This window comes from Myodes glareolus, chromosome 9 (assembly GCF_982192425.1).
Source record: "Myodes glareolus chromosome 9, mMyoGla1.1, whole genome shotgun sequence".
Taxonomy (NCBI): domain Eukaryota; kingdom Metazoa; phylum Chordata; class Mammalia; order Rodentia; family Cricetidae; genus Myodes; species Myodes glareolus.
This window is the reverse complement of record NC_142034.1, coordinates 61487989-61540682: the sequence shown is the minus strand read 5'-3', so window position 1 is coordinate 61540682 and position 52694 is coordinate 61487989. Positions and strand designations below refer to the sequence as shown.

Here is a 52694-nt window from a genome sequence, read left to right as displayed (position 1 = left end):
CCTCCTCACCTGGCTTTGTGAGGGAAGGGAACAGGCCTGATCCTGAGGGTCACCTGTGAGCAGTCACAGCTGCTCTGATGGAGATGGTAATAGCTGCTATGGTCAGAGGGAAGCATTCCACAACGGGGCAGAGCATCTAGGCAGGAAGATTGTGGTGGGGCGAAGCTGCTCACCTCCCAGAAGCCAGCAAAGAGAAGGACAGGAAAGGGCTGCCCTCCCAATATCCCCTCAAGGACAGGCCTCATTTCCTCCCACTTGGCTCTACCTTTTAAAGGTTCCACCACTTCCTAATAACACCACACACAGGAACCGCATGAGCCTTTGGGGACACTTCAGATCTAAACTATAGCCCCTACTGGAACCCTACCATCAAAGAGTACCTCCATGGTCTTCTCTTTCCCTAGCTTCTGGTGATTGTTTTTATTTCTGTTTCTGTAATTTGACTTCTCAGTGTACCTTGTTCATCCTTTTGTGGCTAGTTTATTTCAATTATCACATTGTTATTAAAGCTCATGGATCAGAATGGCTTTCTTTGATACAGTTGAATAATATTCCATTGTTTGTATATGTTACATTGTGTTTATCCACTGACGATGTTTCCTCATTGTGATCACAGTTAGTAATACTTCTATGACATGTGTGTGTAAGTACCACTTGGGTCCTGCTTTCAGTCTTCTGGGTATGTACCCCGAAGTGGAATTGCAGGGTCAGATTAGATGGTGTGTTAGTATTTTTGTTACCATGACAAATAACTTATAGAAACAATTTAAAACAGGAAAGATTTATTTTGGGTCATTTCCAGAGGTTTTAATCCATGGTCTGCTGGCTCCATTTCCACCGTCTCTCAATACTGTCATCAATTTCCTAATCAGTGGATTAGATGTCCAACCTTTTAATATTGCAGTCTGTGTTAGGCTGTGTTCATAGCTATCTGGGGAACCACAGGTTGGCATTCTGGGTTTACCTATGGATAAAATCAGAGCCTTCATGATATAATTGCCTCCCCAGAGCCCATCATGGCTAGCCACCCCTTTAATACATTAGTTTTTTTTGGAAGCATTTCACATCCAAATCACTACATATGACAAGTCTGTATTTCATCTTATTAGGATCTGCCATACTGTTCCAGGCAAACACTTTACATATGCCATTTCATTTAATACTCGAACTTCTGAAAGGAAGGACCATTGTTCATTTCTTTTCTTTCTTCTCTCTTTGTTTTGTTTTAGTTTTTCAAGTCAGGGTTTATCTGTGTAACAGTCCTGGCTGTCCTGGAACTCGTTTTATAGACCAGTCTGGCCTCCAATTCACAGAGATTTGCCTGCCTTTTCTCCTGAGTGCTGGGGTTAAAGGCGTGCGCCACCACTGCATGGCTTATTGTTCATTTTTTAGCATGTGAGGAAATGATTTATAAACCAGAGGGAGTTAGCTTGCCTATAGCCAGAGACCCAAACAGTGAGAGAATAAGAACAAAACCAAACTCACTTCACATCACAGGGTGTCTGTAATGACTTAGGTGTCACCATGGGTGTGAAGCAGCTAGGACCACCGTTGTGGGGTGTGAAGCAGCAAGGACTGCCATTGCAGGTGTGAAACAGCTAGGACTTCCCTTGCAGGTGTGAAGCAGCTAGGACTTCCCTTGCAGGTGTGAAGCAGCTAGGACTTCCCTTGCAGGTGTGAAGCAGCTAGGACTTCCGTTGTGGGGTGTGAAGCAGCTAGGGCTGCCGTTGCAGGTGTGAAGCAGTTAGGAATGCTATTGCTGGTGAGGGAGAAAATGGTGTAGCTACTGTGGAAAATGGACTGGCATTAATGGCAGTTAGTTAAGTGTAGCATTGCCATCTGCCCCAGCAATTCCATTCCTAGGCATTAACACCCCTCCCCAAATAAAAACAAAACTTCTAAAACCAAACCAAACCAAACTGATCGTGAAACTATCACGATCATTGTACACTATGAAAGTGTACAAGTTATAAAAGTCAAAGGTCAGAAACAGCGGAGAAGCTTCACAATGTGTGGACAGAGTGCGGCACATCCGCGTGGCGGCTGTCACTCAGCTGTAAGAAGGAAGGGGGAACCAGCAGGTGTCACAATGTGGATGAACCCCCAAAATGATAATCCAAAGACGCTGTCTACAAGAGGCCTTTCTGCGTGATTCCATTCACATGAAGTTTCCAGAACAGCTAAACCCACAGACAGAAAGCAGATCGGTGGAGAAGGGAGGGCTGGCGAGTGACAGTGTGGAATTAGATGGTGGTGAGGCCTGTCAACAGTGTGAATGTTCTAGAACCTCTGCATGCCATTCTTCAGACGGACACGCAGGCACACACACAGAGAAACAATTATTGGATACTTTGGGTTGTTTTGTTTTTAAAGATAAGGTCTCATTTTGCCCATCAGGCTGGCCTAGAACTTAAAGTAATCCTCTTGCCTCAGCTTCTCAAGTGCTATGGTTACAGATATGAGCCACCAAACCCAGCTTTTTTTTTCTTTTAAAGTTTTTTTTCATTAGCATACAAAATAATGAGTTTCATTATGAATCATTATAGGCTTTTTGGCAGGAATGTCACCTGAAGACTGTTATCAGAAGAAATTCCACAGAATGACTAGACTGATTGAACCATTTTTTTATTCTGTTTGAATGATTTTTGAATATAATTTTGATCACAGTATTTCACACATTCCAAAACTTACAGAAAATACAACACCTACATGCCTGTCATACATATTACCAGTGGTTAACACTGTGTCATATTTACTTCTGATTTCTCCACTTAAACAGTCAAGGATAACAGATACAGGCTGGGACACACACACACACACACACACACACACACACACTAAAAATTGTCTAATAGCTAAGAGTTGGGGGCAATGTCAGCATCTACCACTAGAAGCCCCATTAACTAAGTCCATGAAGCCTGTATTCCATACTGTTAAAATGGGTTTCCTTAAATGGCATTAGGGCTGCCGAGAGTGGGAAGGTGTGTGTAGTGTAACTGCTACGGGCCTTTAATCTCTGCTCCCCAGTTTCATTAGTGTGGTAGGGGTGTTACAAAAAGACCCACACACAGGTGGTTTTACACAACACAAATGTACTCTGCCATGGTGCTGATGTCAGGGGGGCTGCTTTCTCTGGAGGCTCTGAGGGACGTCTCTTCCCTGCTCCCTCTGGCTTTCGGTGGTTGACGGTGGCCCTGGGTGTTCCTTTGTTGGCACAACACTCTGACCTCTGCTCTCCTGTGCGATCTCTTCTCATGGTGTCTCTATCCCCGAGATGACACAGCCCCTGGAAAAGGACTCACTCGAGTCAAGAAAACTTTTAGCCATTACATCTGCAAGGCCCCTGTTTCTCTTTGTGTGTGTGTCTGTGTGTGTGTGTGTTTTGAGACAGAATTTCTCTGTGTAGCCCTGGCTGTCCTGGAACTTGCTCTGTGGACCAGGCTGGCCTTGAATTCATAGTTATCACCTGCCACTGCCTCCTGAGTGCTGGGATCAAAGGTGTGCACCACCACCGCCTGATCTTTATTTTTTAATTATCTTAAAAGATAGTGGATTTCCTTATTGCTTTCTCACACATACTTAGCTTTGGTTGGCCTCACCCCTCCTACTCCTGGTATTGCCCCTTTCACATTCAAAAGATTTATTTATTATGTATACAGTGCTCTGTCTGCATGTAGGCCTGCACACCAGAAGAGGGCACCAGATATCATTGTGGATGGTTGTGAACTGAACTCAGGACCTCTGGAAGAGTAGCCAGTGCTCTTAACCTCTGAGCCATCTCTCCAGCCTCCTCCTGTGATGTGTTCTATAAGCCCCCTGAAAGCCTCTTTTTTTCTTCCCCTTGTGAACACCTTGCTGATTTTCTGGCTCTATGAAGTCAGGCTCACATCCATGCACATAAAAATGACAAGCTAGGTGGGGCAGTGGTGGCGCACGCCTTTAATTCTAGCACTCAGGAGGCAGAGGCAGGAGGATCTCTGTGCGTTTGAGGCCAGCCTAGTCTACAAAGGGAGTTCTATTTTTTTTTTTAGAAGTCAACATTTATTAAAAGGTAAAACAGACTTTCATATGCATGATGAAAAATGCACTCCTCTGTCTTTTAATACAGGTATTATTTTTTAAAAATTCCACTGAGCAGGCATTTAAAACCACACTGAGATTATGAAAGATAGTAACAGGAGCACAGTATCAGGATTAAAGGGAGAAAATGATTTTCTCACTAAGCCGTTCAACCTAGATGTCCGTCTGTCTGTCTGCCTTCCTGCCTTCCTTCCTTCCTTCCTTTCTTTCTTTCTTAAAAATTTTCACCTCCTCCCCACCTCCCTTTTCCCTCCCCCTCCCCATTTCCCTCTCCCTCTCTAGTCCTAAGAGTAGTCAGGGTTCCCTGCCCCGTGGGAAGTCCAAGGTCCTCCCCCACAAAGGGAGTTCTAAAACAGTCAGATATACACACAGAGAAACCCTGTCTCAAAAAACCAAACAAGTGAAGAAAAAAAAGAGAGAGAAACTAGGCTTGCATATGAGACCATGTGATGTTTGCCCTTCTAGGTCTGGGTTATCTCCCTTAATATAATATTTTCCAGTTCCATGCATTTTACAGTAAGTTTCATAATTTTATTTTTCTTTAAGGCAGAATAAAATTCCATTGTGAGCATGTACCACTTCTTTATTATCCATTCCTCTGCTGACGGGCATCCAGGCTGGTTTCATTTCCTGGGTATTGTGACTGGAGCAGCAATAAATATTGATGTCTCTATGGTAGCATACAGAGACCCTTGAGTAAATGCCTAGGAGTAGAATAACTGGGTCACACAGTAGGGTCACACAGTAGGGTCACACAGTAGGGTCACACAGTAGTCCTATTTTAGTTGTTTTTTTTGTGTGTGTGTGTGTGTGTGTGTGTGTTTCCTACCAGGATAAAGGTTCTCTTCTCCTACATCCTTGCTAGCATTATTATCATTTATTTTCTTGATGATAGACATTCTTACCGGGTGAAATAATTTTAATTTGACTCTCCCTGATGGCTGTGGTTGGTGAACACTTAAAAACATGTGTTGTGGAATATACTTTAACTAGGCAAAGGCGTGCTGCATTTGTTTCTGCTGCGTTTGTTTAACGATGTCAAGGTGTGTTACATTTGTTTATGCTGCGTTTGTTTAACGGTGTAAAGTGTTGCTTTGCCTGTTTAAGGCGCCTGACTGGGCTAATAAAAAACTGGACAGCCAAAAGCGAAGCAGTAGAGGGATAGGTGGGGTAATGGGCAGAGAGAATGAGTAGGAGGAGAGATCGAGGCGGCTGAGAAGAGAGAAGAGAATGAGGGGGGCAGAGAGGGCGTGCCTGGGCCCAGTCAGCCAGGCAGCCTCCAGCCAGCCAGATGTGGAGCAGGACATACAGAATGTAAGAAAGGTAAAAAGCAGCAAGGTGAAACATAGATGAAGAGAAACAGGTTACATTAAGTTATAAGAGCTCGTGGGACAGGCATAGATAAGGCCGAGCATTCATAACTAATAATGTCTCCATGTCATGATCTGGGAGTTGGTCGGTGGCCCCAAAGAAAGCCTGATCCAGATATGGACTGACCATTTATTTCCTTGTTGCTTAGTTTTTCTTTCCTTAGACTTTAAGAAATTCTAATTATAGGTATATGTGTGTGTCTATGAGTGGGTTTGAACATGTGAGTGACATTTCCTGCAGAGGTCAGAGGGCGTTTGGTACCCTGGAGTTGGAGTTACAAGTACTTGTGAGCTGCCCAACATGGATGCTGGGAACTAAACCCAGGTCCTCTGCAGGAGCAGTCAGTACGCTGAATCACTGAGTCATCTCTCCAGCCTCAGTCGCTTGGTTTTCCTCAGTTATTTGATATTCTGGATATTAATATTTTGTTGAATGTGTAGTGAGCAGATTGTTTTCCTATTCGGTAGGCTGTGTCTTAACTTGATTACGGTTTCCTCTGGTATATAGGATTTATTTAATCTTAGGAGGTTCCATTTTTCAACTGTCGGCCTTATTTCCTGAGCAACTGCAGTCCTATTCAGGGAGTCCTTACCCATGCCGACATCTGAAGCGTTTTATTTATTTTTTTCTCTGATGGTTTCGGAGTTTCAAGTCTTATATGAAGGTTTTTGACTGATTTGGAGTTGATTTTTGTCTTGGGTGAGAGGTAAGGCTCTGGTTTCATTCTTCTGCATGTAGGTACCAGGTTTCCCAGCACCGGGTCAGAGGCTCTCTTCTCCAGGGAGCATGGGAAACAAATCAGGTGGCTGTAGCTGCATGCGATTGTGTCTGAACCTTCTGTCCCATTCATCAGCATGTCTGCCATTGTGCCAGCACCATGTGTTTGGTTCCTAGGACTCTAAATACAACCTGAAATTAGTTATGGGGACACCTCCAGCCCACCTCCTTGCCTCCAGATTACTTTAGCTATTCAAGATCTTTTGTGCTTCTAAATGATTCTAAGACTTTTTTTTTTTCCTGCGGGGGATGGGGAAGAACAAGATTGGAATTTTGATGAGGATTGCATTGATCTATAGGTAGCTGTAGGTAAGAGATATTTTCACGATACTGTTTCTCCTGATCTATGAGCATGGGAAGTCTTTCCACCGCATAGTGTCGCCTTCAGTCTGTCTGTCTGTCTGTCTCTCTCTCTCTATGTCTCTCTCTCAATGGTGTATCTCTCTGTAGCTTTAGAGCCTGTCCTGGAACTTGATCTGTAGACCAGGCTGGACTTGAGCTCATAGAGATCCACCTGCCTCTGCCTCCCGAGTGCTGGGATTAAAAGCATGTGCCACCTCTGCCCGGCTTTCAATGTCTCTCTTGTTTTAAACTTCTCATTTTATAGAGGTCTTTTGTTTTCCTTTGTTAGGTTTACTTCAAAGTGGTCCCCTTACCCGAGACTGTTGGGATGGGACAGTTTCTATGATTTCTTTCTCAGCATATTTATTATGGTTGGTAGGAAGGCTACTGACTTTCGTGTGCTAATTTCATATCCTGTCACTTGACTGAAAGTGTTTATCAATACCAAGGGTTTTTAAGTGGACTCTTCCTCTCTTATATATAGAATCTTGCAATCTGTAAATAAGACAAATGGAGGATGAAGGAGCAAGGGTGGGAGGGTGTGTGCTAGGATTTTAATTACTTAAGATTAGGTGCGGGCGGGAAACAGGGTGGGGAAAAACAGAAATTTGTGTTAGATCGACTTTGAAAATAATCCACACCGAGAGGTGCAGGTCTAAAACACAGTTCCTGGGAATCTGCGGTGTCTTTTCAGGTGAAAACCCAAGGCGGAGAGGTGCGTCTACTGTGTGCGACTTGTTTTCCAACAAAGAGCAGTAGGAAAATGGCTCTGTGTCTATATTTCCTTCTGTTAAGATATGGGGCATAAGTCATGAGGTTGGCAATGGCTAGCTATGGCAGAGCAAGTGGACTGGACTGCGGTATTCGAGGAGTTTGTTGGCTTCCCTTGCGAGGCCTCAAGATGTCGGAGCCGTTGCTCCCTCTAGTGGTAAATTGGAGACACGTCCTGGCCGTTTTCCGGTGGCTGGTATTCCTCTGGGGCTTGAGTGTGTGGCTTTTGTTTTGGTCTCAGTGCTCTCACGTTACTTTCTCTTCGCTAAGTTGTCCCTTGTCTCTTCCAATGCGTTTGTGACTTCACTTAGCACTTCCAGGCAATGCAGGATGACTTTTCCTATCTCTAGATCCCTAATGAGCCCTCTTTCCCCACCACTTTCCATTAAGTAAGAATGCTTGCCCAGCTCTCAGGGAAAGCTCAGTTCAATCCCCAGTGTAATCCTGGCACTTGGATAAAACAAAGTAAAGCAAAACAAAAAGTTCCACATTCACAGGTTCAGGAATCTGGATATGTTTGGGGGCCATTATTAATATTAATTTCAGGGCTGCTTCTTCTCCTTCTCCTCCTCCTTCTCCTCCTCCTCCTCCTCCTCCTTCTTCTTCTTCTCCTTCTCCTTCTCCTCCTCCTTCTTCTCTTCTCTTCTCTTCTCTTCTCTTCTCTTCTCTTCTCTTCTCTTCTCTTCTCTTCTCTTCTCCCTCTCCTCTTCTTCTTCCTTCTCCCATTTCTTCTCTTCCTCCCCCTCTTCTTTTTCTCCTCCTCTCTTCTGAGACAAGGTTTCTTTGTGTTACCTGGAATGTCCTAGAACTAACTCTGTAGTCTAGGCTGGCCTCGAAACTACAGTGATACACCTACTTGCCTCCCAAGTGCTGGGATTGAAGAGTGTCTTAAAACAATTTCCACTCAGAAATTTCTATGTGCCCCTAGGTATAAAGGTTTACAAAACATGTACACAGGTACTGAAGTGATAGATGATCAGTGGTTAGGAGCACAGGCTGCTCTTTCAGAGGACCTCAGCTCATTTCCCAACACCCACGTGGTATCTCACAACCTCCTGTAACTCCAGGAGACACCACTTGCACGCCACCTGCCTCTGCCTCCTGAGTGCTGGGATTAAAGGCCTACACCACCACACTCAACCTAGGGAAAGGGAGTTTCAGAGAGGAATTGTTTAGATTAGGCTGGCCTGTGGGCACCTCTGTGGGGCATTGTCTTGAATACGTTAATTGAAGACTCACCCACTAAGGGCACCACCATCACCTGGGCAGGAGAGTCTGCACTGTCAGAGAAAGTGAGTGGAACACTGGCAGGCAAGCCTTAACTCATTGCTCTCTGACCTTGACTGTGGATGTGCTGTGACTAGGTACATCAGGTTCCCCCTGGCCTTGACTTGCCTGCAACAACACTGTTTCCTAGCTTTGTGAGTCAAGCAGAACCCTTCCACCAGAGCTGCAGAGATGGCTCAGGAGTTAAGAGCCCTTGTTGCTTTCTCTGAGAACTGGAGTTCAATTGCCCAGTCCATGACTCATGTGACTCATGACTGCCTGTAATTTCAGCTCCAGGGGATCTGATGCCCTCTTCTGGCCTCTGCAGGCACCTGCATGCAGGTACAAGGACACACGCACATACACGTAAATAATATAAATCTTAGAAAAATCAACCCTTTCTCCATTATGTTGGTTTTACCAGGGTGTTTTATTACAACAAAAGAGGATGACAAGTCAACAGGGATTTTAAAATCAAATATTCTAACACACGATACTCTAAGGATACACGCATTTAATACATGCTGAGGGACAGTGGTAGTCTTTGCTATGATAAACCACATTTGTAGGAACCAGAAGAACTGAAAACCTTGTATGTGTGTTAAAACCATGCAATTCATGACATATAATACTCCAAAAGCTGAGCCAAGGTGTTTGAGCCAGTGTCTGTTTATGCTGTGTGACACGGTGTCATGGTCAGTACAAAGCAAGCATGTCGTATGTTTAGGACCAAGGCTGCAATGCAGTTGTGACATGTGTCAGCACTGTCAGAAATACCTCTGAGTCATTACATGTCTGAATCTGAATTCGTTTCTTTTGGTCACTGTGCATTCGGAACCATTTTATTGTTGCCAGTGTTTTCAGAACCTCTGCATTCAATTACACGACTCCATAGGAAACACCCTGCAGGCAAAGAAGCAGGGTTTACTATACCCTACCCTGAATGGAGTTCCAGATAACTCTAAGACATATCAATTTAAGTCTACGTCCCTAGAAGGTTGCAAAGCACAGAAATAATTTTATAGTTTATCTTGAATTTTTTACATTTATTTATTTATATATTTGGAGTGTGTGTGCGTGTGCGTGTGTATGCACATGCGTGTATGTGCACACATCATGTAGTTGAATCGTAGAGCATGGAGATAATCAGCTGGTACCGGCCAGGAAACCTCGACCCTACTGGCTAGCTTTCACAGTGCTGGGAGGCTCTTTTTATGCTACCAGAGGAGAACAGTCAGCATCAATTTTATCCAGAAGTGAATCATTCGAGTTCCAATCAGGACAGGCCTGGCCAGACACGCCCACTGGTACAATAACAACTTGAACATCAGGGCAGTAACCAGCTAATTTCTGATTCAATTTAAGTCCTGTTTTACAAGATGAAACTAAAACCTCGCACCAATGTTGAACTAAGAATCTATGGGTAGCTAGGTCCTAGGTCCTAGGAGAGAACCTAGTACTATTCTGCTAAATAGCAATAGTATCAAAGCAAGTCCTAAAGAGTTATCATTAGACCCACAAACTAGTGCGTCTCTCATTCCTCATCAAAGAAACCTCTATTTGCAGTAGATAGTAATGAATACAGAGACCCACGACTGGCCACAGTGCAGCAGATAGCGACTATAGAATTCTCAGCCCTAAGGGGACATCAGTGGCAGGTATATCCTCTCCTGGAGGAGGGGATGGAAGGATGCTAAGAGCCAGAGGCGGTGAATGATTGATTACAAGGGAATTAGATCCTCCAGATCCAAGGCAGGGGGGTCATGGAGTGCGTGTGGTGGTCAGAAGACAAGTTGGAGAAGCCAGTTCTCTGCCTCCACCATGTGGGGCAGGGATTGAACTCAGGCTGTCAGGCTCCTCCGGGGCAAGTACCTTTTTCTTCTCAGATCTTGCTGGCCTTATTTTTAGCTTTTTAATAATGTTGCTGGTGATATGGTTAGCCTAGGATTTTAAAAACATGCTGATTGATAATATAAATGACTTTTTATATTGGCAAAATTAAGAATTTAGAGCCAGATGTGATGAGATGTCTGTAATTTGTGCAATTGGGAAGCTGAGGCAGGAGGATTTCTGAAAGTTCAGCACCATCTTTGGCTATGTAGTGAGTCTGAAGTCAGTCTTGACTACACAGTGAGTCCTTAGCTCAGACAAACAACACAAACAGAATTTGCACTTCCAACACGGGAGACTAGGTGCACAGACGGAAGACTGACAAGTGCCGTAAACTGCTGCGGTCTGTCAGTATAGTCCCCAGCCCTGACTGGGAACTGCCTGGAAACACCACTCATGATGGACTCCGCCTGCTCCTGCAGTGTGTTCTTGAAAGGAACCAAGGAAATGGTTCTAAACATAGGTGTGAGGTAGGAAGGGTGCAAGATGAACCCGATTCACGTTTGTGATAACTTCAAAAAATGAAGCATCAAAGACAATCAAGGTTACGTCAAAGGGCTCAGGAACCAAGTTAAACATTTTCCAAGGGGGCCGAGAAGATGGCTCAGTGTTGTCTGCACTTTTCTGTGAACACCCGGACCTCGAAACAGGCGCGCGCTTTCCCCGAACCGAGCCCACGAGAACGGATTAATAGCCTAAGGGTTGAAACACACAGACACAGGAGATCGGCTCATTCACCAAAAGAGCAAATGGCAAATGGCAACTTTATTAAGCATAAGTCGGGTATATATACTGTGGGGCAGAAGGACACCAGCCCCCCATCAGGAACAGGCAAAGAAAAAAATCAGGCAGCCGTGCCCAAGGTCAGAGAGCAGCTGATCAGGGAAAGAGGAAGTCAGGTGGCTGAGCCCAGGGTCGGAGAGCAGCTGGGGGCAGGAACCTAGCTTGCTGTGAGAACCTTGCTTGCAGGTGGAATTACCATAACAGAAGAGGGAGAGTTCTCTCTAAGCTATACCCTTGGGCTGTAGGTGAAATTATCATAACAGGAGAGGGCGAGTTCTCTTTAAGCTACACCCTCAGGCTGGTGCAGCGGAGCGGAGCAGAGAAACCAGGAAGCAGAGGAAGTACGGCCCTACATAGCACCTCGAGCAAAAAGGGGAAAGACCTGTGTACCTACAGCTCAGTGGGTAAAGTGCTTGCTGAACAAATGTGACCACCTGAGTTTGGATCCCCAGAACCCACGTAAAGCTGTGCGTGGTAGCAGGAACCTGTAATCCCAGGCCCGGCAGTGAGGCGAGAACTAGAAACAGGAGAATCTGCACAAGTTCTAGGGATAGCTGGCCTCCATGTGTGTTGGTGAACAAGAGACCCTGTCTCAAGGTGGAGGTTATTCTCTGACTTCCACAGGAACACCATGACGCCCACACTCACAAACACACGAACAAGTACATACACAGATAAATGGTGTATAATTGGTGGTGGGTTGAAACAAAATGGCACCCAAACTATCAGGTGTGGCATCATTGACTGAACCTCTAAACTGTAAGCCACCCAATTAAATGCTTTCCTTCCTCACACTTGTCCTTGTCATGGCGTCTCTTCACAGCAACAGAAACCCTAAAATGGGTCCCTCATCCAGGAATCTTGCTGAAGCCCCTTGCCAGCGTGGAGCAAGAATTTCGGCATAAATAGCTATGAACCTGCAAATGTCTAAGACATCAGAAGCCATTGAACAGCTCTTGTGGCTTCCGAGCGGTACCAAATGGCTACATATGGTAATTGCTAAGACCCACGCCACAGCTGGCTGAAGGGCAGTCTGGCTACTAGCTCTCCTGTGTCCACTGGCCAGGTCCACTCATTTATGTGAGTACTGGGAACTTCAACCCTGGACTGTGCCTTGGACGTAAGGGCTTTACGACCCAACCACCTCCCATACCCCCCTCCTCCCAATTCTATGTGTATAAGTGTTTTGTCTGCATGTCTGCCTGTTGCTGTTTACCTACCCACGTAGGCCAGAAGAGGGTGTTGGATGCCTGGAACTGGAGTTACAGGTAGTTGTGAACCACCATGTAGGGGCTGGGAATCAAACTGGAGTCTTCTGGAAGAGCAACCAGTGAATGCCCTTAAGAGTCTTACTCCATAATCTGGGTTGGCCTTGAATTTACTGCAGTTCTCCTGCCTCAGTCTCCCAAACGTTGAGATTATAGACTTGTGTCCACAATCTGTTGTTAAGTTTGTGGTACGTGTTCCCTGGGGCGGGGTGGGGGGAATGGGGAGGGGTGGAAATGGGGGCACGGTGTCTCTCAAGCAGGCTCGGGGCTTGGGACAGGTCCACCACTCAGGCGCAGGCAGAAGGGACCACATTTCCCAGCAGTCCTTGCAGCCTGAGGCTGGGTGGCTTGGGTATTTCTGGGCCTTGGGAAAGGGCAATCTCCTGCTCGCCCATTCCTCAAACAGTAGGCAGTCTCCAGGGCCGGGAGAGGGGGATCTAGTTGGAGAAAATACATAGGGGCTGGGTGGAGGGCACACAAAAAAGTGGGCAAAGGGACTCACTTCCCAAAAGCCGCCCTCCTTGCAGAACTGAAGTTAGGGAAGGACGACAAGACCACGTGTCCACACAGTGAAGCTTGAACCCACCGCTAGCTTTTACAAGGCCTGCAGACCAGCCTGGACTCGGATTCTCAGTCTAGCCTCATGTACTTCTCATATGTCATGAGTTAGCTTTTCCCCTTCAACCATTTAAAATGTAAAAATCATTTTTAGCCTAAGCTGCCATCCGGCAACAGTTTGCCAAATCTTGACAGGGAAGTGGACCAAGGCTCTGCCTAGATCTTTGGGCAGTTCATGGAAGTGGAGGCCACAAAATTCATAGCCTGCCTTCCAGATGTGGAGAGAGTAGGACTATGTCCAAGCTCCCACGGGCCTTTAGCTTCAGCACAGAGCACCACAAGGCAGGCCCGAGAGCCGGCTTTTCGCCTTCCAGCGTCTGAACAGTCGCCTTCACTTCCAGGAGGGAAGGAATGGCTTATGGCTTAGGCCCCCCCCCCCCCCCTTCACAACTAGGTCGCAAGCAGTATGGGGCCTCTGCTGTTTTGATTTCTGGTTTTCACAAAATGAACTCTGTTCTCTCCTTCACATACAACGCTCTGAAAAGTTTCCTGTTAGTGCACCCTTACCAGTTTTGGGAAACACTAGTCCAAGAGGGGAAATAGTGTGTTCATATATGTGTGAGTGTTTTAATGATAAATTACTTTATATCATAAATTGTATGGTTGAGAGTCTATCCTAGAAGAAAGTATCTATCCTGGCTACTTTTATGTCAACTCGATAGAAGATAAAGTTGAGAGAAGGGAATCTCAGTTAATCTCATAGGATCAGGTTGTAGGTGAGCCCGTAGGGCATTTTCTTAATTAGTGATCGATGTGGGAGGACTCAGCCACTTGGGCAGTGTCACCCCTGGGCCGGTGGTCCTGAGTTCTCTAAGAAAGCAGGTCGAGCAAACCATGGGGAGCAGGCCAGTCTGCAGAACCCTCCACGGCCTCTGCATCAGCTCCTGCCCTGACTTCTTTCCACGATGAACAGTGATGTGGAAGTGTGAGCAAAGTAAACCCTGTCCTCCCCCGGTTGCTTTTGGTCATGGTGTTTCATCACAGCAGTGGTGACCCAAAGATGTAAATCCATAGAATATCTTTGTTTCTCGTGGCTAGGACTTTGTATGACGGATGTTTGAGTGACTTTTTCATCCAATTAGTACTTACTGCCTCCTGTGCTTCTGGGTGCTTTTCTGGTTTGCAAATGAACCCTTCACGCTGCTCCCACCCTAGAAAGGGTGATTTCGTAGGCATGTTTCCTAGTACTCTTTTTGGTTTTGTTTTTTGAGACGGTTTCTCTGAGTAGCCCTGACTGTCCTCTGTAAATCAGGCTGGCCTTGAACTCAGAAATCTGCCTGCCTCTGCCTCCGAGTGCTGGGATTAAAGGTGTGGGCCGCCAATGGCTGGTTCAGGCTTCTTATTAACTAAGTATTACATCATTTTTTTTTTCTTTTTCGAGGCAGGGTTTCTCTGTATCTTTGGAGTCTGTCCTGGAACTAGCTCTTATAGACCAGGCTGGCCTAGAACTCACAGAGATACACCTGCCTCTGCCTCCCAAGTGATGGTGCTGGAATTAAAGGCATGCACCATCACCGGCCGGCCTAATCCTTACATCTTAAATCAACCCATTTCTATTGATCTGTGTATTGGTATAAAGCTGTGGCTTACTGGTAAGGATCCAGCATCTGTCTCCTTAGGCAGCTACATGGAATCTTTTTGACTCCACCTACTCTCTCTCTATATCTCTGTTCAGATTTCCTGCCTGGCTTTGCTCTGCTAAGCCATTGACTGAAACAGCTTTATTCATCAACCAATAAAAGCAACACATACACAGAGGGACACCCCACATCAAGGTGGGTGGGGTAAGATTCTTCTTCTTCTTCTTCTTCTTCTTCTTCTTCTTCTTCTTCTTCTTCTTCTTCTTCTTCTTCTTCTTCTTCTTCTCTCCTCCTCCTCCTCCTCCTCCTCCTCCTCCTCCTCCTCCTCCTCCTCCTCCACCTCCTCCTCCTCCTCCTCCTCCTTCTTCTTTTCCTCCTCCTCCTCCTCCTCTCTCTGTCTCTATATATAATATATATATATTATATATATATATATATTTTTTTTTTTTGAGACAAGAGTTCTCTATGTAACGGCTCTGGCTCTCCTGTGTCTTGGAGTTTGCTTTGTAGAGCAGGCTGGCCTCTAACTCACAGAGATCTGCCTGCCTCTGTCTCCTAAGTGCCCAGCATATTTTTTTACTTCTAGATACAGATCTTATTTTGATATGGCCTATGACTGGTCTTGAGGAAAAGACATCACTCTGTAAAAATAATCAGGTCTAAAATAGTTATGATGAAGACATTAGATCCCAGTTCTCTCATCAGGTGCAGTGAATTTAAAAAGCCTTTCGGGGTTAAAACAATTCAGTTTAAAATACTTAAGGTATTTTTCAGGCATTCCAGGTGATCACTTGACAATATGGTTCTGAACATTTTGAAGATACAGGAGTTGCATCTTGAGTTGAACTATTCCCATATAAGGAAACTGTATGAAAAGGCAGAACAGACAAAAGATGTCTTCAATGTTCTAATAACTTTGTAAAATTATATATGCATACTGTTTGTATTTAGAACATCTACCTAGTTATTTCACAAGGACTCAAGTGCTGGAAGGCATGGGTTTCAAATCATGTTCTGTCACTATGTGACCTGCGCAATGGCACGTCAACACCATGGGCTCACTCTGCCCTTCTTACAGTGTGGAGCGCCATGATGCTCAACACACTTTATACATATCACCAAAGAGAATGTGCTTAGCATTTTATGGTTCTAATGTTCAATGGGACAAGTAACTATGGTGAAATACAGAGCCCTATTGAGAGCAACGTGGAGGATGCAAATTTCATGGAGCAGACACAAGAACAAAACTGAATCATTACACGTTAAAGGTTTAAATACTAAGACTTAGTCAAATAAAACCAAAACTATGGCTAAGCCCTGTTGTTTTTACATGGTAATAATTTTAGCACTGTGGAGGCTGGAACAGGAGGATAATGAGTTCCAGTCTGGCTATACAGTGAGACCTGTCTCAAAAGACAAAACACTACTTATGCTTGCATTCCACAGATCCTCAGAGCTAACGTAAGGAGTGTGATGCAGGGGCTGGGGAGATGGCTGATGGTAGAGTGTTGTGCAGCCATGAGGACCCGGGTTTAGATCTTTGGCATGCATGTATGTATTTGTTCAATTTACTTTGATGCCTGATAAGACCTGGTAGTTTATTCCCAAGGGACCCCATTGCAAAAGTGCATTTCTCATTAAATACTTAAGATATAACCGGAAAAATTAGCGAAGAGAGGATTTCTTTATAAAGTTGGCTGGAAACACTAATGCCACTCTAGTTCCAACAAGTGTGTGTTAATGCCCAGATCTTGTTTCTAAATAGCTCATTATAAAAAGAGCCAGGAGTTTCAGGAGAGCTGTTTCCATGCAGGTTTGGGGCAATGGAGATGTAGGATGAACTTGAGATGTCATGTGTTAGAAGGTAATACAGCACCCAGGGACCAGAGACAATGCCAGAAGCAGTGACTGTAACTGACTAACACACTGACTCATCTGTGATCACCGTGGATCACACACACACACACACACACACACACACACACACACACACCCCTCCTAAACTTGTTAATTAGTGGAAAGAGCTAAGCATAATCTTACTTCTAATGCACTTCCAGCTAATGAAGGAAAATTCCTCCTTACAGAATACTGCCCAACAAGTGTGGGAAGAGCAATAGAAAACCACTTATTTTGCAGACCTTAAGGGAAAGGCTGGCCCAGGCAAGGATTGCCACTAGGAAACAACATGACTAGGTACAAATCCGTTGGTTAAGAGGACAGCCACATTGCCCAAGTGTCAGTCTACAGATGATTAACCATAACAGGAAGAATCACATTGGGACAATCTGGTGCTTACCACCTCAACAGCCAATTGTCACGTCACCTATGGTGTGTTGGCCTGATAGTGAGTTCTGGCAATGAAGGAGGAACTGCAACCGTAAAGATGCTTAACCTGAGCTCAGTTAAGCCTTGGCCTCAACATCTAATTTACAGAAGCTTCAGGACATATATTACACCACACACAAGCCACGTATAAACTATTTAAATTCTGAACGTGACAGTGAACATACCCTGAAAACAATGGAAGGAACTGGTGTAGCTGGAGGAAGTGGGCACAATAAAGGGCATGCAGAACCACACTGGCTCAACGGGGGAATCCAAGAATAGATTAGGTGTTAGATATTAGAAAGGGCTGTCCACTTTCTATAAGGTAATATAGTTATGACTTATTTTATGAGATGTATTTAGAGGTGAAATGTCTTTAAGTTACTTTTCAGTATGGCAAAATATTAACTTTAAAGATATAGGTGTTTGATTTTATGTTTTTTAAACTTTTTTTTTTACATATTTAGCAATGTTCCTCATAAAAAGTTGTGAGAGATACTTGTTAAAATCTGTTGAATTACTCATGGGGTCAGACAACTTTAAAGTGAGGGAAAAACACATGAAGACAGGATTCTGTACTATTATCTATTTTTTTTATAGAAGCCTTACTTGCCTCTGTGCAGCAGTGGAAGACTTTAGATTATTTACATGGGACACACGAAGGCAGGAAACACAAAGCAGCGCCCTAGGGCCTGCACCACACCATCTTCATCCCAGCAGAAAGAAGCATTATACAAGGCATGAAGCAACATCAAAACCGTCTAGAAAACACAGTTGCTATTCTTAACAGAACTGCGGAATGAGCATAATCTAACTATTTTTAAACCAGTATTTTATGAATACTATGAAATCAAGGGTAACTAATGTCAGGAAAAGAGAAAGTGACAATTTCATGAAGAACACAGCTGGGTGGTGGTGGCGGTGATGGCAGTTGGTGGGGGCACACCTTTAATCCCAGCACTAGGGAAGCAGAGGCAGCTTGGTCTACAGAGTGAGTTCCAGGACAGCCAGGGCTACACAGCGAAACCCTGTATCAAAAAACAAAACAAAAAATCCAACCAATAAACCAAACAACCAACCAACTAACCAACCAAAAAACCAAAACCAACAAAAAACAAACATAAAAACCACGCCCACAAAGATAGCCTCAGGATGCCAGCACCTCAACCTTTCTTCAACCCCCATTGTGGTGTCTAGTGATGCTGTGTTGTCAATACAAGCTTAGGCTATTTATGGTACCAGAATTTGTTTTTTCTCATTTAGTTAAGGAACTTTTCATTGGGCAATGATGTCCCACAGCTTCTGATTCTCCATTCTTAAGCTGTTATTACACAGTAAATAGTATTTGTTAACCACGTGATGCATGGACACAGTTATTTTTCAGCCTCACCAATTTCCCCTTCACGTCTGTGGTTCTACTTTACTACTCAGCTCTAATTTACACAACTTACTCATCAATTCAGCCAATGCACACTTATCATATGCAAGGCACTGGAGAAACAAGAACGAGCAAAATGGAGCTCTGCTCTACATTCTCAGAGTGCGATGCTACGGGTAGTAAATACTACAGCAGTTAAAAAAATAGATTCCTGCCAATCTTTTTAAGACCCATGAACTCAGTTATTGTTTAATGATTATTGATTAATGATAGGCTTTTCCCAATGAAACATTTCCCTAACACCTTAAGAGTAATTTCTATTTTACTTACTTCCATGTGTGAAGGAGTACTAGGCTTCCAGTTTTTCCTGAAAATAATTTCCTTTTTAGCTTCCTATAAGTAGGCTAATTTTTCCTTTACTACTGTTATTTCCTCAGGTAAAGGGGTCTAGATACATTTCATGTCACACAGCGGCTTACATAATTCCCTTCCTCGCGCCTTTCCACCCTGGTTTTCCCTTGCCACCTCTGCAGGGGACCGGAACCTTTTCTGTCATTTAGTCTCACGTTATTTGTATAGCTATGTTCATTGCTTATTCAACTTGGCTTATAGGGTAGCATTTGGCAACTTATTTAGGTAGGATTAGGCTTGTTCCGTGGCAAAGTAGTTAAGAGCATATCCTTTCCTTTTCTTTACTCTAAAGATCTTTGTTAATGGAAAAGGTTCAATCAAAAAGTCTGTCTTGAGCACAGAAGGCTCTCAGGAAATGTACTTCAGTGAAAGAAATGGCTTTGCTATGTTAAGAGCCACGGGAAAACTTCTCAATTTAAAAGCTCACTGGAAAAAAATGGGAATGGTAAGCCTGTCTTTGTTTTCTTCAGGGGGATGCTGGCTGTCAAAACCAAGTGAAACTAAGAATCCAAGAATCCGGTTGTGCTAAAGATGATTTAAATTGTGCCTGTTTGAGTGTATTCGTGTCTAGAATGCACTGACCCTCCACCTTATCAGACTACCCCTCCTCCTGGAGGACGTGCAGTTAGCAGTGGTCATGGAGAAATCTTTGGAGATCCTTTTGGGTCTCGTCCACAAGCTTCACAAGGAAGTTGTAATGGGAAAAGAAGAAGCCGAAAAATGGGATGGACCTTTTACTTATTTTAAGGCTTCAAAGCTAGGATGAAGCAGAGGCCCCAGAACATCTATCTTCTTTCCTATAATGTCAGGATTACTCTCTAGTGTGAGGTCTACTTGGATGGATGCTTGCCCAAGTTATAGTCATAAGGCCTCAATAAAACATACTTGACACATACTAAGAGTTGATGAGTCAGATTTTAAAATATCTTTTCATAGTATTTCTGGAATGAATTCAAGGGATATAACAGCTAAGCGGTTGATGGATATTCAGGCTTCACACTAGGATCTAAATGGACCAGAGCCGCTTTACTAATTCTCGTACTTCTGCTACTGTGGCTTCTAGCATATTGCACTTCTTCAGCTTTCTTTCGAATAGTTTGACACAGCACACGAAATGAAACTTAAGCAATCAAGTTTTAAAGCTTAAACAAAGTCATATCCAATAGCTGTGGTATCTGGCACCTGCTGCGGTGCCTGACACCCGTATGAACACGTTGATGCTGAATAAGATTGGTACTCTGGGTGAAGGATTTCCCACATATACGGCACACATAGGGCTTCTCTCCTGTGTGAATTCTCTGGTGTTGAATAAGGCATGTTCTCTGGCTAAAATCTTTGTTACAATGACTACATTTATAGGGTCTCTCCCCAGTGTGAGTTCTTCGGTGTTGATTAAGTGATGAGGAGTAAATAAAAGCTTTTCCACATTGATGACATTTATAGGGTTTCTCTCCAGTATGGATCCTTTGATGCTGAGTAAGATTTGCACCTTGTCTGTAAGCTTTCCCACATACATTACATTTAAAGGGCTTTTCTCCATTGTGAATCCTCTGGTGTTGAGTAAGGTGCACGCTCTGGCTGAAGGCTTTCCCACACACGCTACATTTATACGGCTTCTCTCCAGTGTGTGTTCTATGATGCTGAGTAAGATTTGCACTCTGGCTGAAGGCTTTCCCACACACATTACAGATATAGGCTTTCTCGCCAGTGTGGATAGTTTGGTGTTGTATGAGAGTTGAGGAATGAGCAAAAGCCTTCCCACACTCATTGCATTTATAGCACTTCTCTCCAGAATGAATTCTCTGATGTCGAATGAGGTAAGTGCTCTGACTAAACACCTTCCAACACTCATTGCACTTGTATGGTTTTTTCCCAGTATGAATTTTTTGATGTTGGAGGAGGTGTGTACTCTGACTGAAAGTTTTCCCACATTCATTGCATATGTAAGGTTTTTCTCCAGTATGAACTCTCTGATGATTAATCAATGATGAACTATGACTAAAGGTTTTACTGCATTCCAAACATTTATATGGTTTCTCACCAGTATGTGTCCTTTGATGTATAGTAAGATGTGCACGCTGACTAAAGTCTTTTCCACATTCATCACACTTGTAGGGCTTTTCTCCAGTATGGATTCTCTGATGTATAGTAAGGTGTGCCCGCTGGCTGAAGGCTTTACCACACTGGTGACATTCATACGGCTTTTCTCCAGTGTGCATTCTCTGATGTGCAATGAGGGAGGAGATGTGCTTAAACTTTTTCCCACATTCTTCACATTCATATGATTTCTCTTTGGCATGGCTATTTCGGTGTGCCAGGAGGGATGGGTATTTCCTAAATTTTTTTCCACAGACATTACACGAATAAGGCTTATCTCCAGGAAGTATTTTCCCATGCACAACACCAGATGAGACATTAGTGAATGTTGGCTTGCTTTCATCATACAGAGAAGTTTTATTATCTGATTGGGTATCAAACTGTACAACCAGGTTTGTGTGCTTTTCAAAGTTATTTCTATATATATCGTATTTACTAAGATAGTCTTCTGTAGAGTCTTCTTCTGAACTTTCTGACTTCAAACTGAAGTCTCCTTCATCCAGGTGAATCTTCCTGAAGGCATACACTGGCTGCCTCTCTAATCTGTCATCACAGTCGTAGGCTTCTTCCAATTTGATGGTCTGGGTTCCATCCTGTTTGAACTTAGGTGGATCTGTTAATGGAATATGTGCTTCAGCTTTTGTTTCCCATTCTGAAATAAAAAAAGTAAGAGTCTTACACTCTCTAAAGAAAGGAAACAAAATATATACTAATAAAAATATCTGAAGATTACAGTTCTGATAACTTCATTTTATGGTCCTTAAAGTTTAGAAAGGGAAAATGAGGGCTTAGAAAAGGCAATAAACACTGAAAATGGGAGGCTTCTTATAGCCATCATGGCACCAAGTGCATAGAGGAGGCAGGTGACAGTGTTAAAAGAAACTGGGGATACAAAGTGACCTCATACAGTAGGCCTGCTGCTTTATTATTTTCCCTTCCAATCTATAGGCACAATCCCAAATAATAATAAATTTTGCTTTTGTTATCTTTTTGAGACAGGGTCTATGTAGCTCTGGCTATCCTGGAACTCCCTAGGTAGAGCAGGCTGGCCTTGAACTCACAGAGATCCACTTGCTGGGATTATAAGTGTGTGCCACTATGCTAGGCTACATACAATATCCTCATTCATTCATTCATTCACTTATTTATTTAGGTTTTTGGAGACAGGGTTTCTCTGTGTACCCTGGCAGTCTTGTAATTCAATCTATAGACTAGGCTAGTCTTAAACTCAGAAATCCACCTGCTTCTGCCTCCTGAGTTCTGGGATTAAATTAAAGGTGTGTGCTACCAAGTCCACCTCATACAACAGTCTTAAAATAATCCATGGAGTACTTTCTACTCTCAATTATCCAGTAGTCTTTAAACAATGGTTCTTGAATCCAATGTCTCTGGATTTGCAGTGAAAGTTTCCCCGTCACACTGAAAATGAGTTGAAATTATTGGGTCCTGTCCTAAATTTATTTAAGAGGCATTGGCAGTGGGGCTGGATGATTTGTTTTAGCAAGCACAGAGGCTCTTTCTTTCCACAGCAAAGTGGAAGCGGGAGGACAAGCAACCTGAAGACTACAAGGGAGTTCAGAATACCTTCTCTTGGTATTTAGCCCAAAATGATCTTTTACCTTTCTCCATCTTGTACATATGATATTTAGTTTAAGTTCAAAGCTACGTTCACAGTCTGAAAGCACCATGCTAATTCCAGACTGTCTGATCCCATCTACTGAAGGAGATGTTTGCAATTCACCTTGTTCCCCTCACAGCGTTCCTTCCTACAATCTAAATACAGAGGAGATGAATGAAAGAGTCAGTTGTCTTCCTCAAAGGTCAAAGGGCTGACTATCAGCAATCTCAATGTGGTTCAACTTAATACAACGACAGAACCTAAGGCCTTACACATTTATTTTACAACTTTGTGTGACTTACATTTTCACAACTTTGTGTCACTTCTGACAACTTATACTTTCAACTTAGATGTAAATTCTGGAAATAGCTTTTATCTTTCTTACATTTCCTTCAGAAAATGGCCCAAGACTTTGAATTTGGGGCCAGTCAAATGAACTTAGAAAAATGATAATAACTTGTAATGATAATTTGTTTATATAAAATACAAACAAAAAACTCTAACCCCAAACGTGGTTTCAAGGCACTCAGGTATGCATTTCTTGGTAGCTGCTGCTATGTTTCCAATAAATGATTTAAAGCAAACTTGTTACTCCTCTATGACACCAAGTGGGGAAATATATAACTTCTCTTAGTTATGTAATATGATGATAGAAAAAAGGTACTGGATGGTTCAGAAACTAAATGCAGCTCAAGGTATAATAACTTTACCAGCCTGTCACTTCAACAGGACAGAATGTGGCCACTGAAAATGGAATGTTGCAGGGCATGAGTGGAAAACTGGTTACTGCAGGAGGAGGGAGGTCTAGGCACACCTAGGAAAAGCTGTGCCTGCACACCAAGGGAACAAAGGCAGGTGTGAAGCGGCACATGGAGGGAGCCCGGTTTATCTCTGTAAAAGCATGCCATATGAATAACACAGATACGTTGATAGTCTGAGGGACGGGGTCCTAGCAATCGCTGAGGGGAGAAGCCACATATTTAATCTGCTTCCTCACACTGCATGAATTTACAAACCATCTTTATTACTTTTATTCAAAAACAAAATCACAGCTGACAGTAGAGCCTGTCTAGGAGTAAAGTCAAATGAGAAAGTGCCACCGTGAAGGAGGAGGAAGAAATAGTAGCTTGCTTTTTCTAATGTTCTCCTTTTACTGCTGTTTAGTGCTAGAAGTGGTTATATTGTTTTTTTTTAATAGAGGAAAAAATTTAAAAGACAACTTTCAAATCAGTCTATTATCCTGATCCAAAAGAACAAAACAGCTGGATTCAACAATTAGGTACATTGATAAGAAGAATAATCTGGTCCTAGCAGTTCAGTTTAACTTCTGTGTAGTTAAGTTACAGTATCTACATATATCTAAAAAGGAAGTACTCAGCACATATGTGTGTGCACACATGGACATACATAAACCACACACACACACATACTGATTGAACCCAGACCCTCATGCATTCTAGATAAGTGTGCTACCACTGAATTACACCACAAATTATAATTAACAAGCTTAAATCAAAAGCTCACTGGTACTATTACAATAAACATATATTTAAGAAAATCAGTTTATTAGAAATTCAGGAACTAAGCCTGTAAGATTTTAGACAATTCTGAAACCATTTCTGACAATTCCAAACCCTCTCAGCCTCTGTGCCTCAGTGCTTCCCCTCCTCCCCTGGGAACCAAGGACCTAACAGCTACACATGCACGTACTCAGTTCCTGAACAATTACTCATACACGTATATTTTGATTCAGTCCCCTGGGAAACGGGGTCAAAATGACCTCTTACCTCATCTGATCTGACAATAGTTCTCCAGTCAATTATTGGTATTAGCCCTTCTCGAATAAGCCAATCATAATGGTCAAGGAAAAGCCCCTCTTGTTTCTATGGGGCCTTCTCTTTTAAAAGTAGACTGTACCAGCTATTCGGGGTCTCTCAGCTTCCCGAATGCTGAGGGACCCTGTCATGACAGAATTAATAAAATCCTCATGCTTTTGCATCAGCTGTGGTGTATGAGGTGGTCTCTGGGGGCGACTCCTTCTTGGGTTGGACACTAGAGTCCAACAAGCCCATGAATCAAAGTTTAGTATGTGTATCTATCTATCCAGAATGGTTGCTTACAGGTGATATTTGTTAGTTAATAAGGCCTAACAGTGGTTTAGTATTTTCAATAAAAGAATCCGTGTTGATTCAGGTAAACATAGAAGTTACAGCAGAGATGGTGTGATCTGAATTGAGCCTCAGGCTAGGTCCTGTACAGATACGAACTATAAGTGGCTCAGCAGTTAAGAGCAATTGTTGCTCTTGCTCAGATTCTCAGCACCCACCTGACGGCTCACAACCGCCCTTAACTCAGATTCTCAGCACCCACCTGACGGCTCACAACCGCCCTTAACTCAGATTCTCAGCACCCACCTGACGGCTCACAACCGCCCTTAACTCAGATTCTCAGCACCCACATGATGGCTCACAACCACCCTTAACTCCTGTTCCAGGGGATCTGATGCCCTCTTCTGGCCTGCACAGATAACAGAGACACACAGTGCACATACACACATGTAGGCAAAACAATCATATACATCAAAAAGTCTGAGCTGAACACACACCTTTAATCCCAGAATTTAGGAGGCAGAGGCAGGTAGATTTCTGTGAGTTCAAGGTCATCTTGGTATATAGAGCTAGTCCAGGACAACCAAGGCTACACTGAGAAACCTTGTCTCAAAAACCCAAAAGATTAAAAAAAAGTAAAAAGAACAAAATTAAATCAAACCAAAACAGTTACAAGACAGTAATGGCCACTGAAGACCAACATGGCTAGTTACAAAAGACCCATGTTTCAGCTTCCTTTATTTATTTATTGTAGACAGATCTCTCTATGTAGCCCTGGCTACATGGACCAGACTGCCCTTGAATTTACAGACTCTGCCTGCTTCTGCCTCCCAAGTGCTTGGATTAAAGGGATGTGACATCCCACCTGGCTCTTTTCTTGAAGTAGAACCAATGAGATACGTTAGTCAAAGGCTGGACTAGCTGCTCCTCTCTGGGCTGGCAGGACAGCAAACTCCTCAGCATTAGCCAAAACACAGGAAGGGTAGCCAGAGCTGACGTCATCTACTTGAGATGTCTACCCAAGACAGCGCAGGAGTTTAAACAGTCACTTTGAGAGTGCCAGCAGTCCAAGCCTAAGACAAAGCTGGGCCCAACTGGAAGGAGCCGACAGGATCCCTTTGCAGAGGAGATCAGCACCAAGGGCCAGCCGAAAACAGAAAATGTAAAAGAACTTGGTCACTTTCCCAGTCTTTGTGCTTAGTAAAAGCTCTCACACATAACTGCAAATGGCCCCTTCTTCACTTTACAGACATACCCGAGATCCTAAATGGCCTACAATCCCCCATGCTATCAAGTTCATTCAAGTGGTCCCAGACTGGTGGCACCTCCCAGAGACCAGCATGATGTCAGCTGAGGCTTATTTCGTTACTCCACATGATTTCTCCCATGTGCCAATTAAATTGACAAAAATCCTGCCAATTAAAGCTGTGATTATGGAAAAGAATTAGCTTTTCCAGTAGTAATCCTTAAAATATATATTGAACAATTAACCTTTTAAAAAAAGTGAAATCACATAGAATTTTGTCATTATTGTTTAAGTAACTGTTAATGCTATATTATGGATATTCAAGTGGGTATCTTAAATAATAATAAAAATAATAGTAATATTAATGATAACAAGATGCAAGAATAATACAAAATGTTCTTTGTGTGTATATATATATATATTTATATATATCAGAAAATATGTTAATTTATCTTTTATAAAAAGCCAGGAAAGAGAACTGAAACAAATAGTTATCTTAAGGGAGCAGAAAGCATCAGAGTTTATATCTTTTTATGCAGTCCTAATTTCTGAACTAAGTTAGTGACTTTATATACCGAAATATAAAAAACAAGAGAGAGTGTATTCCTTAGTGGGATATAACATAAGGACAAAATAAAAAGACTTCAATGAAACTGTAAACTTCCTACTAGTCATTGATAGTAGCAACCGTAAGTGTACTGCGTGAGCCAGCTTATGTTCTGTATAAGACAAGACACAAAGCAGGTGAGAATACTCATGGTCTGGATTGAAATTAGACTCCTTGGTATGAACTCAGACCTTTAGAGGCTCAGGCCTTTAATCCTAGTACTCAGGAGGCAGAGGCAGGAGGATTCCCGAGGTGGAGGCCAGCCTGGCTTACAGAGTGAGTTCCAGGACATCTAGGACTATACAGAGAGACCCTGTCTGGAGAAACAAAAACAACAGAACAAATCTAGAAAGCTACCTATTTACACATTTCCCCTTGCTACCCACTAACCAGGCATGGAAGCAATGGTACTTAGAGTCTTGGGAAAACTCACTGTGCAGATCTTGACTTCCATTAGTATGAGTCGAGGTCTGGGAGACATCCAAGTCTATGGCAAGCACAAGATGAGCATAAAGAAATGTTCTGTGCCAGGAGCAAGGGCACACTCAGAAACTAGTGGGTCTGAGGGGAGCAACTGAATATCCAAATAAAAACAAAATAAACTAACAACAATGACAAAATCCAAGAATTAACAGACTAATAATGGTATTAAAGATTTGAATTAAAAAATTATTTAGTCAATACTGGTTCATACATAGAACCACGATAGGAAGAAGGATGTAGAGTCTAAGAATGACTGTTAGGAACTCACTCTTGTACAACCAGTACAACACAAGGGATGCAACAGTCATGTGGTCTCAGAGAGCAAACTGCATAAACAATTACAGGGGAAAAACACACCCTCTTAAAGTAGAGAGACCTGGGAGACACTGCCTTAGCCAAACTGACCATCGCCAGGGACAACAATGATCAGCATTGTGTGGCTGAAGAAAACACATGGAAAGTACATTGCCTTTGAAATACTATGAGCAAAATGTTTAGTCTGAGGCCAGATGTGCTGGCACACTCTGAACTCCAGTACTTGGGAGGCAGGAACAGATAGATGTGAGTTAAGGTCAGTCAGAACTACACAGTGAGACCCTGTCACAAACAGACAAATGGTCAAAGAAATAACAAACAGTTTAACTTGGATCTATTCATGAGGAAGCAGGGAAATCAGAATCACTCTGTAAACAAGACTATCTTAGACCCTTAAAATATTATGAAAAACTTAAAAGAAGAAAAAAAAAAGATCTGTTAGGTCACAGCTTGGCCATTCCTGAGCACCCAGCGGACTCCGCCTCCTGCCTAGAGACACCTGCTCGTCTGCGCCCACTGCTCTTACCGCACCAGCAAGGAACTGGAGTCAGCCTAGATGCTCGCTGATGACAAGGATGGTGTGGTACAGTGGAATTCTGTGAATTTAGTGAGGTAACCCTAGCTCAGGAAGACATATACTTCTGATAGAGTTTTCCCTCATACTTGGCTCCTAGTTCCTGTCATGCTTTCCTTTTTATTTAATTAGAAAATAAAGCCAGGTGGTGGTGGCGCACACCTGTAATCCCAACACATGGGAGGCTGAGGCAGGTGTTTCTCTGTGAGTTTAAGGCCAGCCTGGTCTACAAAGCAAGTTCCAGAACAGTTTGTGTATGGTATGTGTATGTGGGTACATGTGCCACAGCCATGTGGGGGGGGGGTCAGAGGACAATTTTGTGTTATCTTCTACTTTTATGTGGGTTCCAAAGATCAACCTCAGGTGGCCGGGCTTGTGTGGAAAACACCTTTACTCATGGAGACATTTCCCTGGTCTCTTAGCTTCTAGTTGTTAAACACACATCACATATAAATGTGAGCAGTGGCCCGGAAGCTGGAAAGGGATCCCTGGTTTAGGGAGAACACAGGAGCTGTGAAAAGAAAGGGGGATCACAGAGGGTGGACGGTGGGGCACGGTGGAGAAAGGAGAGGCAGGAGTATGGGACAAGACTCATTGAAACCAAGTTTGTACGAAAGCACTACAAGGGAGCATGCTCCTTTGTAAGTCAAGCAAACAGAAAAGGGGGACAGCCAGGATCAGCCAGTAAGAGAAAAGAGGCTGCGTACAGCTTTCACGTAAGAAGAGACTGAAGACAGGAGATAGCAAGCGGAGGAACAGGCATTTCAGATGAGGCTCTGAACTGGGGAGAAAGTATCTGACAGGCACATCGTTGTGACATTCAAATAAGCAATAATAATTCACGGCTCAAGATGAAAAGCACATCTATGTTCCACGTATCAACTTCCAACTTTCTACAGGTTGTCAGTCTTTCAAAATCAAGTTACTGTAAAGGAGATAAGAATGGAGGTGGTAAGGGAGTCATTTTAGGGTTTACAGGAGACTTGATTATAAATGGGATCCCAGGTCCAAGGAGATCCCCAGATTGTTCTCTGGACAGAAGAGAGGGTGCCTGAAACGGCTTAGGCCCATAACCATACTGATGAATATTTTGCTTATCACCATAGAACCTTCAGCTGGCGATGGATGGAGATAGAGACAGAGACCCACATCGGAACACTGGACTTAACTCCCTAGGTCCAAACGAGAAGCAGAAGGAAAGAGAACGTGAGCAAAGAAGGCAAGATCAGAGAGAACCTTCATCCCACGATGGATGGCGATACAGACGGAGACCCACATTGGAGCACCGGACTGAGCCCCCCAAGGTCCAAATGAGGAGCAGAAGGAGGAAGAAAATGAAAAAGGAAATAAGGACTGCGAGGGATGCGATCACCCACTGATACAAGGGGACGGATCTAATGAGAGTTTACCAAGGCCAGTTGGACTGGGACTGAACAAGGACGCAATCCAACCAGATTCTCTGAATGTGGCCGGATTCTCTGAATGTGGCTGGCCCGGAGTCTTTCTGAAAAGCCATTGACAATGGCACTGGGACTTGTTTCCTCTGCATATACTGGATTTTGCGGATCCAGTCCGTCTGGACACTCACCTTCCTGGACCTGGAGGGAGGCGGGAGGAACTTGAACTTCCCACTGGGCAGGAAACCCTGACTGCTCTTAGGGATGGAGAGGGAGGAGGAGAGGGAGTGGGGGGAGTGGAAGGGTGGTGGGAAGAGGGGCGGAAATGGAAACTTTTATAATTTAATAAAATTACCAAAAAAAAAAAAAAAGAATGGAGGTGGTGTAGGAGGATCTTCTTTCTATGTGTTGCTTTCATTGGTTGAATAAAGAAAACTGCCTTGGCCTTTTGATAGGGCAGAATTTAGATAGGTGAAGTAGACAGAACAGAATTCTGGGAGGAAGAAGGCAGGCAGAGAGCCGCCCGCCATGAAGCTGCCAGGTCAGACATGTTGAATCTTTCCTGGGAAGCCACGGTCTCGTGGTGACATATAGATTATTAGAAATGGGTTGAATCAAGATGTGAGAGTTAGCCAATAAGAGGCTAGAGCTAATGGGCCAGGCAGTGTTTAAATGAATACAATTTCTGCATGGTTATTTCAGGGTATAAGCTAGCCAGGCAGCCGGGAGCCGGGTGGCGGGAAGCAGCCCACCACTCCTTATACAACATGAAGGGATTAAAATGGAAAACTAAAAAAACCAAAACAGCTCTTTCCATAATTACTGAGTTCTTTTAAAGAAAGCTTTTTGAGAAAGGGCCTCACTGTTCACCAGGGGTGGCTCTGAACTTGCCACTCTTTTGCTTAGACTCTTGAGTGCTGGGATTACTGGTGTTTGGTTTTGGTCATACCATTACTGGTAGAATGGTTTTCAGGATATGTTATCGCATGAAAAACAAGGTGCAATATCAATAATAAGGTATCTTTTATACTGTAAAATGAACTTAATAAAATCAACACAATCCTTTTTATTCTTTTTCACTGCTGGGGATCAAGTCCAGCGCCCTGTGCATGCTGGGAGGTGCTCCTCACTGAGTTATATGCCCAGCCCTTGACAAGATTTTTAACCTGACTTTATATGAAAAACCCATCTTCCTGTAAACAAACAATGTCAGGTATAAGTGTGTCTAGGATCAAATTAGAATCTTATTTTGAAATATTAGCAATTATTTAAACACCCATGTTTTGTCTTGGAGGTGTAGACAGATTTATCTTCCAGATTTCTACATAACAGTGGATCACAGGCATAATCAACAGACAGTGACAGCTTCCAGGGAGTCAGAGGGACAGAGGGCTGTGTGCAGGGGAGATGCTCTGTCTGCACATAGACAAGAGGGTTCGTTGGTAAGTAGAGATCAGCTAACACCTGAGTGGTCAGGCACTCCTGTGAGGGATTTTCTGGATTGGAGCACTTGGGTGAGAGGACCCACCCTAAATCTGAGTCACACCTTCTGGTGGCAGCCCATATAGAAGGACATAGAAGAAGGAAGATTTTGCTTTGGCCTAGTGGCCCTTACTCTCATTGACAAATTCACCTATCCAGTTGCTGAGGCATTCCTTCACTGTATCTGGACCAAATTCTTCAGGAGCCCAATGCAGACTGCAGACACTAGGAATTTTCTGAAACTCCACACCATACAGGACTGCTGAGACATAGTATATTGTCTCAGATTCCTGGCCTTTTTTTTTTTTTTTTTTTTTTTTTTTTTTTTTTTTTTTAGTTTTTAATTTTTTGAGACAAGGTTTCTCCGTGTAGCCCTAGATGTTCTAAAACTCACTTTGTGGACCAGGCTGGCCTCGAACTCACAGAGACCCACCTGCCTCTGCTTCCCGAGTGTGGAATTAAAGCATGTGCTACCACTGCTGGGCAATTCTTGGCATTTCTATTGGGAGACAGCCATTATGGGACTACTTAGACCACAGCCTTTAAATTACACTTAAATAAATAAATAAATATGTACACACACACATATCACCCATATAAATATATTTCATTCGGTCAGTTCTGCTCCTTTAGAGAGCCCTGACTACTAACACACTCACGCATGCAGGGATGGGGAGCGGCACAGTGAAGCCCTAGAGATGGGTGGGATCTGGGATCTTTGGGGATAAAATGTGCAGACACTGGCAAAGGCATAAAAATGATGCTCAGAAACTTCCTGAAGACTTCCCATAAGGCAGCGGCACCAACAGCTCCGAGTTTTGAACCAGCTGGATGCCTCTGCAGTCACCTTGCTATGCTTATGAATCGAATATCAATACACTGAGGACACAGATTCTTGAGTGTAAAGTCATGAGCCGGCTTTTCTCCTCACCTGGGCTAGGACCTTCTACAATTTCCTTTATCACCATCCACGGCTCTTCTAAGATGGGAATCACAGTTGGCCTGTAGACGGTCAGTCCTGGTTAGGAGAACAGAAGGAGTTTATACTGAGATGAGGAGCTGTGCACCCTCAGTACCTGACTGCTACTCGGGCTTCCGTGGGGAGACAGTGGCTCATGGATATGAGCTAACAGGAGAACAAGGTGTGGGGCAGCACCCAGCGGCAGCTCTGGACAGCTGTGCACTGTGACGCACACCGCCCCATCCAGCAAGCCTTTCTTTTGGGGAACAGTAGAATATGACCATTTCTGTGCCTGAGAGACTTCTCACCTCCAGACTGTGTCGTCAGTCAGGCCCACTAGGAGCCTGTCCTGATTTCAGTAAGGAGGGGACAGGAACACACTGCACTGGCCTTTTGGGAGAAGAGATGTGGACCTTACCTAGAGAAACCATGTTCCAATAGTTCTGCAAAGTCACAGTCTTATACAGTTCCTTCTGAACGGGACGCATCAGTTCCCAGTCCTCTTGGGTGATATCCACAGCCACATCTGTGAATGTCACTGATTCCTAAAATATCAAAAATAATTAGCTCAGCTGATTTACTGAGGAAGGAAGGAGACAGTGGGGACTCTGGGTGTGTGTCTGTGGTGGACGTCACAGAACCTTAAGTCTCATCCTGCTGGGTGTGGTGGGCCACACCTGTAACACCAGCATTCAGTGAGATCTGGGCTAGCCTGAACTACATGGGTCAAATTCTGTCTCCAACCAACCAACCAACCAACCAACCAACCAACCAACCAACCAACTCAAGGTCTGAAAACCCTCATTCAGTGTGTGACTGACTCCATAGTATCCTTAGGAGGTCCTCACAGGGACAGTTTAAAAATAAGGTGGAATATATTGTTTTCAGCAGGCACTAGCACATGCACTTAACGGCTCCATCTTAAAGAACAAAGGGCTGGGTGAAGCTCAGTGGTAGACCCCTTGTCTAGGAGACTCTAGACGCAGATTCCATTCCTAGCACTGAAAGAAAGGAAAACAAAATAACTCTCTCTCTCTCTCTCTCTCTCTCTCTCTCTCTCTCTCTCTCTCTCTCTCTCTCTGTGTGTGTGTGTGTGTGTGTGTGTGTGTGTGTGTATGTGTGTATACATGCCTATGACATGGAGTGTGGCGCTTAGAGGGCGATCTCAGGTGTCAGCTATCACCTTCTACCTTATCTGAGATGGGGCCTCTTGTTTGCTGGCTGGCCTGTGAACTCCCAGAAATTCTCCTGTCTCTGCTGCCTATCTTGCCACTAGAGCTCTGGGGTTATGCATCACCACTTCTAGCTTTCTGTAGGTTCTGGGGATCCAAACTCAGGTCCTCATGTTTGTGTGGCAAGCACTTTGCCTATGAAGTCACCTCTCAAGCCCAGAAGAAAGGATGAAAACTGGGTGATAGGGTTGGTTTTGCCTTAAGAATAAATTGTAATTAACAATTCACATGCTCCACAATGACATGCAGAGTTCATTCTCGTTATTCCTATTGTTTTTCTTCCCGTGGAGCTGCTGCATCTGTAGACATTTACTTTTTGTTACTGTTAAATAATTTTCTTTTCTTTTTTATTTTTATTTATTTTTATTTTTTTGGGGGGCGGGGGGCTGGAGAGAGATGGCTCAGCATTTAAATGCTAGGCTCACAACCAAACATTTTTTTTGTTTGTTTTTAAAGACAGGGTTTCTCAGTGGACATCAAAAAAAAAATGTTTTTAAGACAGAGTCTCCACTATGTAGTCCTGGCTATCCTAGAACTCATTGCAGACCAGGCTGGTCTTGAACTCACAGAGATCCGCCTGCCTCTGGTTCCCTAGTGCTGGGACTAAAGCTGTGCACTATAGGTTCTTCATTACTCTGGCACGCTCCTTTTTCTCAGTTGTAACTCTGAGTCAAGGTCTTAGTGTGTAGCCCATGCTGGCCTTGCACTCAGGACACTACCACCTCAGCCCTGTTCAACTGAAAAACTGAGAAGAAAAAATCATATTAAGTTTATAATTTAGGGAGATGACAGCTTTGCAATTATTCAAGGTTTTTTTTATGTCCCATAAAATGACAAAGGATGAAAATACTTCAAAATCCATACTAGACTTAGTTCTAGCTATTTTAAGATTTTCTTTTTGTGTATATGCATGTATGGTACTGACTAAATCTTATATTTTATTTTAATCATATGATCTTTACATAACATGGGTTACATTTTTGTATGCTATTTTCTATAGACGTCTGTTTCTATTATTTCTAACACATTTCCTCTTGGTTTTCTGATTTTCCAAGTAAATATGTTTATATCATGTATAAAACAATCATAGTCTAGGTAACAGAGGCTTTACACACAGACACACACATGTGCACATACATATGAACTCCCCCTCCAAAAAATCCTCCTCTTAATGTTGCTTGAATTGTTATTCCTTAAATAAGAGACTTCCGTTCTAACAATTGGTCACAGAATATTTGGCCTTTACTTTTTGATGAAGAAAGATATTAGCAACCACTGCTATCATCTAGGATAACCAGATATCCCAAACTCGGAGCCCACAATCCAAAAGGTAAAGTCTACTTCTTGGCACCGAATAACTTAGGCCAGAGTGGTTAAGACTCTTGTCTCAAATCATAGATTTAATAGCAGAGCCAATCACCCTCACTTCAGATCCCATCTGCGTGTGGGGTCAGAGCCAACTGCCCCCCTCCCCATCCCACTGGCTGTGGGGTCAGAGCCAACTGCCCCCCTCCCCATCCCACTGGCTGTGGGGTCAGACTCGTCTTAACCTTTACCCCATACTGGTGGCTGAGGTCACAGTGATGAGGACAAGGGAGGCACATGTGCTTACAAGGGAAACTGAGGCCTAGGTTCTGAATGAGGCTTTTGAGGGCTTAGCAGTTATAGGCCGGGACAAGATGTCCTTATACACTAAAAAGCAAATTTAAAATCACAAAAGAAAGTCAAACTCACTTTGGTCACCAAGTCATTGAGCCACCCTGCCTGGAAAGCATGCTTGGGGTCTTCCTCTGGGATTTCTTGGGGAAGAGCAGAATTCTGAGGAGCTGGGGAAGACAATGATGATTAGTCTGTTTGCATGATCTAGGACACACTTTACCAGGCATGTCTACACTTTCTCAACGTGAGAAGGCAGAGAACAACTGAAAACATCATTAATACTTCAGAGTCGGAGCAAAGGCCAAGCACCGTGTTAACCCATCAGTGCAGACTGAAGAAACAAGCTGGCTTCAGAACTGAGCACATGCAGAAAATTCATACTTCTCTACTATTTTTTGGGGTGGTGCTGGCATTGACCCCTGAATCTTGTACATGAAGGCCAGCCCTCCACCGCCAGGCTATGTACATCTCCTGCTCTCTACATCTCTGATACAAAGTTGTGAGATGTCTCAATACGCGAATATTCTTTGGACACTTCTATTTTGGAAACATATTTTTGTAAAACCCAATTCATAAAACTGATGGTTTATTAGCATAACAGTGCAAGCCTCTGCAAGTCACAGTGGCCCCAAGTACCCTGAAGAGGACACAGTGCAGGAGGGCCTCCTGTTAAAGCTCATTCTCACTGACCTTTATCCTCCCCAGTTTCATTTAAGGGCGGGGCTGCTCTCAGGGGTGCTAAGTGTCTTCTCTAACCACCCACGGAGGCTGCCCCCTCTGCTGTTCAGTTCTCACCTTCCTCTTCTAGAATCTGCGTCAAATCCTCCACCAGAGTCACCACTTCCTCGGTGTTCTCTGGGCACTGAGACTTTACCCAAGCCCTGACCTCGCCGGGCAGGATGGCCAGGAGCTGCTCCAGCACCAGCAGCTCCAGGATCTGCTCCTTGGAGTGAACCTCGGGTCTCAGCCACTTAAGGCAGAGCTCTCGGAGCTGACTCAGTGCTTTCCGAGGACCTGCCACATCTGGGTACGGGAAATTCCTAAAATTCTGTCGACAGGTCTCAGTGTCACGCAAGAGTCTTGAAGTGAGTGTTTGCCCGTTTTGAACCTTGTCTGGCTTCCACATTAGAAGGACTTGTGAGCGTGAAGAACTGGACATCCTCTTTCTTGAGGCTAACATTGCTATAAACGGGAGAACCAATCTGGTAGGATCCTTTATTTTTCCAGTACTGAGCCAATTGATTGAAGTCTCATGCTATTGTCATAATAATTTTTTTCCCCTCAAGGGCTGCTGCAGTCATGGCCAGAATGGAACCACAGTAAAGCTAGCAGCTTATAACAGATTCTGAGTCCAGAACTTGAAATGACGAGCGAGACCCTGAAACATAAGAATTGCCAGAGTTAGGGTTACTACTGCTGAGCAAAAGCACCTTGGGAAGACAGGGCTTATTTATCTCACGCTTCCACATCACTGTACATCATCATAGGAAGTCAGGATAGGAACTCAAACAGGGCAAAAACCTGGAGGCAGGAGCAGATGTAGCGGCCTTGGAGGGGTGCTGCTTACTGGCTTGCTCTCCATGGCTTGCTTAGCCTGTTTTCTTATAGAACCCAGGGCCAGCAGCCCAGGGATGGCACCACCCACAACGGGCTGGGTCCTCCCCATCAGTCACTAATGAAGAAAATGCTCTACAGCATGATCTTATGGAGGCATTTCCTCAACTGAGGCTCCCTCCTCTCAGATGACCATAGCTGTGTCAAATGGACATAAAACTAGCCCGCACAGCTGATCTCTGGTCAGTTTGATACACAAACATATCACTGTTAAGTCACAACCTTTCTTTTGTTCATCCCCAAGATCATACATTAATACTGACATCATGTACTAGGCTTTTGCTTTTGGACCACCAATTAGCTCCCAAATCATGACATGGAGACTTATTAGTTATGAATGCTTGGTCTAGCTTAGACTCCTTTTGGGCTAGCTCTCTTAACTTAAATTAACCTGTTTCTCGACCTACCCTTTGCCTCAGGGCTTTCTACTTTTCTTTCTTTCCTTCTATCTTACTTTCACTGCTTCTTGCATCTGACTGGTGATGCCTGGCTTCTGGCCCTGGGCGTCTCCCTCTCCTTCTCCTCATTCTCTTCTTTCTTCTCTTGCTCTTTTTGCTCTGTTTGTTCTGTCTGCTCCAGAGCTCAGCCTAGCCCTCTTCTGCCTAACTATTGGCCATTCAGCTTTTTATTAGACCAATCAGGTACCTTAGGCAGGTAAGGTAAAACAAATGTAACACATCTTTACATAATTAAACATGCATCTTCACATCGTTAAATAAATGCAGTAAAACCAAATAACACACTTTTACACAGTTAAAGTAATATTCCACAGCATAAATAAATGTAACACATCCTTGCCTAGTTAAAATAATATTCTACAACAATATCACAATATAAAACATTTTCAAACTTGAAAAGTCCCACAAATATTACAAAAATCAAACACTTTAAAAAATAGTTTCTTTTAAAATCCAAAGTCTCTCAACTGTGGGCTCCTAAAAATAAAAAATAAATTAAATACTTTCTTATTTCAAGAGGAGAGAACCAGAGCACAATTACAATAAACCAAAGCAAAACCAGCTGAGTGGTGGTGGTGCATACCTATAAACCCAGCACTTGGAGGCAGAGGCAGGTCGATCTGTGAGTTCAAGGCCAGTCTGGTCTACAGAATGAGTTTCAGGGAAAAAAACAAACAACCAACCAAACAAACAACCAAAAAAAAAAAAAAAACCAAACACAAAAAGAAAAACTTTCAATTGTGTTAATTAGCTCAATGTCCAATGTCTGGAATCCGCTCACTCTTCTGGGTCCCTCCAAAGGCTTGGGTCACTTCTGGCTCTGCCCTCCACAGCACACACAGCTTGCCTTCTAGGCTCCAGCTGGCTCCACTCCACTGCTGCTGCTGTATCTCGGTGACCACCCCATGGTACTCAAAAATGCTGGGGTCTCTTGCTGAAACTGGGTTGTACTTTGACCAGCAGCCTCTGTGCTGGCTGGTCTTATATCAGCTTGACACACAAACTAGAGTTATCCAAAAGGAGGGAACCTCTCCTGAGAAAAGATCCAGCTACAAGGCATTTTCTTAACTAGTGACTGATGGGGGAGGGCCCAGCCCACTGTGGGTCATTCCATCCCTGAACTGGTGGTTTCTATTAGAAAGCAGGTGGAGCAAGCCAGACAGCAGCACCCCTCCATGGCCTCTGCATCGGCTCCTGCCTCCAGATTTCTGCTCTGAGTTCCTCTGAATTCCTTTGATGATGAACAGCAATACGGAAATATAAGCCAAATAAACCATTTCCTCCTCCCCTTTGGTCACGTTTCATCGCAGCAGCAGAAACCCTAACTAAAACAAGTTGATATCAGCCTAGTGGGATATGGCTGTAACAGACCTGAACATATTTTGGGGAGGAATGTTGAAAGACTTTGGAACTCTGGGCCACAACAGCCTTTGAGTGTTGAGAGCTCACTGGGCTGTTCTCTTGGAGCTTGGAAAATAAGAACGTTGAGAGCAATAAAGAGATGGAGGCCTGGCTTGTGAAGTTTCAGAGTTGATCCTGATTAGCCAGAGCTAAGAAAGTGTGGGACTGTTTTGTGACGTACTCCTTTACACCTGGTTGGAATTATGACTAATAAAAGGGTTACTTATTTAAAGGGAAAAACTTACAGATCAGCCTCCTAGACAACAGCCTCCTGCACGACCAGGATAAGCGTCTGAGAGCCAGAAGTGGAATCCGAAGCTAAAGGAGGGCTGCTGCTGCTTTTTTAAAGCGAAAGATACCACACCCCAGTGGGCTGGTATCTCAAAGGCTATTGGCTGAAGGAGCATAAGGAGCTCCCGCAGCAACTGAGGTGAAATCTGGGAAGTGCTTCCTCAGGGTCAGCACACACAAGCTGTACTCCAGAAGCGGCCAAGGTTGTGCCTCATGCTGGCAGCTGAACTTGGTAGTGTAAGAGTCACCTGAGTGGCACTGGCTTTGAAGGCATAAGGGATCATGGAGAGCTGCTGAGAGTTGGCACTGTGAGAGGCCCGGAGAGGCCATTGGTGAAGATGCAGCCACAGGGGCAGTTGAAGGCCCAGGATTGAAGGGGTCATGCAAAGGAGTTGAGGCTTGGCACCATGAAGAGAGCTTATGAGAAGCTATTGGTGAGAGTGCAGCCCAGTTGCAGCAGAAGACCCCAGCATTTTGGAGATGTCAGTACCATGGGAAGACCAGCAGCAGCAGCAGCAGCAGCAGCAGCAGCAGTGGAGTGGAGCCAGCTGGAGCCTAGATGACAAGCTGTGTGTGCTGCAGAGGGCGGAGCTGGAGAAATGACTCAGGCTCTTTGGAGGAGCCCAGAAGACCATGAGTAGATCCCAGATAATTGGACATTGATTTATTTATTATTAGAGTTTTTCTTGGTTCAGCTTGTGACTGTGCCCTGGTTCTTCCCTCTTGGAGAAGGTTTTTAATTTTGATTTTTTAAAAAATATGTATTTATTTATTATGTATACAATATCCTGTCTGTGTGTATGCCTGCAGGCCAGAAGAGGGCACCAGACCTCATTACAGATGGTTGTGAGCCACCATGTGGTTGCTGGGAATTGAACTCAGGACCTTTGGAAGAGCAGACAATGCTCTTAACCACTGAGCCATCTCTCCAGCCCCTTAATTTTGATTTTTATAGGAGCCCTGCACTGAAAGATTTAGAACTTTTAAAAGAGATTGGCTATTTCATTCTATTTATTTATTTGTTTGTTTGTTTGTTTGTTTTTCGAGACAGGGTTTCCTCTGTAGCTTTGGAACTTGTCCTGGAACTAGCTCTGTAGACCACGCTGGCCTTGAACTCACAGAATCTGCCTGCCTCTGCCTCCCGAGTGCTGGAATTAAAAGTGTGCGCCACCACAGCCCGGCATGAGATTGACTATTTTAAAGAGACTGAAATTTTAATGTGTTTGAATCTGTGAAGAGTAGGAATTTTAAAGTTATTTATGTTTTTAATGTGAGATTTGGGGGAAGAATAAGAAAGGAAAGGTGTGGCTGAATAGTGATGTGTTTGTGTGTCAAGCTGACAAGGGGTCAGTTGTACTAGTTAATCTTATGTCAATCTGACACACACCAGTACCACCTGAGTGACTCTTACTCTGCCAAGTTCGGCTGTCCGCAGAACCTTGGCTGCCTCTGGCACAGCTTCTGTGTGCCTGACCCCGAGGAGACACTTCCCAGAAGACTTCACCTCAGTGATGCTGGTCTCTTCTGAATCGCAGAAGACTATTCAGTTGCAGCTGACCAGACACCACAGATCCTCCACACAAAATGCCAAGTTTGCTTCCCTCTGAATCTTCACAAGCCAGGCCTCCATCATCTGCCATGTTTGCCGCATTTTTATCTTCAGCTCCTACAGAACAGCTTACTGAGGTCTCAAAACTCAATGACTTTTCTAGCCCAAAGTTCCAACGTCCTTCCACATTCCTCGTTAAAACAATGTGGACAGGTCTGGGATAGGAACACCCCACTTCTAGCTCCTGTTTCTTAGTTAGGGTTACTATTGCTGGGACGAAACACCATGAGCGAAAGCAACTCGCGAGGAAGGGGTTTATTTGGCTTACACTTCCACATCACACTTTTTGTCAAAGGAAGTCAGGACAGGAATTCAAACAGGGTAGGGACCTGGAGGCAAGAAATGATGCAGAGGCCATGGAGGGTGCTGCTTACTGGGTTGATTTTCACGGTTTGCTTAGTCTGCTTTCTTATAGAACCCAGGGCCACCTTGCCCACAGATGGCTCCAAACACAATGGGCTGGGCCCTGCCCCATCAATCAATGATTAAGAAAATGCTCCACAGGCGTGCTTACAGTTCAGTCTTAAGGCGTCATTTCCTCAATTGAGGGGTCCTCCTTTCAGATGACTATAGTTTGTGTCAAGTTGACCTAAAACTACCCAGCATAATGGACCATATGCCGGGCAGTGGTGGTGCACACCTTTAATCCCAGCACTCGGGAGGCAGAGGTAGGCGGATCTCTGTGAGTCTGAGGCCAGCCTGGTCTACAAGAGCAAGTTCCAGGACAGGCTCAAAAGCTACAGAGAAACCCTGTCTCGAGAAACAAAAAGAATGGACCATAAGCTCAAGAATTCCTGGTGTACGATGCTACTCATCATAGGCACAGAGGCAGCTCCTGCAGAGAGCACAGACACATAGGACTCACCCTCGTCTTCCTTCCCTCTATCTTTGGACTTAGATTATATTCATCCTAGAGGAGGCGCATGTATGTGTATGGACGGTGGTGGTAGAGGTAATAATTCAAACAATTATGAGCAGAATGGCTAATTTATAACTTATTAAAAACTAATCATCTTACAGAAAGAAACGTTTCACTATCTTAGTCACTGATGTTCCCGATGTTCTCAGCAACAGTAATCTGCGATTACTGGGATAAACTGGAGGTTTCCAAACACCCTCGTGGGGGTGGGGCCAAGGCGATCTATTTAATTGCCTTGCATATTCTACTCTCAGAGCCCGAAAAACAAGCCCGTTGGACTGTGATTGGAGGCCGTTTCAGGAGCTCCCTCAAGTATAAACCGAGAGCACGGTCCCCAAAGCCAACCCTGCAAGTATCCAGAAGCGGAGAAGAACCCACACGCACTCGTCCAGGGCTCCGACTCCCAGCCCATTCGCAGCCATGCCCCGAGGAGATGCTCAGGCCTCGCCTCCAGCCGCCTCCCCTTCCCGGCCTCGCCCCGGCCCGGCCTCCCGGTGGACACTCTCGGGGACATCAGTACCTGTCGCTCGGCCCCGTCCACGCAGCACGGGCAACAATGGCGGCGGCGTGGCCGGCGCCTGCGTGGCAGGCTCGACCCGGAGTTGCACGGGGGGCTCCGCTTCACCGCTTTCCTCTCCGGGAGGAGCCGGGAGCCGCCAGGACGCGCCAGTCCCCGCTCGGTCCCCAGAGGCCCCGGTCGGAACCCCCAGAGTCTGGGCTTCGCAGCGACCTCGCCTCGGCGCCACTGCGCATGTGCTACTGGAACGCTACGCGTCCAGAGAGCCAATGAGAAGCTGAACCCGGGCCTCCCCATCCCGAGCCCCTGGCCCTGGACCTGTCTCCATGGTAACCTCCTCCACCCATCACCATGACTTGCTTGTAAGCTGCAAGGTTTTGACGGGAACTTTAAAGTTTCCTTGGGCAGTGACAGGCCTGCCATATGACTTGGACATCGGGGCTGTAACAGCATCTGGGAAAGCGCTTGAAGAGTAAAGCCAGCTTCTTACTACTCAGGGATGAAGAGGCGTTGAGGAGGAAAATTCACACTGCTCTTTCAGGGTGTACTGTGCATAAATACTTAATGACTGATTGTCTACTCAAGAATCTGATACTGGAACTTGAAGTTGGATGTTTTTTTACTCTTTTGCTCTTTGGGCTCATTTGGGGGAGCCCACTACCCAGCTCCCAAATTAATCACCTGATCATCCGGAGGCTTATTATTTCTTATAAATGCCTGGTCTTAGCTTGGCTTGTTTTTAAAACTTATTCTATCTACCTATTGCCCTTGGGCTTTTACGTTTTTCATTTATGTATATTTTTTCTTCTTATTCCACGTCTAACCGGTTGGGTGGCTGACCCCTTCTTTTCTCACTCCTTTTTCCTCTCTTGCTTATCCTACCTGGCACCCAGATTTTTCCTGCTATTTATTATCTCTGCCTGACAGCCTCGCCTTTCCTTTCTCCTGCCTTGCTATCGTCTGTTCAGTTCTTTATTAGACCAGTCAGGTGTTTTAGACAGGCAAAGTAACACAGCTTCACAGAATTAAACAAATGCAACATAAAAGAATGCAACACATCTTTTCATCATTAAAGAAATGTTCGACAACACAAAAATGTAACACATCTTAAAATAATATTTACAACAGGGACCCTCAGATTCAACTAATAGACGAATTCTTCAGTGTTTCTCTCAGCTCCTTTGTCTGTTCTGTGCAGTCTTTGATCTTTCGATTGCACCCCAGACTTCCTGGACAGTGTGATACTCATTAAAAAATTCTTATTGAGTTTGAATACAGTCTGTTTTGTCCTCCATTCTTGATAATCTTTATTCTGCTTGGCCAAGTCTATTGGTGGTATTTCCACTGCTTTTCTGTTCAGTTTGCCGAGTTTCTTTTTCTTTTATTTTCAGAATTTCTGTGTGGACTTCCCCAGTGCAAAGATATCAATTTCTTTCCCCACTCATGACCTCAAAAACAAAACCATTTAAACTCATGGGATCATCAAAACCAGATGCAAAAGTAGGGGAAAGGTTAGTCTCTGTGTGAGGCCAGCCAAGTGTATGCAATCAGTTCAAGGCTAGCATGGGCTACATAACATGGAAAAGACAAGACTGGAGAAATGGCTTAGGGGTTCAGAGTGCTTATTATTCTTAGAAAAGAACTGGTTTCAGCTTCTAGCACCCACAAGATGACTCAAAGTTGTCTGTAACTCCAGGGAATCTGCTGCCTCTTCTGACCTCCATAGGCTTCTGCATACATGTGATATACATATATAATGCACAGGCGCACACACACATATAACTAAATAAATGTTAATAATGGGTGTTAATATTGAATAATAAATGTTAACAAATAACATTATAATAGAGGGCTTTGTAAAACAAGAACAAAACACCAACCAGTCATTAAATGGAGGAAAGAAATAAAGACCAGGACAGTAATTAAGGTTGATGGACATCTAAGCTGATTCTATTTCCTTGCACATGTGAAAAGAGTTACTTTTATCTTTTATGATAATTCTCCACCCTGATTTCCACAGTGGCTGCAGCACATTATTACACTGTCTCATCATAGACATCTTCTTCCCCTGCAGCCCTAAAAGCATTTGTTGATATTTGCTTTCTTGATGATAGTTCTTCTAACTGGAGTGAGATGGAATCTCAAAGTAATATTTTCTGGTAGAGAAGAGTGTCAAACTTTTAAAAATTAACAAAATTATTGGTCATTTTTATGTCTTCTATTGATAATCCAGCTTATGGGCCCACTTATTGCTCTGGTGTTTAATTCCTGTAGTTCTTTTTTTTTTTTCAAGGTCTCATCATTTATTTGTTACCCTTATAGACTTATTTTTGACTGGACTCAGAAGTAGAAGCTCTCAGTGAGGACAGCCTTCGCCTCTTGGCAATCTGTTCCTGGCGCTTTTCTTTGGCTTCCTTCATTCTCTTGGCCAAAAGTTTAGCATATTCTGCAGCCTCCTCCTTGTTCTTCTTTGTTCGTTGCTTCTTCAGAGCAATACACCGACGTTTGTGTTGCAGGACACGTGGAGTCACAAGACGCTGAATCTTGGGTGCCTTGGTCCTTGGCTTCTTACCTTCTTTGTTTAAAGGCTTTCTGACAACGTACTGGCAGACATCATCTTCTTTAGAAAGATTAAAAAGCTTTCGGATTCTGCTAGCTCTTTTAGGTCCCAACAGACGAGGAACAGTAGTATCTGTCAGTCCAGGAATATCCTTCTCTCCTTTTTTTACAATAACCAAGTTGAGAACACTCAGATTGGCATCCACAATGCATCCTCGGACAGACTTGCGCTTCCTCTCTCCAGTTCTCCTTGGTCGATAACAAGAATGCCCCTTACTCAACAGCAGACGTACTCTGCCATGGGTCAGGACACCTTGTTTCATGGGAAAACCTTGTTTGTCATTGCCGCCACTGATTCGGACCACGTAACCCTTCCACTCTTCACCCAGGGCATCGGCAGCCACTTCTGTGGCCATGTGCTTCTCATAGAAGGTCCGAAGCTTGCGTTCATCGTCCAGATGAGTTTCTGGCAGCCGGTGGCAGGGAAGGAGATCTTCAGCTTCATCTTCGCACAGCCGACCGCCCAGGAGGCGCCACGAAAAAGAGCTCCTGTAGTTCTTTATATGGCTTACACCAGTGGTTCTCAAACACCATAGGTCGTGACCTACGGGTGTGTGTGTGTGGGGGGGAGAGTTGCCATTGGCCTTGCGGGAGGAGCAGCAAGTTGTAAGTGAAGTTCCAGGTGTCAACCCACCAGAAGGGAATCCTCTGAGGGGCCAATCTCGTTTAGGCTAGGCCACAGGACTACAGATCCCAGAAGTCTTTTGTTTCTGCTGTGCCTATACATGTTTGTTGTAGCTCTCTATTTCCGGTATCTAGCATGGTGTGAGTAGATGGGGGGAGATCTCCACTGCCTGGAATATAGTGTGTTTATCTCTTGAAAACACCCCGTTCTACTGGGCATTTTTACCTGTGGGTTGTCAAGATGACCTCTCTCTAAGCTGTACTGTCTACTTTGATACTAATAATGATAGCTTATACAGAGTTTTGCTGGATAAAAATAAATACAAGGCTATGTTTCACAGTCAGGGTCTGTGAGTCTCCTCTAAGGAGCTGCATGGATTGAAGCTCAAGTTAATGGCTAACAATTGAGTCCCAGTAGCCCAGCTAGTTTAAATTCTTTTAACCTTAATCTCAGGATGTGTTCACAGGTCTCGGAGTGCATCACAGCTAAAACAAAGCTTTGAAAATAACAAAGTTAGACTAAGATGTTTTTTTTTTTTTGTAAAATAACTTTGAGGTGAAAAACTCAAGAAGACAATCGAAAGTTTTAGAAAGGCGTATAGCTGAATGTGGAACTCTTTTCCAGGTCAGGAAACAAGAACAAAGCAGCCCAATTATTACTGGCTGCTGTACTCTCCTTGCAAAATTTGGTTAATGACCAAACGTGATGATTAATTCCTTGTATCCATTTCTGCCCTCAATCTCCTGATGTATGTGTATAAGTATATGTACACACACACACACACACACACACACACACACACACACACACACTATTAGTGAATGGATATGTACCCTAAAGATTTAAAGTAGGGCTGATTGATTCTTTCTCATATATAAAAGTTTAGGTTTGTGATTCCTTTAAGATTCTTTATAAGATTACTTTTCAAGATAAGTAATAAAGTAATTGGCCTTTTATTTGTAACTGCAAAATGCAGCCTGCCAGTAAATGACCTGACATGAACACCTTGCTTGCCCCCACGGTTAATCTATAACAAGTTGCTTGGGTATGAATGTATGTGGGTTCTTGGGATAATTTGTTTTTTCACCTGTAATACATAAAATGTTTAATCATGTAAGGGAGATGAGAAACATATTTTTAGCTGTAATCATTCACTTGAAAAATGGAGTATAACCGTTTTGACTCTTGTACTGTCTGAAAGATTCTGTTGGGGTATAAAAGCTGTAAAATATGAGAGGAGAGAGAGAATGAAAAGAGAGACTATAGAGAGAGAATAAAGAAGGAAACCATCAAGAGAGCTTGTGAGTGCCTTTTTCTCTAACCCCCCTCAGATAGAAAAGTTTAACCTCGCAGACTCTGTGGATTCCTGTGAAAGCCTTGTGCTGCTGGAGGCTGCCCCCCAGAAAGCCCTGTGATGCTAGAGGCTGCCCCCCAGAAAGCAGTAGGGGGTATTCAGCCTCTAATGACCTTTTCACAGGGGTCGCCTAAGACCATTAGAGAGCATAGATATTTACATTATGGTTCATAATGGCAGCAAAATTACAGTTAGGAAGTAGCAACAAAAATAATTTTATGTCTGAGGGTCACCACAACATGAGGAACTGTTTTAAAGGGTTGCAGTATTAGGAAGGTTGAGAACCGCTGCTTTAAAGTAATCCAAATTGCCAATTATGGGGCCTAATTGCTGTGCTAGTTAGAAATTTCTTGCATAAACCTATATTCCAAAGTGTTTTCCCTATAATTTATTTTACCAGTTTCAACATTTATGATTTCAAGGTAGAGTCCTTGGTCCAGTTTGAATTGATGATTTGGTTCGTGATGAGAGATAAAGATCTAATCTCATTCTTCTGAAGATGATATCCAGTTTTACCAGCATCATTTATTGAATAGGGTGTCCATGCCTGTGGCCTCTATTATGTGTCATTGATCTACATGTCTGTTTTCATCATTATGGATCTGTAAAATATTTTGAAACTAGGTAATGTGATAACTATGTCTTTCTGCTTAAAATTGATTAGAGTATTCATGGTATTTGCATTTCCATATAAATTTTATAATTCTCCCCTATTCCTGTGGAGAATGCCATTGGTATTTCAGTAAGGACTACATTTCATTTGTAGGTCAGTTTTGGTAATATGGCCATTTCCACAATATTAATGCTGCTGATCTATGAGGATGGGAGGGTTTTTTGAGGAAATTCTATGGTAATTTTCATAGTTATTGTACCAGTTTCTACTCCCACTGCCTTAGTTAGGGTTACTATTGTTGTGATGAAACACCACGACCAGAAATCAAGCTGGAGAAGAAAGGGTTTATTCAGCTCACACTTCCACATCACTGCTCATCATTAAGGGGAGTTAGCACAGGAACTCTAACAGGGCAGGGACCTGGAGATGGGAGCTGATGCAGAGGCCATGGAGGGGAGCTGCTTACTGGCTTAACTTCCCATGGCTTGCTCAGCCTGCCTTCTATTAGAATATAGGACCACCAGCCCAGGGACCAACAACCCACGGTGGACTGGGCCCTCCCCTTCAATCACCAAGAAAATGCCTTACAGCTGGATCTTCTGGAAGCATCTTCTCAATTAAGATCCTCTCCTTTCAGATGGCTCTAGTTTGCGTGTCAAGTTGATGTAAGACCAGCAGCAGAATTAACACTGATGCCCCTCTTTTTCCACAGCGTCACTAACAATTGTTTTGTCTTTTGCTTGCCTTGGTTATAACCATTCTGATTGGCATAAGATAGAAGCTCAGAGTAGCTGCAATTTGCTTTTCTTTATTGATTAAGGGTCTGAACACTTTTCAAAATGTTTGCTCTCAATTTGTATTTCTTCTTTGGGGAAAATCTGTTTAATTCTATGATTAATTTTCTGATTGGGTTGGTTGCTTTCCTGATGTCTAATTTCTTGGGTTTTTTGTGTATTCTGTATACTAGTTCTCCACCAGGTGGTGAAGGATCTATCCTATTCCTTTCTGTCAATTAAATTTACTTTGCTCTACAGAGGTCTTCTAATTTCATAAGGTCCCATTTGTTGATGGCTGGCCTTAATTTTTGTGCAACTAGCCTTATTTTATCAGAAATTCCTAACTGCATACTAAATACTTATTCTTATACCCAGAGATAAGCATAGTTCCACCTCTCATAAAAGAAGCTTTATTTTTGAATAAATGAATCAATACAGCAAACCTCAACTGATCAAAATGCAGAGAACAACTGATTATGGGGTGTCCAGCCTCAATGGATCCATCTACAGCACAACTCCTGACCCCAAGGCTCAGGGAACATTGCAGAAAGGTGGAGTAGACAGACTGCAGGAGCCAGAGACCAGGACATCTTCTGTGAGAGTGGGTCATTTTTAAATGACAAGAAAGCTTTACACGTGACATCCAACAACATGGCTTACCTAAACAAGACCTGAACAAGGACAACATCAATAGACAAGCTAACAGAGAAGGGGTAAACATCACGGGTACTCACTTCTAAAGAACTACAGACAACCAGGGAATGCTGAGAAAGGGAGCATTCCTCTTACCCAGGGATCTTCCCCTTTAATTGGTTATCAGATATGAGGTGGTCAGCCCTGGAATCATATACATACAAGCAACACTAGAACAACTCAGCAGGTTTTATATGTGTGTGTGTGTGTGTGTGTGTGTGTGTGTTTGTATGTGTGTATGTGTGTATAACAATAGCAATTAAAAAAAGGAGGCCAAGCATTTGAAAGGGAGTGGGGGTTATAAAAGAGGTTAGAGGAAAGGTAAGAGGGGGAATTATTTAATCATATTTTAATTTAAAAAATCAGGTGGCTGTAGATGTGTGGGCTCATACTTGGCTCCTCTTTTCTAGCCCACAGACCTACCTGTCTGCTTCTAGTTAGTACTAAGCTGTTTCTCTTATGACTGTAGTATGGCTTGAAATCAGATATTATGCTACTGCTAGCATTGTTGTTTTTGCTCATGGTGGTTTTGGCTGTCTAGATTATTTTATGTTTTCATTTGATGCTTTTCCTGGATACAGGGTCTCACCATGGGTCTCTAGATATCCAGGAACTTGCTGTGTAGACCAGCCTGGCCTGGCCTGCTTCTGACTCCTGAGTGCTGGGATTAAAGGTATACATCTACACACCTGATACTCCGTGTGGACTTTAAGATTGCTTTCTCTGTTTCTGTGAAGACTGGCCCCAGGATTTTGATGGGTGTTGCTTTAAATCTGTAGATTGATTTTTGTAGGGCGTCACTTTTAGAGTATTAGTTCTTCCAATCCATAAATATGGGAGGTCTTTTCAGTGTTTTCCTCAGTTTCTTTCTTTGCCATTTTAAAGTTTGCTTTGTGTAAAATTTTCACTTCCTTGGTTAGGTTTATTCCAAGGTGTTTTATTGTTTTTGAGGCTATTGTGAATAGAATCGTCTCTCTGATTTCCGCTTAGCATTGGTGTATATTAAGGTCTCCGATTTTGTACGTTAAATTTGTGTCCTGTTAGTGCACTAAAAATGTTTATTGACCCTTGACAGTTTCCTGGTGGAGTATTTAGTCTTTTACATATAGAATCATACTATCTGTGTCTTAGTTAGGGTTTCTATTGCTGTGAAGAGACACCATGACCATGGCAACTCCTATAAAGGAAAGCATTTAGCTAGGGCTTACTTATAGCTCAGAGGTTTAGTCCATTATCATTATGGTGGGACACGGCAGCACACAGGCAGACGTGCTGGAGAGGGAGCTGAGAGAGGAGGGGCTACATCTTGATCCTGCAGACAACACAAAGTAGTCTGAGACTCTAGGTGTGGCTTGAGCATATATGAGACCTCAAAGTCCACCCTCACAATGACGCACCATCTCCAACAAAGCCACACCTCCTAATAGTGTCACTCTATATGAGCTTCTGGAGGCCAATTACATTCAAACCACCACAGTCTGTAAGTGTCCTTTAACTTCTCCCTTTCCTGTGTGTATTCTCTTTATGTTTCCCTCATGCCTTGTTGCTCTCAGACTTTAATAACTATTTTGAACAGAGATGGAAAGTTTGGACACCCTTGTCTTGTTCTTGGTTTTGGTGGAAACACTTCCAGCTTTTCTGCCTATAGAATTGTCGTAAATAGTCTTTCTTATGTTTATATGTGTTCCTTCCATTCCCAGTGTCTTTTTTTTTTAAGATGAAGGGATGTTAGAGTTTGTCAAAGGCCTTTTCTGCATCTGTTGAAATGATTGTATGACTTTCATCTTGGAGTCTATGTTATTTATTATAGTTAGTAATTAGGCTGTCCCTGCAACCCTGAAATGAAGCCAAATTGATTGTGGTGAATGTTCTTTTTGATGTGTTCTTGAATTCAATTGTATTTTATTGGGTGTGTTTTTAATCTCTGCTTATTAGGGGAGATTGTTGTGCAATCTTTTTTACTGTGCTTTTATCTGCCTTTGGTATCAGGATAATACTGGCTTCAGCAAAAGAGTTTGGAAGTAGTCTTTCCTTTTCTATGATAATTCTTTTTTTAAGAGCGTGGTCAAATTTTGCAGTGAATCTATCTGGGCTGAGCCTTTCTTTACATTTCTTTATATTGTGTGTTTATGATATGTGTGTGTGTGTGTGTGTGTGTGTGTGTGTGTGCGTGTGTGCGCGTGCCATATGCTATAGCATACAGGTGAAGATCAGAGGAGGTTTTGGGAGTTATTCTCTCTTTCCAGACCTGAACCTGGAGGATCTGACTTTTTCCTTACTGGTTTGGGTCTTGCTTTGGTATGAATCATTCCTTGCTTTGCCTCCATCCTTCCTTTTTGGGATGGAATGTTTATTTTATACCACTGTATATTGTAACTATGTAGCTGGCTTTTGACTATAAGGTACTCACATTTCAGAGACTGCCTTAGCTCTCAGGTGAAACAGGGACTTTTGAAGACTTTTGATGACTACATTTTGCATTGTAAGATGGACATGAGCCTATGGGGACAAGGGTGGAAGGTGATTATTTAAATACCATATTGTTTGGGTGTCAAGTTGACAAGGGATGGACATGGGGCGTCAACTTACTGTCAACTGGATAGGATCTAGACTCACCTACAAGACAAACTCTGACTCATGCTTGTGAGAGATTATCTAGATTTAGATTTAGATTATCTAGATTATCTAGATTTAGATTATGAGGGTAACCAACCACTCTGATTGGATTTAAGACCCACTTCATGAGAAAGAACCCATACCTGACACTGTAAGAGTGTCCAGGAGCCTGAGACTAGGTAAGCCCTGGGCCTAGGGGAAAAGCAAATACTGTTAAATTCTGTTAAAGGGACATAGCAATAAAATGACTCCTAAAGACATACTGCCATGCCTGTAGATCAGTGCCTTGCTCAATTCACATTTGAGAAGCTTTCCTTTGCTGTAGATGGGAATTAACACAGAGACTCACAACTGCATACCATGCAAAGACGGACTTTGGAGCTCTCAGTCCTAAATGGGATGTTTTCATCAAGTCCCGCCCTACAAGACTCAGGCAATCAAGAAAGATAGTGCGAGCCAGAGGCAATGGATGATTCCAAGGAAACAGGCTTCCAGACACAGCAGAAGTAATGCGCACACGAGCTCACATAGACTGGCAGCATGTACACGGCCTGCACAGGTTCAGGTTAAACAGGGCCCTAGCACTGAGAGGGAGGTCGATAGGACTCACACTCTGAACCAGGACGCTACTGGCAACTGACAGCCACTGGCCAAGGGAAAACCAGTATTCTCCAGTGGAGCATCACTGGGCATGTCAACCACACTGCAGGGCAGGTGCTATGCCGAGGAGTAATTAAAAGGTTAACACAAAATGAACAAATCAACTCAGTGGATTTTTTTTTTTTTTGGTTCTCTCTCTCTCTCTGATCTTATTGATCTTTTGCTTGTTAATTTTGACTTTTATTTTTGTGGGGGCTTTTCGTGGAAAAACAGGACAATGGGCTATAGCCTCCTGCTAGCAGGCACAGTCTGGCTCAGGGGGATGCCTTGCACCTGAGAGATCGGTTTGTGGCCTGCCCAGAATGGAGCAAGATAGGCAAAGTCGACCATATAAGGTATAATCTTACACAGCTGTGATGGTAACCAGGCTCCCCTAGTCATGTGACCCAGGTTTTGACTCTGGTTCTCATAAATTCACTCTGCTGGACTACTTTGGAACAGTGGCTTCTTCTAGAAAGCAGTTCTAAGACATTGAATCTTACAGACTTGGATAAGCAGAGAGGTGAAGATACCCTGGTGTGCATGTTGATTCCGTGTGTTGTTAAAACCGTGGGCAAGCCTAGTGTTCATGTCATTTTCCCATTACCCACCAGAGGGCAGTGCTAGACTGCAAGTTGGGCTCTCTTCAGCTTACGTCTGAAACCTTAGAGAATTTCACTTGGAAATATACATTAGTTCCCCCGTCCCCCTTAGTATAATTTGGAAGCTCGAAACCCCTCCAGTCAAAGGGACATAATGTCAACCACTCACTGGGCACCCGCTGAGGCGGCTGCCCTGGCTCAGAGACACAAACAAGTCACCTAAAACGTGTTCCTGCGCGGGTGTATCTCGTCCTCAGTGTGGTGGGATCAGAGAGGCAGAACAGAACGCGTGTGCCTTGCAGAATGCATGATTAGAGCAGGGACAGAACCATGGGAGAAGAGGCCTTGTGGAGGTCCGGCAGTCACCGGAGATGGGAATTGTCCTATAAGCCCTGGGTAATTCTCATGACTGCCCTGGCAATGCTGAAGGATGCTTGGGCAGCCCGTATATGGTGGTTCTGTTGAATTTGTCCATATTGGGTTTCATGGTCTAAGTTGATGAGGACAACTGACCGGTTTTCTTCCTAGTTCTCATGACTGCCTTGTTATGAAAGGAGTGAGTCTGTCTCTCTTGATCTCTCTGAGCTTAGTGCTCAGGAAGTGGCCATTCCTCCCCGACACAATTCTGGGACCTCTGTCAGAGTTGGTACTATACTGTTTGCACCTTCAGCCTCCGTGGCTGTAAGCTAATACGCTGTTTTTTTTCTTT

The 52694-nt window shown here is 43.7% G+C and overlaps 1 protein-coding gene and 1 pseudogene across 2 annotated transcripts; both read right to left on the bottom strand.

Moving 5' to 3' along the window:
- Positions 1 to 19756: 19756 nt before the first annotated feature.
- Znf287 (zinc finger protein 287) lies at positions 19757 to 41687 on the bottom strand. 2 transcript variants are annotated; one of them, XM_085695099.2, is made up of 7 exons: positions 41452 to 41687; positions 35435 to 36017; positions 34715 to 34806; positions 32167 to 32293; positions 31719 to 31805; positions 26970 to 27023; positions 19757 to 21609 (listed from the first exon to the last, which is right to left on the bottom strand). In XM_085695099.2, the coding sequence occupies exons 2-7, from the start codon at positions 35817 to 35819 to the stop codon at positions 19997 to 19999; spliced, it is 2358 nt and encodes a 785-aa protein (XP_085551225.2). In that variant the 5' UTR covers positions 35820 to 36017; positions 41452 to 41687; the 3' UTR covers positions 19757 to 19996. The 2 variants fall into 2 exon arrangements, with proteins under 2 accessions (XP_085551225.2, XP_048304192.3); XM_048448235.3 differs by lacking the exon at positions 26970 to 27023 and having other exon boundaries at positions 41452 to 41685.
- Positions 41688 to 43772: 2085 nt separating this feature from the next.
- On the bottom strand, positions 43773 to 44545 carry LOC148120934 (small ribosomal subunit protein eS6 pseudogene; annotated as a pseudogene).
- Between the last annotated feature and the right edge of the window lie 8149 nt (positions 44546 to 52694).

What these genes read in the sequence shown, in the direction of transcription:
- Znf287 (XM_085695099.2), bottom strand. Translation starts at nt 35,819, where the DNA reads ATGTTAGCCTCAAGAAAGAGGATGTCCAGTTCTTCACGCTCACAAGTC. An exon ending in GCAGATTCTAGAAGAGGAAG is followed by an intron (nt 34,807 to 35,434) that starts GTGAGAACTGAA and finishes TGTCTTCCCCAG; the next exon opens with CTCCTCAGAATTCTGCTCTT. An exon ending in TGTAGAAGGTCCTAGCCCAG is followed by an intron (nt 27,024 to 31,718) that starts GTGAGGAGAAAA and finishes TGCTTGCCATAG; the next exon opens with ACTTGGATGTCTCCCAGACC.